Raw genomic sequence first — 60948 nt, 5'->3', positions numbered from 1 at the left:
TGGTTGCATTAATTTGAAGATACTAAAAAGGACGACCATGACAGCAGCAATTCCTACGATGACGCCAGCAGCTAATTTTGCTTTATCTGTGATCTTTACACGATCTGATAAAAATACATTTAAAAATGTATTCGATCATGCTGTGTACAAAATTCAAACTTTTATATGTTATGTTCATGTATAGTCTTTGTCAATGTACCACGTTGAGATGTTTATTGCCTTGCAACTAGAAACAAGCGGAATTTTAAAACATACTTTATCTGTCTTATTCTGATAAAATGGTGTCTTCTGGTTTACTTCTACCACATGTGACCTTTTCTAGGCAAAACGTAGTATGTTTTGACAATAAAAAGATTTGACCCCATCATATTTAAACTTGAGAAAACATTTTAAAACATTCTTAGCTGTTTAGCAGAAACTTATGACATGGTTGTCTATGATTTGGCTCGCCACATAAAACAGCTGTTCTGAGCATTTCAAAATGTCGTGTTTTTCTATAAGAAATCTATTTGTGAAGCCACCTCAAGATATTAAAGTTATGAGAGGCATGTTTTATATCAGTATGTCAAGTAGTTTCCATTTTGTACCTGCAAGGTTTTTCTTTATTGTCTTGTTTGGAATTTGTTTCCTCCATACAAAATACAAACAATGTAGTGTTGGTATTCAGTTAATTTTGATAAATGTACTCATTTTTATGTACTATGTTTTGCTATTTACATTTTGGTAGTCCAATGCGGGAGAATAAAAAGGCAAGCTATAAAAGATTCTAAGAAAAACTCGTTTAACCAATCACAAGTGTAGTATATAAATTGACAGTTCAAAAATAATACCTAAACATGATTTTCCATCACTTTGAAGTATATATCCATGGCGGAAACTACAAACAAAACTGCCATTTGTATTGGTACACCCGTGTTCGCATTTGAACATTCCAGCAGAACATTGATCGATATCTGAAAAGTTTATTCAAATATGTATGCAATTTTTCGCTTTTTCTATAACTATCATATAATCAGAATAGATTGATCTGATTCATTTTACTTTGTTCTCATACTGATGAAGGATATCTGTTATCCGAAATATTTAAAATTTGTTCATTTTATTGTTATTTTATCATGTTTATGGTGATCTTGTACCCTTTTAGACTTGTTATATATTATATTTTGTAGTGTACTGTATCATAATTATATGATCCATCGCCCCGTAAGATTTATCGTTGGCTATTATTCAGTCATTTAATAATATATATTTAATACATACATAGAGACATGCATAATCAACACATGCCAAAAAATAAAAACTCAAATTAGAAATAAAAAAGTAGGTTAATTGTTTAAATCAAAAGCAGTCAGATGAAGCTATTTTGATTGGTAATTGCATGCATAATTGATGTTGTTTCAAATATAGTTTGAACTATTTCATATCAATTTTTTTTCAATATTTCAGACATATTTTAAAGAACTAGAAGATGGTTAAAATATTATGTTCCTATTTTTAGTGTTTTAAATTTCATTAAAGTGTAGGTAGTCATGTTTTGTTTTTTTTTATTTATCTGGAATGTGAGGTCCATTTGATTCGTACATAACGAACGTAGGTTTTATCAACGGGTTCTTTTTTTACGAAAATTTGCATTATTATCAGCAAAGCATTTCATTTCAATAATAATATTACCTTGCTTGGTATTTTACTGTAAATGTGGTTGTTGTTTACTTTATAATTCTTACAAACGTTTAATGTGTGTTTGCTAAATTGTCATCTCATTCATGATTCATTTTTAAATAGATTTATGCTTGAAATAGGTTCCCGGGGTTAAATCTACCTAATGCTTGCACTTTTTATATGTATATGTTTTAAATCAGAAGAAAAAATAATGTAAACTAGAAAATGTTAACTTAGTTAATTTCATATCTTGAAACTGTTTCGACATGTCCATATATTTGTAAAATACAAAACGAAGGCGGTAAAAATGAAAAGAACACGTTAGAAATTCATGCGTTCGAAGTGCTTTTCTGGATTAACCTTCATCGGGAACGCACAAAGCCGAAAATGTGAAAGCCAAAAATGTATACAACCGAAAACAGTTGAAAAGCTATATGATAAAAAATTACTAAAATAATAGCCATATCCTTCTAAGGTCAACTTTGCCTGAGGGAGTTGAAACCTTACTTTCTTTATAATTAAAATTTAAAAACGGACAATGGTTTGTTATTCATCATGTCAGCACCATTATGCTGCCTATTAGACTGATAAGTAATGTAAATAAAAACTTAAATTGATTTTAATGAAATATGCATTTTAATTAGCATTTGCATGGTTTTTTTTCCAATTCCAAGCTTTATTTATATAAATATCCAAAAGATAATTCCTTAAATATTTGCGCCTTTATCAAACTTTTGTAAATACAAATGATACATTACCAGAACAACCAGAAACTTCTTTTGATCCCGTTGCAGATGTTTTAAGTCCTGACCCACAAGCAATACATTTTTGCTGATTCTTTTCGGGCTGATACATCCCAATATCGCATAACGAACAAATTCCACTACCAAAAAACGTACCAGGTGGACATTCTGCAATAAAAAAATATCACATTACATTAGAGTATATGTCTTGCCTCTTAAAGTTACTTCAAATATCTTTTTAATATGGTTGTAGCCGTAACCTTATTATCTGAATTAAACAGAATTACCATCTGTTGCGAACTAATTGTTCACTGTGTTATTGATTTAAGATTCTTTTATTCTTAAGTTACTTATTTATTTTTCTTTAATCTTTGAGCAAAAGGCCTATAACGAGTTTAAGCAGAAAAGGTGTTAGTTAAAAATAAGTAAATTTGCCTTTAACAAAAATCTCGGCGTCATTTGAGGAGATATTAGCAACAACCTTTTCTGCTATACAATTGTATATCTCTGCTTGAATTTGTTGAATATTGCTAAGGAGCAGTACATCTTCATTGGCACCTAGATGGAGAGTTCCATCGTGATACCAGATAATTCTAGGTCTTGGTTCCCCTGTTACATTACAAATTATGTTGATGGATGATCCGAGAAGAGCTATTTGACTCGGATCTTCAATTGAAACATTCGGAGGAACTGCGCAAAATATGTTAGAATAGTTTAGTATGGTTAACCATTCGGAAACTTCGATTAGAAGTCTGTTTGTATCTTTGATTGATCTACTGCTGTTAAATAGCAGCTCTGAAAACTTATCCTCAAGGATAGCTTTGGAATTTTGCTGTTTTCTAAGTCAGGAATTGTATCATCATCGAATAGATCATGTAGATGAGAAAACGAGTATAGCACGCAGTCCTTAAACTCGTAGCATTCTGTTTCGTCAAATTAGTCTCTTGAAGTATTTGTCATGCCATAAATCCAGTGATCAATTACAGATTTGGAATCTGCATATGCCATCTGTGTTTCCAGAAGCTCCGCTGCAAAGCTGGAAGCATTTACCATTTGCGAGAGAGACAAATCATCAGAAGACATATCTGTAGCATTTTCAATAGCATTTTGTATATCCTCATCTGTAAGGTTAAATTCTCTTAGTGCATAGTCTGTGCTTATTCCAAGAGACTATGCTGTTTAATTTTCTGCTGTTATCGGGATATTCATGTCATTAATCGTGTTTTGGAAATTAATTACGTCATTAAGAAAAATGGAATAGTTTCCAAAATCATATAAAACTTAATAATTTCCATTTTTAATCTTTTAAAATAGTAATAAGAATTTTATAAGTTTCCATACAAGCAATTAAATAAAAACAAGTTTACTTTTACATAATTTTTAATTTAAATAACAGGTGTTTTTCGATGTTTCAATTTCTACAGTATATCAGTGAGAAACGCACAATCATTTTCAAATTCAACTTGATGATATCACATGTATTCTGAGGTCTTTACATTACTGCTTCAGAAACATGCTATGGCGTACAAAATTTTAATACTTGTATCTATGATGAGTTAATTATTATGCACAGTTTTCAATGTTGGATAAGATATCAGAGTGTGAAAATAGGGGCTCCTAACCCCCGTTTTAGTAATGTAAGATGTAAAGGGGTAAAAAGTAGGATCACAGCAAAAGACGGGTAAAATCAACTTTTTGCTGTTTCCATATTTCCCACCTTTTTTCCTTCTTTTGCCCAGATCCCATTTTCACCCTCTATACTCACATCCACTTTTTTAAACATCTATCTTCAACATTTTAATAGCGTGTCATCTCATTAAGGAATAGCTGCCTTAATTTCAAAACACCTTGCCAAAAAGATCAGTTCCTACAGTGGACATGTACTTAGCATTTTATATAATTGTTAGTCCATATCAACGGGTTTTCTAATGACATTTTGTTTCATTCCCAATATGGTGCCAACTCACTATACAATATCATTCATATTTAATTTTGAGTTTGTGTGATAAAAATAATACTAACTATCAACTAAGAACTATTTTGATCTTCTTATTTATCATGTGTGTAAAAATGAAAAAGAATCATGCCTCAAACTTAAGTAATTCGAGAAATTGATTCAGGTGTGTTCAAATTTCATTTAAATACAATCTGTGACAGTTTCCAAAACTCTTGAAAGAAGTACCACAAAAAGGTGATGTTACCACTTTTATTCTTGCAAACATTCATTTGAACGTGTGTATTGTTGATACAACCCACTATTTCCTTCAGATCAATAGTTTTATGATCTGTGTTTAGAATCGTTTGACCCTTCGTTTTGTCTTGTGATTTGTTGTTGTCCTTTAAATACAAAAATCAATGCTTTTCTTAAACATTAATGTTTTATTCAAAATTTAAGGAGACATTTGTGCTAAAATCTTTGAAGCTGGTTTACACTGCAGTAAATACATACTGTACAAATTTAGTTCTTATCCCTACATTATCAAATGTTTCTGTAAATTCGATTATTATGACAAGAGCATATGTACTTACAATTAAACTGTCTCAAATAATTGCTAGGTATTAATGTAAATCTCTTCTAGACATTCCTTGCAGTGCATGAAATTTCATTTTTAAAGTATACAATATAGACATTAAAAGTCACCAAAAACAGTTCAACTAACATAAATACATTTTCGAAACATAAATTTATATCTACGTTGGTGAATAATATGTCATTATGTATATACAACTCGTCTAAACATCAACCCAACAATGTTAGATCTGTAAATTTGCTTTTGCAAATTTTTTGTTCTTCCCTCGCCGGGATTCGAACCCATGCTACTGAGATATCGTGACACCAAATCGCCTGCACTGTAGCCCTCCTGCTAAACCACACGACCACCTTATATGCGCTGAGCTTAACCATGTGTAATGCTTTGAAGAACAGACGGCCACAAAATAATGATGTTAAAAATACGGAATTATTCAATGTTAACGAAGAACTGAACTTCCAAAATAAAATCAACTTGTGAACATAGAGATTTTTTTCGTATCACAAAAAGACCTCATTATTTTCAGAAAAATTAATCACACATTATACCCCGTAAATAGAACCAAATAAGTATGTAAAAATGTATCAGCTTCGAAACGAGCCAAAATGGGTGTGCATTTACGATATTGAAAAAGGAGTTTACACAAAAGGTTGAATAAGAAGTTGTCTGGTCATTTTTATAGATGATTCAACTTGTTTAAAAGAACAAATTAAACAATTCAATGTTAGCTGTCTTTTTATAAATACTGAGTTATGACATATTATTCACCAACATTAGCTATAAATTGATGTTTCGAAAACGTATTTATGTTAGTTGAACTGTTTTTGGTGACTTTTAATGTCTATAGTGTATACTTTAAAAATGAAATTTCATGCACTGCAAGGAATGTCTAGAAGAGATTTACATTAATACCTAGCAATTATTTGAGACAGTTTAATTGTAATTACATATGCTCTTGTCATAATAATCGAATTTACAGAAACATCTGATAATGTAGGGATAATAACTAACTTTGTACAGTATGTATTTACTGCAGTGTAAACCAGCTTCAAAGATTTTAACACAAATGTCTCCTTAAATTTTGAATAAAACATTAATGTTTAAGAAAAGCATTGATTTTTGTATTTAAAGGACAACAACAAATCACAAGACAAAACGAAGGGTCAAACGATTCTAAACACAGATCATAAAACTATTGATCTGAAGGAAATAGTGGGTTGTATCAACAATACACACGTTCAAATGAATGTTTGCAAGAATAAAAGTGGTAACATCACCTTTTTGTGGTACTTCTCTCAAGAGTTTTGGAAACTGTCACAGATTGTATTTGAATGAAATTTGAACACACCTGAATCAATTTCTCGAATTACTTAAGTTTGAGGCATGATTGTTTTTCATTTTTAAACACATGATAAATAAGAAGATCAAAATAGTTCTTAGTTGATAGTTAGTATTATTTTTATCACACAAACTCAAAATTAAATATGAATGATATTGTATAGTGAAGTTGACACTATTTTGGGAATGAAACAAAATGTCATTAGAAAACCCGTTGATATGGACTTACAATTATATAAAATGCTTAGTACATGTACACTGTAGTAACTGATCTTTTTGGCAAGGTGTTTTGAAATTAAGGCAGCTATTCCTTAAGGAGATGACACGCTATTAAAATGTTGAAGATAGATGTTCAAAAAAGTGGATGTGAGTATAGAGGGTGAAAATGGGATCTGGGCAAAAGAAGGAAAAAAGGTGGGAAATATGGAAAAAGCAAAAAGTTGATTTTACCCTTCTTTCAAGAGTTTTGGAAACTGTCACAGATTGTATTTGAATGAAATTTGAACACACCTGAATCAATTTCTCGAATTACTTAAGTTTGAGGCATGATTCTTTTTCATTTTTACACACATGATAAATAAGAAGATCAAAATAGTTCTTTGTTGATAGTTAGTATTATTTTTATCACACCAACTCAAAATTAAATATGAATGATATTGTATAGTGAAGTTGGCATTATTTTGGAAATGAAACAAAATGTCATTAAACCCGTTGATATGGACTAACAATTATATAAAATGCTTAGTACATGTACACTGTAGGAACTGATCTTTTTGGCAAGGTGTTTTGAAATTAAGGCAGCTATTCCTTAATGAGATGACACGCTATTAAAATGTTGAAGATAGATGTTTAAAAAAGTGGATGTGAGTATAGAGGGTGAAAATGGGATCTGGGCAAAAGAAGGAAAAAAGGTGGGAAATATGGAAAAAGCAAAAAGTTGATTTTACCCGTCTTTTGCTGTGATCCTACTTTTTACCCCTTTACATCTTACATTACTAAAACGGGGGTTAGGAGCCCATAGATTCACACTCTGATATCTTATCCAACATTGAAAACTGTGCAAAATAATTAACTCATCATAGATACAAGTATTAAAATTTTGTACGCCATAGCATGTTTTTGAAGCAGTAATTTAAAGACCTCAGAATACATGTGATGTCATCAAGTCGAATTTGAAAATGATTGTGCGTTTCTCACTGATATACTGTAGAAATAGAAACATCGAAAAACACCTGTTATTTAAATTAAAAATTATGTAAAAGGACACTTGTTTTTATTTAATTGCTTCTATGGAAACTTATAAAATACTTATTACTATTTTACCAGATTAAAAATGGAAATTATTAAGTTTTATATGATTTAGGAAAAAAAAGCGTTTTGTTTTCAAATCAGGTGATCTTGTTTAAGCATTATAATACTATTTCGAAATTTATAATAGTACTGCATCTAAAATTTATCACTGTGTTTATATTTTTTATTATGATACAATAGTTAAGATAGTATAGATTTTGTATTGTATGATTGTCTTTCTCTCTTTTGTTAAGTTGATAAAGTCATTGTAACCTCTTTCGTTTATCGTGTGAAAATAAAATTTCGAAAATCATTGATATTCAGATATTTTTCATTTTTGAAGCATTCATTTGTGACTAGTGTACCCGTTTGATACGCATTATAAAGCAACTATGTTTTTTTATGTCATCATGAAAAGATATTCATTACAACGCCTTTCGTTTTATAACTTGTACGACAATCCTATCCATCAGTATGAATGGAGAACCACAACCGTCTGTCATTTAACTGTACGTTACATCAATCTGGGTATCAGCATCAAAACCAGAACTAAGTAAGTATTCTGTTTCATCCAATTTAGAATTAATTGCATTAAGTGTAAACTTTATGTAAAGTGAAATAAATGTCTTTGTTTGTTATCCCATCGTACCAATCTTATTGGTTATTCCATTATGGTATCGCTGTACACAAACCTCAATATTTTAACGTGCTTCTTGTTAAAGTGGTAAAGATTTCAAAATCGGACCGGTATAAAATGATATATTATAATTTATACCCTATAATTTACAAAACTTGTTAATTAAAGGAATACGCAATTTACAGAACAATAAATATATAAGTTAGTTCTAATCATTAAAACATACATATGAAGTCAGCGAATTAAAGGGTAGGATAAATTAAGGTTTTTCCAATTAATGTGTCAAAACAAACATTTTGTAGGATTTTAAATGCAGAAAACTGACCGAATGTAAAATAATTATATAACTGTTTTATTCATGACTGTTTTTAATAAATCTCAAACATTCAGCAGTAAAATGTGTTTTTAAAGGAATAGTTAATAAATTGTATATTTTCAAGATGGTTGGTGATTTTAATATTTGTCATAGTTTTTTGACACACGTGGCGAAAATGTGCAAACATGTTTCGAACGTTAATTGAGAAATTAATTATCAACGGTCAATTTATACCGGTTGTTAATTGACTAACAGAAAAGGACTTTAAAGTAAAACAATTAAATCAAAATGCGTTCAAAGCAGTAACGTATGTGTTAAACAGTACAACTAAAACTGTCAGTAAAGGTTTTTTTTTTCAACAGAACCTTAAATAGCATTATATTCACATCTAACCCATCTTTGTAACTTCTTCGTATGCTTTATTGTATCTATAATTAGTATGACATATATTAAAGGCTTAGTGACTGTTTACCTCGTGTGAAACTTTTATAACTACAGTCCTTGGATGGTGTAAACTTCCCACTAACACCATACACCATTACACCATTCACCATACACCATTACACCATTACACCATGCACCCAGTGCCATTACACCATACACGTTACACCTTTGCACCATACACCTTACACATTACACCATAATGCAATTTAATTTCAAAGAAAGCGTGCGACTACAAAATTATTTATTTATTTTAAAAAACGAATTTTGAACACAATATTGTAAATTAATGTATAATCTTAAAAATGAGTTCTTATCAATATTTTGCATAGTTTTAAATGTCGTACACCATTCATTCACACCATTCCCGATCGCACGTTTTTGTTACAAATATGGATAGTCATATACAACAGTTTTGGAGGGGGAAATTTTTGAAATTATAGTAGCACAAAAAATACTATATAACCATACACCATAGCCCCATACACCTTCTACCATACACGTTTTTTTTTTTTGGAAGTTTACAATATCCAAGGGCTGTATTGATTTGTTCCTTCTTGTTTAATATACCCATACAAAAGTTATCGTGGAGGTTGTCAGACCCCTAATTATTTGCACAGTAAATATTTTTATGAGTTTACATGGGTTCATTTTTACTTTTAATGTTGTACCTTTCAATATTTAACATAAAAGAAAAAAAAACTTTATTGGACGTGGGTGTTTTTAAATGTTTAAATTTACATAATAATTTACATAATAATTTTCGTATTTGTCATCTTCTATTTTACCTTTGAAGTTATATTTAGTCCCCAAACATGATTATATATTCGATTTCACATGTAGTATTTACAGTTTAGAGAATTCATCAATTGGAAATGTATTATTAGAATTCGTCTTTCTTGCTCTTTTTTATTCAGTTGATAAAATCAAGCAAATCTGAACTCGTTAACTGGTATTTGTTTTACGAAAATCATTAATATTTTTAGATATTTAACAGTTTTAAATCATTCATTGATGCCTTGCCTTGACATAGATATTAAAGCAACCGTAATGTTTTATGTCATCATATCAATTAAGTTATCTTTTACAATGACATTTATTTTATAGTCAAGTACAAGTGTACGACAAGCATGGTTAGCAAATTTTATGGATATTCACGAGGTAAACGTCTCTAGTTTTATAGAAAGTACGACACGCTTGAAAAGGAGAAAAAACACATTGTGTATCTTGCTTATGACGGATTTATTTTACTATTAATTGAGATAAAACTTTACATAACATTATTCAAATTACTCTGTTAAAAAAGTATAACATAAGTAACGAACTCTGAGGCAAATTCAAAAAAGGGGAAGTCCACAAAAACTTACAAAATCAAAACTACTGAGACCATCTAAAAACTCATCATAGATTCCTGACATTGCTCGATACGTTGTTTTACCTTTATTGTTACGTAGTATATACAACAAATAGTTATCAGACATGTTTTGAAACTTTTCACGTAAGTCATGTTTAATTTACCGTACAATTTGTATTTTAACATTATTATTATTATTATTATTATTAATAATATTCGATTAGATGGAATAGTTTTAGGAGATGTTTTAGACTAATATTTGACATTAGTAGAGAAAACGTAGTTCGCTCATACTCCATTTAAATAGTTCTCCATGCGAAATTCAAATCAAAGAACGTTGAATGTTAGTATCTTTCATTGGTATATATGTTACAGTGAATTTGTATAATCAATGATTATGTAGAATCCCTGAAATTTTCAGGGATTATGTAGAATCACTGGCTAGTTTAGGGAATATATATAATCACTAAAATTTTCAGGGATTATGTATAATCACTAGAAAAAACGTCAGGGATTATACATAATAACTGAAATGAAGAAATAGTTTTAACTATAAAGGAAATGAATAAAAGTCAAATAATTTATTCTATAAAATCATATAAAACATCAATATAAACATAAATTGTAAAATGTTAAGAAAAATATATAAAATGATAACCCCATTTTTTTAAAATGTTAGGCACAATATATTAAAATCTTAAACATAATATATTAAAACAATATGCTTCACATCTGTTTCTATCACAATATCCACATTTAAAGAAAACTTTTCCTTCACATATCGAATCAAAAGTTTCGACACACATAAGAAAAATAAATGTCTGTAAAACCATCTCAGGTATCCCGAAAAAAGAGGGGAATGAGCAACCTCGAAACTGATGGAGCAAAATGCCGCGTTTAGTGGCCAGGCAATATTCTTTTTCAGATTTTTTGTGAACAATTGCCAATGATTATGTTTTTTGGGTTTCCCTTTTCTTTTTTCCCTGCAGAATTGCTATGAGAATATTACGCCAAATGCCAGCTTCCTCTAAAATTTTGTTCTATTTATCAATCCTTCAGTTCTGCCTGTTTTAACATCATGACATTTGAGTTCTCTCAGGTTCATTTGACAAAAAAATACCAAAACCAAAAACAACCTAAACCACAAAACAGATGTTCCATTCATCTTCTTTGCCACAAATAACAATTAAGTTCTGTGGATTTACAAATAGAACACGAATATCCATTTGACGCTGGCTTTGTTTAATAAGCAACAAACAATACATGTAAAGTTATCGCTATAAAGGGAATGTTTATTATTATTTATTTTGAAGTCTTCCTCTGTGTTTAAAAGCAAAATTATTTCATCTGGCAAGGAATATGAAAGAAAAAAAAAATGAAAATTTGTCTATATTATTTATTTTTAACAAACAAAGCATCCTTACATTATTCATATCCCCTGAAATCATATTAGGGAATATGTAGAATAATTATTAAAATGTTCAGTGATTATGTAAAATCACTGGTCATTTTCAGGGATTATATATAATTACTAATGATTTCAGTGATTCTACATATTCCCTGAAAAATCAGTTATTCTACATAATCCCTGATTATACAAATTCACTGTAACATATATACTTATACATGTAATGTAAGTTCCTTTATATTATAATATTTGCTACAAGTGTAGCTTTAAACGATTGTGCATTAACCGCATTTTTCGACTATAACATGAGATTTTAAACAACCGTTCAAAATAAGTAATAGTAAAAGCTGAATGATAAGTTATAAATATTGACATTAAAAGACCTTCGAACTGAAAGGGATGTTGAGATCCCCGAGCCCAAAGGGCGAGGCGATTTGAATAGCCCTTTTTGTGAGGAGGTCTTTTAATGTCAATATTAACTTAATCATTGAACTTTTACTGACTTACAAACCGTCAAAAACATAAGAAAAACACACAAAAAAAAAACACTTGCAGAAGCCTTATTCCCCTGAATTGTTGGAGTCTTATTATATTCAACTCAAATGACAGTTAAACATTATTCAGACTGATATAGACAATAACAGTTAACTAATTGCATTGAAAACGGACCGATTAAATGGCAGTGCATCATTTAATTATTTATCTATTATATTTTTTTTAGCAATACAATAACTCCATAGGATAGTTTTATAAAATTAAGGGGGTAAATTTATATTTTTGAATTCAAACTTTTCAATATAACGATTTTCTATTTTATAAATGAGGAAATTAAATCCCTGTACAGACCTCATTTACAACTGACCAATGAATGTTCTGCACTAAAACTTCTTGTTATATATATGTTAGATGTTTTTATCAGTCAGTTATCATGAAATAGATTCGTAAAGACCAGACCAAGTGAAAACAGTAAGTAAACTCGTCCAACAATAAGCTATTTAAACAGCTTGTTTCACAACTTCTAATCGAACAGACCTATATGCATAAGGTCCTTCACAATATTCAGGTAAATATTCATTTTAGTTTTGATTCTGTAATTTTCCTACACTACGTTACATACGAATACAAAATATTTAGTGTTGTCTGTTCAGTCCAATTAAATAATAAATCGTGTTTTGTCGTGCTTTTTTAAAATAAAAACTATGCATGTAAACTCCAATGAATAAAATCGTAATACACAGCCTAAATGTAACATCTTTAGCATCAAGTTATGTAGATATGAGTGGCTCGATCAACATTAAACGTATAGAAAATATAATTTTTCAAGGTTGATCCTCATTCTTAAATATTATATGAAAACAAACACTTTTATTTTAGTCGTTCGTCATTCCTTTTTCACGTCTAAATGTAGCATAAACTATATGAAAACAACTTTTATTTTAGTCGTTGGTCATTCCCTTTTCACGTCTAAATGTAGCATAAACAAACACCTAGAAAAAACTTTTTTCCTTTCTTAGTTTTAAAATTGCCTGAAAATACAATATATCATAAATCGTAATAAAACAGAAGATAAGAACCATAGTAAAAAAATATTTTTTTTATAAGTGATCAGTTATGTATACGTAGTGAATTGCAAAACCATAAAAAATAAATTGCATTATTATTGAGTGATTTAAAAGAAAATTTTCCATCATAGCATTATAAAAGATCTGGTCTTCGTGTACTATGTATATGGAATAATTTATGAAGTTGATTGATTGTTGTTTGCTTTACGTCCAGCGGCAAATATTTCATGCATTTCCATGACGATAACATATAAATTTAAAATACAATAGGTCTTGCAATAGGAGGTCGACGGTGAGGTTGGACGTGAAACTTGGCCTTGCAACAGCTGGCAACATCCGGCTACATCCGCACCCTTTAAATAATTGGTGCAAGAGTTTATAATTTGTTGATCCATGAATCTATTCTGAAGTCGGCCATCAATATTTACGTGTAGTTTCCAATATCATTGAACGCATCTGCTTTAGGTTAGATACTTTTAGCTCGCTTTAGTAACTGTGAAAATTCTGTGAAACTATTTATTACTAGCGGCATTTCAGAGTAAGGGCACAGAATTGTCGGCTCGGAGTCAGAAATGTTTCCGAGTAGGGTGACTTTTCTTCCTGCGAACTGATATTTCTTGAACTTAAGCGTTAAAAAACAGGCTCAGCGTGTCGGTCTAGTACAAATCAGGGTTAATACTCATATTATATTTACATGTTATCGTCCTGAATATTCATTTAGTTTGCCGCTGGACGTCATTCATTATCATCATTTATTTTACCATTATACTATACAGTGAAGTGTTTTTCTCATACTGGTTCATATTACACCTTCTTTAATTTCCACCGATCAAAATTAAAAAAGGGCAGGTCATATTTTTCAACCAAACACTTGTGCCTGTTGGGACATCTTTAACGGTAATTAATATCAAATCAATGTGCCTGTTGGGATATATTTGGCGGTAAATATTATTAAATTAACTCCGTATCTTTTAGTCATGGGACGGTTTGGGACGGTTTGAGCTTATTATTCTGTATACGCATATTTCCTTAACGAAAGACTATACTGACTCTTAATATTTGGATTTGTCTGTGTCGTTGGGTTGCTGGTGGATTAATGTAAACCTTTATCTCCTTTTATTCAAAACCAAAAGATTGACTTGGCTAAAGAAATATTGACATCTCTGGTCCTCTCTCGTCAGATAGTTTACCCTTGCTAAAGGGGTGCGTCCGTTTGGCTGTTCGGATGTATAAATACTCAGCTTCGTCCGGTCGAAAAAGAAATGTCGTATATCCGATGCCTGGCGTAAGTGAGAGTTTCACGCTATCTATACCTTAAAGAACCATTTGAAAAATTCTTTGAGGGGGAAATACGACCTACGCACAAGTTAAATGATTGAAATCTGTAAACAACAATCAAGGTCAGCTAAATTTTCAAATGAATTCGCAGGGCTGATTTTAACACATTTTTTTGCGACTTTTGCTAGGACAATCGTAGATTAAAAAAAAATTAAATAACAAAACAGATCAGTAAGACAATATCTAAAATATAAATGAAACGGCCAAAATAAGATGAATCCTTTTATAAAAACAGTTTTTTTTTCTATTTTTGCTTTTATAACAAAAGAGGGACGAAAGATACCAAAGGGACAGTCAAACTCATAAATCTAAAACAAACTGACAACGCCATGGCTAAAAATAAAAAAGACAAACAAACAACAGCACACACGACACAACATAGAAAACTAAAGAATAAACAACGCGAACCCCACCAAAAAACTAGGGGTGATCTCAGGTGCTCCGGAAGGGTAAGCAGATCCTGCTCCACATGCTATATTATTATACCAGATGCTATAACTATTATACCAGATATAAAAAAAACCATAAACAGCAAATGTTGTCACCTATACGAGACTGCCATCGTTGTACGATTCAATATATAGGTGTTATTGCCACTCAATGAAGATTTACTTCTATTCTACTCCCCTCCTTCTACTTTGGCTAATAGGATACAATGTAACCCCTGATGGGGACTTCGTTATTCAATGTTAAAAAAAGTAAATGCAAAGAAAAAATGACGAAATAAATGCTAAAATTTACTCTTAAAAATCAAATATGAATAAAAATCAAATATATAACTATTGGAAAACTGCCCGAGATAATTATCAACTGAAGATTAAAATTATACATCACTAAATGAAGCTGATTAATTAATTACTCCCTTAATGTCCAGTGGCAAATATGTCATACATATTCACGACGAGATGCAAAGTGGATCAATCTTAAGCAAATGATAACAATTTTAGAGCGACACTTTAATCAGCTAGAGCGTTGGCTAGAGGTTAAACGTATGCCTTAATAGAATAAAGTTGAACCATGATCAAAATCGTAAGTAAAGCTATTAGCCCCTCCCCCCCCACAATCAGTAACGGTCACTATAAGTAAATGAAATATTGTTATGATATTGTAATTATTGTATTTATTTATGTTGGCCTGATTTGTATTGTGTGGCCTGATAGTTGTTTACAGAATAATTTTAGAATTGTGCAGTTTAGAAATCTCTGGAACAAATACAGAATGATTGGAACTTTCCAGAATGATCCTAATAAAAGATGCATTATATAAACTTCTACATTTTACTAGAAACTTCTGTTGTAACTTTCTAGGATGTTCCATTATAGACTGTTCTAGAATCTTCCATGACAAATATATATATATACAGACACTAAAGTTAAACTCACTCTAGGACTTACTCTTGGACTTATACTTAGACATCGATAGACATTAGTATTCACCGCATTTGGATTGACACTTTAATTCTACAAACAACATCATACTGGATTGTGACCGTAATATTCAGATTGGATTCCGAAAGATAAAAGATTGGACTCATATTTTGACAGTTAAGTTGACAGTAATATTTGTGTAATACTTCTTGTAAACTTTTGTATAATAAATATTGTTAAATTTTCTTACTGATTTGTGTCTTTTGTTGGCTACAATTTAAAGGCGATTTCTGGCCGTAACAATATGGACTTATTTTGTAAACAAATTCCTCTAGCAGACCACATTTCCCGGTTTCTAACAGGTTTGTATTTCCACTCAAATACTGTTTGATTATTGACCGGAAATGTTGAATTAACCAAAAGCACATTGATTCTCTGAAATTGTAATTTATGGTTTTTCGCTGACTGTTTTTCCCCGATTCTATTTTGACCCCCTGATTCTAAGAGGGCGTGACTGATTAGTCATGCCCGATTAGCTTTTAGTAAATTGAACCTCAACTTAGAGACCTACATGGGGTTAATAAGTTCGAGGTACAATAAGTAAACAAAAGAGATTCTTAATGAAATTGAGATCATCCAAGGTATCTTAGATAATTTTGCTTTGAATAACAATGGAAAATGCACGAACACGTTTGTAAGATGAAAAAATTAGGTAATGTGAACATTTTAAGAAGTAGCCCTGAAACTGAAATCTTTATGTTGAGGTGATGAAACAGATAATGAGCTTTTTCAGAGATTTTTTTAAAGATTTTTGCATTTAACCTGGACAATCATATTAATTTCAGACAGAATATTTTCTTAATCCTGTAACTTTTACACTTGCTTAAATATTAATCAATGAACATGATGATTTATTATCCTTAAACACTTACATGGAATGCATATAAAAGCTATAAAAAAAACTTCTCAAATTTATCTTTTATCTAAACCATATAAACAAGTCAAAAGATTTTTCTTAAAAGTCTATATCATGTATATGGGGGTGTCAGATAAAATTAAGTTTAAATTAAAATTTAAATGTGTAAAAGAAAGGCGAAAGATACCAGAGTGATATCCACTCATAAATCGAAAACAAACTAACAAGGCAATGGCAAAAAAAAACAAAAATAAAACGATCAAAAGCCAAACAATAGAAAACAAAACACAACATAGAAAACTAAAGACTGAGCATGAAACCAACAAAAATCGGAGGTGATTTCAAAGTAATTTTTTGTGTTGTTCATCAGTCAGATGTGTACTTAGTTAGCATATCAAACAAAAAAAACGAATTAAGATTATCATCATTATGTTGTAAATTCGTAAAACGTTAATATTGACAAAGAAACAAATTTTCTGGGATATATTGTTTATGAATCATCGGTGAGTCATTCTGTGTGGCAATCTGAGGTCCGTCCGTCTCTTCGTCATCACTTTTGTGTTACTATTTTTTCTGATCCTCTTCAGATTCGGATGCAGGCTTCCACTTCTACAAACCTCGGATGAGTTCGTTTGAAATTGGGTGCCGTTTGTTTTTCGGGACTTTCGGAAAAAATCATATGAATTATTGACGCCATGATCGCCTTTTCAATTGTTCATCAGAGCCCGTTAAAATTTTTAAAGTACATAATATCATAGAGATGATAGTTCCCTGGACGATACCTTTGACTATAAGATATTTGTACTTTGGTTAATATGTGACGTACATTTCTACTGCATTTGCAATCTGGCGGGGGACTTCGTTCAACCATCCAGATTGATGGAAAGTATTTGATATTTTGTGAAAAGTTGTCCCATTATCAATTAAAAAAATCTCTTCAACTTATAATTTTTCTTAAAGATTGAATTGCTGGTCAAACCTTATATACATTAACTGAGTATATGACTCTTCTTTGTTGTAGATCAGGACACAAATGACAGACCTTAATGAATATTTAGAAGAGACTATAGATAATATTGGAGGACTTGGACGCTTTCAATGGATAATTATAGTTCTTTTATTTGGAAGCAACATATCAGATAATTGGAGTAATTTAATGATGGCATATGGTGCGGCTGTTCCAAATTGGCGATGTGACATGACTTCATTAGAAGGCCTGAATTTTACTAAAGCAAATAATATTTCAGACTTGAAAATATGTGAATTCAAAGACAATTCTATTTCAATAATGTGTAAAAGCCGGCTTTATGATCCCGGTATGTCCACTGTTGTCTCAGAGGTATGTTACTTAAACTAGGTATGAAAAAATTATCCTTTTTAATTCAAAGTTACTGTTAATCAAAAATTTCAGCCCGATTATTAATATTTAATTCAAAGATAAAGGTATTTAGCAGTTTTATCTTTAAGAACGTTAACACTGCATTTCAAATACAAATACAGGGTTGAAATCATATTCAAAAGAATTAAGTAAGTCAGAAATAACATCTATTCAGGACAAAATATGAACTCATCATGTTCTAATAAGTAAAGGTTCCTTCCTAGAAGAAATGCTCTCAGAATCTTGATTAATTATTCAAGCTGATTATAAACATGACATTTTTAACGATTTTTTTTGTTGATATAGTTGCTTCATTATTTCAAATATTATTCAGAAATATATGTTATAAATCATGTCAGGGTGCTTTTCATCTATTTCAGTGGGACTTGGTCTGCGATAAAAGTTGGGTTCCATCCACCATAACAACGTTACAAATGGGAGGTTTAATCACTGGTGGATTTGTTTCTGGTCATGTTGCAGACGCTTTTGGGCGTAAAAGTACATACGTTTGTGCATTGTTCACAATTATATCATTGAACGTTGCGGCTGCTTTCTCATCCACGTGGGAAATGTTTGCAGTATTCAGATTTTTTATTGGTTTAGGGAGTGGATTTACTACATCTTTAAATTTTACATTTGTTATTGAGTTCACACCACGACAATCAAGATCTATGCTCAGATTTTTACCTTGTAGAGAACTGTTTGGAATGCTTTATGCATGTCTTTGTTGGTGGCTGCATGATTGGCGATACATCCAGATAGGCAGTGCACTTTCGGTATTTCCATACTTTCTAGGAATTGTTTGGTGAGTTAACCGTATGCATTCAATAGAAAGTACTTATGGAAGGAGAAAATTGTAGCAATGAAAAAATATAATTGTTCTTCAAAATGTACATAATAAGTAATTGACGTTGAAAATATGTTAAGGGTTCCTCTTGCATAATTTTTTATCACATGGTCTTTGAAAAGATTTATATTTCAATATTGTGTATTGTATACTGTTTTTTGTCCTCTGATCTTGTTTCGTTTTTAACCATGACATTGTCAGCTTGTTTTCTGCTGTTGCGTTTGAATGTCCCTTTGGTATCTTTCACCTCTCGTCTATGCAGTTAGTTTCTAGCTAAATTACAATTTAAATTGATTCGTGTTGTCCTTTATTTATCAGCTGTTATTTGATCTGATTTGCCATATTTTAATAATAACGTTGACAAAATCTGTCTCAATCTGAAATGTTCACGAAAATCATATTTTGATATCAGTATCAACCCCTGCATAGGAAAAAATTTCTTTTTTCTCCAATGCAGTGCAAAATTGAGAATTTCCAGATGTATTCCATGTTTTATTGCATGAGGTTATGTCTAACTGGAATTATTACAAAATATGTATATATTCGGTAAGTCTTCACGTCGAAAAAAAACTCATTATTTGACAAAAAATATAAATATTTTGGTTTGCGATAATTTTTGTACACGTTTTATATATAATTTTTGCTATAATATGTTTCATTGTCTTCAAATGAACAATTTCCTTAATTTACACTATTTCAATTATGACTTTTATTAGTAAAGTCTGCTCATTTCATGACAAGTTTATTCGATATACTTAGAAAATTGTTATGCACTGGCATACATAAGTCTCGTCCAATTATTTATCTTAATCAATTTATGAAGGAATCATCTCATAAGAATTTACGATTATCATGAATAGTCATAATTCTAACAAAGTACACCTTTCATTACTATAAAAACATCGAAATACATATAGATGTTATTTAGTGCAATTTTTTCGTTGAATCTATTAAAATGTGTAGTCTTCAAATGTGAAATGAATTGCATCTACAAATATGGAATTGAAAAAAGAATGCAAATGCCAAGTTCGTCCCGTCCGAACTGAAGATTAATTTAAGCTGAAATTGTCATAGATTTAGAAACACATGTGATTTTATGCAAAATCTTCCTGTGGCGTCACAAAAAGTTCAATCATTCCCAACTTCAGTTTTCAGTTTACATCTTTTCAATCTAATTTAGGTAGTAAACAAAATTTACTGGAATTGTTAATGAATTATACATTTATAAAAGATGGTACAGATATTGTGAAAGCAACACAAAATTTATCTTTAAGACTTTTCATGATGATTGCTCATATATTGACGTTGTATATTAATTAACTACATCTGAGTCCTCTCAATTTTAAAATCATATAGTATAATTTATTTATCATTACGCTCGTCTGTCAATTTTAAGAAAAAAAATATATATATATATATATATATGGCAAAATTTACATTAGGTCTTCTGTTGTCTGGCCGAGTTAGATAATAATTCTGACCAATCTGTTTTACTTTAAAATTGTCATATTTATTTGACTACAAATTGAACACGTGTTTTAATTGAAATACAAAATTTTAATTCGTCTTTCATAGTTAGCACATGCAAGAACTGAAGCTCAAAGTTAAAGAAAAAAAAGCTTTTACAACCATTTTGTGGTCATAAAAAAGTAGAGGTGTATTTTAAATAATCATATTTTAACAGGTCTTCAATGCAATACAATTTGGTTAAACAAACACTGACAAAATGGAAAGAAAATTACCAAGCACTATGAACTATATAAGATAGAATTCATTAATCACGAGTTTCGTTCAAAACAATCACATATATTGTGGTGTAAAGATTAATTTTTTATCTAACTTGTTTTACTGTTTAAGAATAATTATTGTTTTGCAATGTAAATATCTATAGCCTATCATTTGAGCCATCTTTCATATTTTTTTCTCTGTCTTACTCATACATGAATTATATTTTTAAGGTTTGTACCTGAAAGCTTTAGATGGTTGGTGACACATTGGAAAATAAGGAGAGCATACGATGTGATTAAAACAATAGCAAGCATGAATAATAAAAAGCCACCAGAGTATGACAAATTTCATGAAGAAGTGATACAAATAAAAGATTTGGTGTCTGAAGAGAAGAAATACAGTGTTCTAGACTTATTAGATAATCCTAGACTTCTAAAGATAACACTTTTGCTGATGGTTGCGTGGTAAGTATACATACGTTTATTAGTATGATTGACTTGAATATTAAAAGTTCATTTAAGTTTACAGAAAGAAATTGTCTATGTATATTTGATATTATCTGAAATCGTGTTAAAACTTCCGCCGTCATCTATCCTTTGTTTGCATCTCAGAAATATCATCAACTGTAGAATATTTAAAAAAAAAATATCTGCCGTCATTATTATGCTGAAAAATAATTATTTTGTAGAAAATTCTCCTCCCCAAACTAACAAACCAACAGAAAAAGGGAAAGAGCTTGAATTCGAAAATAAAATATACCATTAGTTTATAAATTTATAGACAATGTCATGCAATATACAAAAAGAAAAGAAAATGCAGCTATTCATGTCTTATTTCACACAAATCGTTAAAAAAAATCTTGAAAATTTCTTTTATTCCTAAGTTTGTAGAAAAGAAATTGTTTGCTATTATCATCTATTTACTAATCGATTTCTAGATTATGGTTTGTAAAAAGATTTAATTCAATTTTTACTGTTCATCTCATTTTTATCAGTTTTCTAAAGTGACATTCCTTGTCGAAACACACATCTAGGACAGTAAAATAGATGCCGTTTATTTATCACAAGTCAAATTGTTTTATTATTTGTCACATTAGCTAAAATATTTCTCGTAGGTTTAGCGGTGGATACGGAACATACGGTATCTTTTTTGGAGTTCAACAGCTTGGAGGGAATATTTACCTAAATTTGATTCTTCTGAACGCCATAGGTTTATTTCAAGTGACGGGATGGTATTTTGCTAACTGGTAAGAAATCATCGAATATTCATCCAGAATGGTTCGAAAAGATATGCATTCAGTGACAACCAATCAATTTCCGAATACAACCCATTGTATTCGGTCGTCAAACATACTGCGCGAACAGTCCACTATACAGCTATAGAAATGCAAAAGAAAAAAAATATTCGGCCGAAGCGCTATTCTGTTTTACCTCCAATATGAACACCCGAAAACCAAATATTTGAAAGCAAAGGATGTATATGAACAAAAATATGTAACGAGCAAAAGGACCAAAATGAGCCGTCAATATTGGCGTATAATTTATTACATCATTTTCTGCATTCTGTTTAACCTTCCACTGATTGATAGACTTTTTTTCAACAGTGTTCTTCACTAAACTACTATTTACAAAGACAAATCATAGCAACAAATACTATAAATAACAAGTAAGAAAGAAAATGGTAGCTTTGGTAAATATTTTTCCTTTGCAATTTACCCACGAAGCTTTCCAACTCGACGTTCAGCTCATAAATATGATTTACATTGAATTAAGTAATATCATGTCATTAGAAATAATCATTATCATGCTGTATTATGTTATTTTTTTATATGCTCAGCATTGGAAGAAGATGGACGACATCAATGTTTTATATTATTGGTGGATGCTCTGGGATTATCGTAGGCTTATTACAAGCCTTAGGTAATGTAAAATCATTTGAGGTTTCCTTAAAGAGAAAAACAGGTGAACAATACATATAAAGGATTATATGATAACCCTGAATTGTGGACATTACAAAAGACCAGCATTCGATTCCTTCGAAAAATGGGAGTTCACATAAAGTCAAACATAAGATATAGATTGCATTAGTATGGGTTATGGTAACACCAGCTTTACGCGATCGAATCGTTGTTTACAAATACAAACCTTTGTATGTTAATGTAAAACACAAGATTAACAACAGTTTACAGTGCACGTACCAACAAAATAACCCTAACCATGAACTAGGAAATAAAAATGATGAAAAATTGAACGTAAAGTAGAAATTGAATTGCAAGTATATTAATATCAACTTGTACATGCATATTTGAATATAGCATATAATAATAAAATACAACCAAAACAATCAAAACAGAAATGAAAACATAGTAATACGATATAATTATTTATGTTTCTTCCCGAACAAAAATGCGTATGTAAAAAGTGATATTGAGTAACTGAAATGTAATTCAATGCTCTACAACTTCGTACTTTATTTGCCTTTTTAACTTTTTTATTTGAGGTTTGGTGAGTCTTTGTAGACGAAACGTTTGATGTATAATATGTCCATCCTTGTATCTATAATAATAATCTGATGATGAGTTTATTCAACGGTCTTTATGTTTCAGATATTGAAAATAAGGAAACATTTGTAACGGTTTTTGCACTTCCCTCAAAAGCATTTGTGACTGCTGGCTGGGTATCTGTCATGCTTATAACGGCTGAAATATATCCCACTGTAGTAAGGTATAACTGTTATAACGCTAAATGTGATAAACATTAGAATTGGTAATAACCAATATACAGAAACAAAAACAAAGAGTAAAAGCACCTCTTTACACCTGTACATGTTTATAATTCATTTATAATTCGACAGACCGGCCATGTTATAGCTGAAGACCTTAACATTGTCAAAACACTTCACTACGAATTTTGTTAGCCAAGTGCCTGATATATTTTGAACTAAAATCATGTTTTTTTTATCACCAATCAAAACTGGACTTCAAATTCACCGTGAAAATACCTTCAGTAAGTTGATGTGAATAATGATCTTTCAAAGCCTCTATTTGAGTTCATACAATGTAAGTTATGATGTTTCTTGCAATAGTAAAAGAACATTTGACTTATCTATTTTCTACAGAAATAATCCACATTCTAAATTGAAAAACAGACGGAATGCTTTCTTTCTTAAATCAGAATTATGTTACGTGTATCGTTTGGAGGACTTGTTCGAAAGATAATCCACACTTCTATTAGAACTGACAGTTGTTGAGGGGGGGCAAGGGGGGTCCCAATAACAGCAAAACAGCAAATTGATTTGGCTCATAACAGATAACAAGGAATTAAAATGGACAAAAACAGATAACAGTAAATGAAATATTAAAATAATTTGGTCTTTGACAAATCAGTATTTCTTATTACGGATATAATCCTATGTAATGCATTCCATTTTTTATGACTAAGTTTTTAGTATTAATTTATGTATCTAGAATGTGTTTAAATTACTACTCAATATATTATAATATTTTTTATACGCTCGTTTACGGAACATATTATGGTATACTGTTGTCCGTCTGTTTCCAACATTTTCCAGTTTTCAGACATTAACACAAAAATGTTTTCAGCAGTTCTCATGAAACGTTGGTGTATTGTTTATATATATTGACTGAAGCTCCCTTGGTTGCTAATCAAAAAAGTGACCTAAAAGAGTTTGAATATCCTGACTTTTTCTAAATGACCATTTAATGAGGTGTGTGAATTTTTCTTAATAAAACTATGAGGCAAAGTGGTATATAGGGTAGAAAAATCAAAAGCACCAATTATAAGCATGCAATTTATCAAGTACTTCGAACGAATTTTGACACTCTAAAAGCAATTTATTCCACTATTTTCAAAGGCCTTATTTGAACAATTTTTTATCAGCTGAGGTTTTTGATTGTACCAAGTGTACTAGTAAGTAGAATACATAGTTTAGTAGGGAAACAATGGCGTGAAACGAAATAAATCTTTGTTTGTAATGAGTTATGTGCAGTTCGGACCCAAGTACATGGTTGGATCTTTCATTGTACAATGCATTTGGTTCTGCTTTGAAAAGAATCACAGAGCTGAGTCTATGTACCATATTATATAAAAGGTTAAGTGGTTGTTAGGACCTAGTCCTTAATTGAGATCCTTGTCAGATATTCCTGGCCATATGTTTTCCTTTTTGTCATATTAAGAATTGTTTTAATTTAATATGTTCGTATGGATAACAAGGAACATTATTCTCATACAAAAAAATTAAGATAATTCTAAATACACATTCATGAAAAAAAAATGGAATTTATTGCAAAGGATAATCATAAGATATACTTGAATTGTCCTGGACCTCACTTCTGTGATGGGTATATTTTAATGGAATGCTTCTCTGAATACGGGACAAACATATTAGTAGTGGTAGACCCCAATGGCCAATGATCTTCAATTTATACCGAATATTGACTGTCAAAAAAAATGCTAACATTCCAATTTTCAATAACAGTTAACAGCAAATACATTATCACAATAACAGATAACAAAAAAACTAAAAGCCCAATAACAGCTAACAAAGAATAAGACAATAACAGCTAACAGCAAATATATTTTCAAAATAACAGATAACAAAGAATTAAATTGCCCCATAACAGCATAACAGTTAAACCCCTTGCCCCCCCTCGTTGTTCTCTGATTGCCGACCTGTTCTTTTTTTCTAACGAAAGTGACTTCATGCAGGACCTTCTCAAAAAATATAAATAATAGCTTGCGATAACTTTTAACTTCATGTTGCGCTATAAAGACGATGCATTTTAACAGAATAATACAAGTTTGGTGACTATTTATATCCCAATGAACTTTAGATAAAATTAGTCACACAAATCAAAAGCAAAGACTTAAATGACAGTCTTCAACAATATACAATTGTTCCTGATAAGATGTAAATTTCGAAATATTTTACATCTTTAAGGTGGCTCGTGGGTACAAAAATTTCAGCAAAAAATTAAACCTTTATTTTTTCATTACAAATTTAATTTATTAAACTATTAGTTATTACTTTATGACATGGTACAAAAATCAACCCAAAAAAACCGATTCGATTTGGCCCCAGATGACTTTTAAAATGTTTATATCATTGAAAAAGCTCCAAATTATCTCCCTTTGATGCAAAAATGCCATTTTTGGGGGCATTAAATTTGAAATATCTTGTTAAACTCATTGGTGACCTATATTTTTTATTATTGTTTTCAAATAAGCTGTACATAAACTTAGTAATTGTAAAATTTAAGCGATTTCTGTAATTAGGTTATTTTTTTATTTTGATATTACCTCTATTTCTCCTATTATTTCAACAGAAAAAAAGGACATTAACAAAAATGTATGCTTCTTCCGGAGGCAGATTGTGACCTAAATGAACGGTCAACCCATTTTTTTTTTATTTCATTTTTCTTTTAAGTATTTGATAAAGTTCATTTAAAAAAAAATATAGCGAAATCCTATATTAGAAAAAAAAAGATTTATACCCAGGAGCCCCCTTAAACATAGCATTAAAGATGTTCCATCTTTAACCATGTTTACTGAATAGTAAACTACGCATAGTAACCTACAGAATTAGTGACAGTAAACTTGGGAAGAAAAAGATTTTTCAAATTTTCAACCTCCTTCAACCGCAACTCGCAGAATAACCAATTAAAATGATACAATTGTTTGTGTTTTTTTGTTGTTGTGTTTTTACATAATATTATAGACTTATCAGATCTACACACATTTGACGAAGTTTCAACATTCTTGCTAAAATGTTTGGTTCTATATCATCACTCATTTTGGGGAATATAAGTGCACTAGCCTTTTTACAAAATATCATCTTTTGTAGAAACATTGGTTCCGGTTTGCTTAATGCAACATCTGGATTTGGGATAATGGTAGCACCAATTGTGAATTTTGCTGTGGGTAGTATTTAATATTTTGCATTATTATCAAAACTTAGTAAAGGTGTTTGTTATTCTTGCTTTTAATTTTTTGTTAGATATTCAGCATCCAGTAGTTTTTTTGTTTCTGTTTGATTTTTGTTATTTTGTGTTTTTTGTGTTTTTTTTTTTTATTATTTAATGCCAATAAAAATGTTGCCCGCTAATCCCTCCTTTTCTTTTCATAATTCTATTGCATCCAGCTTTCAAAATCCAGTTTTGAAAATCTATTTTTTCATACTTTTTGAGAGAAAAAAAATGGTGCCAATGTAAAATGTATGAGAAATCTAAAGAAATCATTTTCCGCAAAATTTTCAGTTGATTATAATTTTATCTAAAAAAAAAAAAAAAATGGACACGGACCTGCCATTTTTTTTCTACAATTTAAGTTATTTATTGACTATCCTTTCATCACAGTCTTTTAAAAAGATAGTTATTTTGAAACAGAGGGGCGAACATCCTTAAATAAATTATATTATAGAAATGAATATTAAAGAAATTATAGTACTTATATGTAGCTTACATCCTGTTTTCCACTGACACATGTTGTACATGGACAGTGTATCAAAGGCTATATCTATGTTGCATTGTGATATTATAGAAAGTTAACAGTATGTTTATGTTAAGAATGAGAAACGTTCAGTTTTCAATGTTTCATAACAATAAACATACTGCCAACTTTCTGTTTGATCAAAACCAAAAATATTATAATACTTGATATGTTTAAAAATTATGCTAAACACATTTAAAGATTCCGAATTAATGTTTTGAAGGAGGGTTTTTCCTTTGTAGTTTATCAACCGTTCTGTAACTTGAACCAATTGAACTCAGCACCAATTTAACTCTGTGCAACATTACTTAAGTTCTACACATTTAAGAAAAAAACTACATCCTTACAGCCGCATTTTTGCGCCTGTCCCAAGTCAGGAGCTCGAGGGCTTTTGTGAGTCTTGTATGATTTTTTATTTTAATACATTTATATATGTCGGAGTTTAGTATGACGTTCAATGTCACTGAATTAGTACACCTTTCTTAGGGTGAGGGTTTTTCTCGCAGTTTTGAAGACCCATTGGTGGCCTTCGACTGTTTTCCGCTGTTTGGTCGGGTTGTAGTCTCTTTGACACATTCTGCATTTCCGTTCTTAGTTTTACAACATTATATAGCGTAAACACACATTTTCTAAAAAAGAGGGAAGTTCCTTTAAAATTAAAGCCAATAAGTAGTACATCGCCATACAGCCTGAAACAGTTCTATTTAGAATAATATTTACCATAAAACATGCGACGAATATCTGGTTATTTATAAATTTAGATGCGTTTCAGGTTAATATTTAGTTTAGTATAGCAATTGGTTTATTAAATAATACGAGCATTTATCACCTCCTCAAATATTTATGGCATTTATTTTCGTTATTTTTCAGAGTCAGAAGATTCCTGGATTGCTTTATCTAATATTTGCCGGTCTCATGTCCTTATCGGCGTTCCTTGTGATTTTGTTACCAGAAACAAACAATATAGCTCTTGAAGACACAATTGACTTTGATCCAAACAACTCTATGTCAAGGAAAATAAAAAATTCTTTTAATACAACAGTACAAAAAGGTTATGAATATCTGAAATAGACAATATACTTATTGTTCTTTCATTTGCTGCATAGAGATATTTGTCCTCAAGAAAGAACTTATTTTGTCTTAGAAAAATGTGTTCATATTTTATTATTATTATTTTTTATTTGTATTTTACATGTAATTCATAATTTACTGTGTTTAATAAATTTTATTAAGTTACGTCCTCAGAAATAAAAGATACCACTTAAACCAACTACAAAGGAAAGAGGATTGAAATTACTGGGCAGTTCGCGATTTTACGGACATATAACGAAAGACGTACACTTAATTTTACAATAAAGATGTTTGCCAATATATCCAATCTAACCGGGAAGTGACATCAAAAGTCCTACATCGTATATCCATTCATATATCATATTCAAGACGAAAATAATGTATATATTCTTCAACGATATATAAAGGACATGCTCCCGCCTTTGTTAGGTAATCTTACTATTTTCCAGTAAGTTGAGTATTATCTCGAGGCTAAGGTAACTATGATATTCTGTCATATGTTGCTGATTTAAATTTTCAAATAAAAGCGTCCAGCCTCTTCGAAGTCGTTCTCAATATATCATTCATATTTCCCATAGAAATATAGAAATTCACTTTATATTTCTGCTAACTTTTATTTTGTTTGGTCTAATAGTTAGGTTGTCATGAAACGGAATTCCTTTATAAAATAAGTTTTGAAATTGAAGAGTAAATGTGGAATATTTTTTTCCGCTGGAAGAAATTTTATAGTACTTGTTCCTAATGGAAAATATGCTGCAGAATATTTTCCCATAAGGAACAAACATTTTCGCTTTGTTCATAACAAAGTTTTCAGGAGGAACAAATATGTGTTGGCAATGCGTATGACATGCATAAAACCTATTGATAGTTGGATTAAATATATTTATCATTAAAATGGTTTTAATCATTAAAAAGTTTATTGAATATGCATATATCAACTAAGACGATGTTGGTATTGACTAAAAACGCTTGGTTTTTTTAATTGCTTCAATTATCTTTTAAAACCGTAATCGTCGAACAAATGAATGGTGTAATTTGCGACACTCAGTACAAAAACATGAACAAGAAGAAGCCAAAAAGATATTCAGCTCATAAGTCGTAGACGAAGAACAGTATCTAAAATAGGGTGATAACCACGAAACCCCACTACATACCGGGGTTGATTGCAGGTGCTGTCTAAAGGTAAAGGTAAGCAGGGCTTGATCCAAATGTGACACCGTCATGTGATCATCTAAGTACACGTTCTGAGATAGTTTAACTCTTATTCGGTTGTGTCACGTTCTGTTGAAGTCTGGCACTCATAAAACCAAAAAAAGCTCTGTGATTACAACTTGAAAGGGATAACTAACAACCAGATTATTTCGATAGTTGGATAGCTTTTAATTCTACGATAAACAGCAACAAACGACAACAACAGGCTATTATGCTCCTTGCTTGGAATTGGAACATAAATAATGGGGCCACATGTTCGTGGCCAATGCATCCTTCCCTCAACGGGACAGTGACGTAATAGCATTATTGTATTAACAACAAATCGTATTATAATTTACAATAATTTACAATAAAATTTTAACTTCCTTTTATATTTTTTATATGGTCCATCACATTACCAAATTAAGTTTAAGCAGTCCCCCCCCCCCCCGAAAAAAAAGAATACGACGAAAGGAAATAATATTCAAGACAGTGATAAGTGTAATACATATATTTATTATCGAAAAAGGTGAAAAAGTGTAATGCATTATCGTTCACTGTTTCATTTTAATTATAATATCATTATTCAAATAATAACATAAAATTAAATTACATAATAAGTACTTAATTTGAATTAATACAGGATCAAACAAAATAGCTAAATATTTTAGTTTAATTTTTTGTTTATAATACATATACACGTGATTTAATCTAATAATGTTACAGTCTTATTTTGTGTAAACGCCGGCATAAACTTTTGAAATCGGGTCATGGTGGCCGAGCGGTAGTCAAAGTACTGTATCACTGGCCTATCGACACTCAGGTGGTGAGTTCGATTCCCGCACGTATCCTACATAATCCCTAGACCTTTTTTATCCAGGCACTCCGGTTTTCTCCGCCAAAACTGACTGCCACGAATATCCTGAAAGTTGCGTTAAACACCAATCAATCAAACGACTACCAATAGAATGATGACAGTGACACGAGAAAATGCTTTCATCATATCACTATTTGCTGTAGCTGGTTGTTAATGGTTATATTTATTTTTATGCAAAATCGAAAGTGTTTCAGTTTTTGTATCATTCTGTACATTCTACTCACATGTTTATCATTTTCAATGTATGTATTTACAAAATGACTGGAAAAGGCAACTTCATGGGTAATTTTGTGTGTGTAAAATATACATATGTATCTAGTAAAACAATCATTTTCGTTTTTACCAAATTATAAATTGTGCTTCGTGTTGCTCCATCTGTTGTCTGATTAGCGGTTTTTGTGACTTTTTTTGTCTTTTTGTCGTTTGTTTCTCGATCCTGGATCTGTTTATTTTTTCTTCGACTTCAATGTACATTTTTTATTAATTCACGGCGCTATTAAAAATGTGCACTAGATTCTATTATTTTAATATGATACAATGTTCTATCCCTTTCTTGGCAAACACATCGACTTCAAATACCATCATAATGCACAATGTTGTTTAAAATCGGTAGAAATTATTGACAGATCGATTCTCTGCTAGATGAGTATTGTTATCAAGAATAGGATTTACAGAAAACAGAATGGGCACCATTAAAGTGCAGCATAAAGGACAAAAATAGAAAGAATAGAAAACATTAATAGACCACAAACAATTTATATATATAAAGTAGAGAACAATAATGGGCTAAATAGATAAAAAAAAATAGAGAGAAACGGCCGACAAATAAAAAAAAATGAAATGAAGGACTCCTTATTAAGACTCTCCGTTGCGTGCAACTGTTTCTATGGTTTTTTTTTCAGACAAATTAGGTATGTAAAATTTAAAAGATTTTTTATTTTATATTATATAAACATATTTGACCACCATGTCATTAGAAATACATTAGAAGATGTGTTTGATCTATCAAAACAACGAAATACGTGATAGAAAGTTAGAATAGACAAAAATGTTATAGATTCGTGAAACTAACAACTAATGAGGCGTTTAACGTTTTATCTTGTTAGGACATAAGATAAGTTAAATATAGATTATTACATTGATACAAGTGGTTGTTTATAATTTCATGAAGTACTGTCTTTACACATAATGTTAACACTAGTGACAGTTTTAGTATGGACCTATCTGGCTTTTGTGGGTAAGGTATTTTTAAACTTTTACGTAAGGATATGAATAAAAAAGTATAAAAAGGAAAGGAATAATTTGTAAAAAGTAATTATTCATAATAAGTATCTTTTTCGTTTCTTTCTTTATTACTTATTTTGGTATCATTACCGAAAAACATCGACTTCGAAATACAAGTATTTGTAATGAAACTCATCTCTGTACATAATCGTAAATTTGAAGTTATGGCATGCTGTATATACACATATAAAAGACAAAGATGATACCAAAAAATTCAAAAACCTTGTATAAGAATGCAAGCAAGTCTACAAAACACTACAGATAGGTATTATGCGGAATAAAGTTCAGAAAATGCAAAGTAGTAGTTTATAAAGGGCCAATTAAAAAGCTTTTCTATATCCGAAAGCAGTCTAGAATCATATTTATTCATGCATTAACAGTTGTTCAGACCAGAAGTAACAATCAAACTTCCGGGATCCAGTGCGCTCTTATATGAAATTAAAAGTTATATTATAATTAAAAAAGTCAAGATAAGGCATAGTTTTGAAATGAATTCATAAGAAATGACTGCTACTTTATTTGAACTGAAAAAAATGTGGACATTAAAGCCTGAAATTGAAAATTTTAATATAATAAGTAATAGGCTTTCAATTAGTGTTTTTATTCCTGAAGTTGATATATTTTTTGTCCACGACGTTAGGAATCCTTTTATCCGCACTGATTTACATTATTAAATGAATAAAAGGAGATGTGAAAAATACGTTAATGCAATCAAAAAACAAAATACTATATAAGATGTCTGAACGTCATTTTGTAAGTTATTTGTTATGTTCAGATTCCCCATCAGCCAACCATTAGCCTCTACAAACTATAATAATCAGGACAGATTTACCAACAGTCAACCAGTCAGAACAGGTGATCAAATGACTTCATTGAATCCCACATCTATCTCGGGTTTCCTACAGAACGAAAGGATACAATCTACATCTAGCGGTTCTAATTAACCAGTAGAGTTCGACAAAACCGTAAACCAGTCGTTTATTCCGTTTCCAAGGGATCCAAGAAAATTTTCTCTGCACAGTTTATCTTAGTTTTACTTCACCTAATGATTCATTTCAACCAAATAAACCTGCGCCTCCCTTGCGACTTTTGGGTGTTTACCCAAGGGAATCAAACAGCAACCGACTCAGTTCCAATACAAACAAGCAGATGATATTTGCTGCTGGTGTTTCTTCACAAATAACATCTTTTTGAATAGATGTGTATAATGCACCAAAAATAAAATAAAAACTAAATACAAGTTTACAGAGAAAATACAATTACAATATAAATACAAATACAATAGTTGAGGGTAAGTAGTTGCAGTTATTAAAGCGGCAGAAAACCGTAATAGCAAAACCTATGCACATAAGTATGTGAGTTTGCGCTAAAAATAAACATGATAAATTGAGAAATGTATTACGCTGTTGCGTACAAAGCGAAAGCAGCGAAGCAGCACGTCATCTTAGAAACAGATAAATGATAATAGTATAGTATATTTCACCTTCTATTACGTACGTAGTAGACTGTAGTAGACAGTACCAGGAATGTCTGTACACGATGTTGTGTTAGATATAACCACGTAATACAACTTACATTTTCCATTTTGATTCCAGAAAAAAACGACACTGTATCTCCAAAACACAAAGAGTAGCACAGTGTACTATGGACTCAGAACCACTATCACATAGAACATGTAGAATATTAGCTGTGTTTTTTTAATTGATATAGAAGCCATTAGAAGTTACCGTTATCTTACAGGTTGCACTGAATAAAATAAAATTGAAGAATGATGTTTTTATGTAAACACTTTGGTTATGAGCTACATGTAATTATTGAGACTTTCTAAAATATCTAAATGTAGTGATTTCTGGTTACAAAATGGGCTTAATTTACGTTAATTTCGGAACAGATAAAAGTAACCGATGCACCCGGTATAATGTCCGTTTTTCTTGTTACAAGTTTGTATTTAATTCAGAATCGTTAATAAACACGGAAACCGAAGAACCGACGGACGCTATGGATTTCAAAGGCCGAGCTGCTTCTTCTAATTGTCCATCTTCCGGATCAGCATCATTGCCTACTGGGTTACGAGTTATACCAACTTCTGATATAATTAAAGAATACCCCGCGGTTTTTTCGGCTCACACAAACATCACACGTAAACAAGAAAGTGGTATACAAGGAAAAGAACATCATGAAGTAATTTTTGTAATTTCCGGAAATTAGGAAGTTTTGTAAGTCATTTATTTGTATTTATAACAGTTCGTTTTGTATACTCTGACATGCTAAACTCGCCATTCCAAACGTAGAAAAATTATCTCGGGTGGCATTAGATATAGCAGTAAATGTTCAAGCTATCTTTTTAATTCTGTAGCGTACTATCAACATACAGGCCACAAATTGCAATTTACGAGCTTTGTACTATTATTTCTCATAACCTTAACATTGCACCGCATAATGCATGTAAATTTTTTTTTTTTTTATTTATCACATGTATCATACTACTACTCAAACATGATTTAGAATAGGTAGAGCACTTTTTTTTAAGTAAAATCAATATCTTGTGACGTCTCTGGTTATAATATCAACGGTTAAAGTATCCTGTTCTATGTGCAGTTCCTGAAGGGGATGACACGATTTTGGGATGTTGAATATAGTGGTTTAAAAACTGGGGATGTGGAATATAAGGGGTAAAAAAGTAGCATCTGGGCAAAAAAGAACCTTTAAATCAACAGTAATGCATATCGTGTTGCAGACCATGAAAGTACACTGACAGTAAATAAATACTTGTAGGAAACCATAATCCTATACGTCAGGCAGTTGTTATGTTAGAAGATGACATAAACCAGTGACGTAAAGCTTATAATACCATGTTCTGGCGGTAACTGCACATATGACAGGGTACTTTAATGATTGTATTGCGACCATAATAATAAGTTTATAATATTTCTACTAGTCCCAATCCGAAATATGCTCACTAATTTTAATTTTTCTAATCAAACTCTATGGAGGTTTTGATGTGTCTATCAACCTTCATTTAAATTTGAAGAGGATCCTGAAAAAACTGATGGTATTATCCAGGCAACAATAATTACTATAATATACTTTATTTGTCCCAATTCGAAAAAAATGAACACCCTCCTCATTTGAGTTCATTTCTGATTATCCAATTCATCCAAAATTTTGATGAGTTGCAAATTTGAAGAGCTCTGATGAACAACTGAAGACGCTATCATGGAGGCAATAATTTATATGAAAGTTAAAAACAAGTCGTCACAAAATTTCAGACGAACCCACTATAGATGTCTGTTCTAAGTACGCAACTGTTCGAGGAATAACATAAAGACGAAGTCGATGACTCAATGATTACTTTGAGATCAGCCCCAGTTTTTGTGGGGTTCGTGTTGCTCAGTGCTTAATTTTCTATGTTGTGTTTTTTATACTGTTGTTTGTCTTTTTATCTTTTTTTTTTTTGTTTTTTGAAACGGCATTATCAGCTTTTTTCGACTTATGAGTGTGCTGCTTTGAAAAACAGACGGCCACAAAAGAAAAATGTTAAAAATACGGAAATATTCAAATATTCAATGTTTAGGGTGAACTGAACTTCCAAAAAAAATCATCGTGTGAACATATAGATTTTTTTCGTATCTCAAAAAGACCTCAATTTTTTCAGAAAATTTAATCACACATTATACCCGGTGCTTAGAACCATATAATTAGGTAAAAATGTATCAGCTTCCAAACGAGCCAAAATGGGTATCCATTTTACGACATTGACAAAGGAGTTTACACAAAAGGTTGAATAGAAAGTTGTCTGGTCGTTTTTATAGATGTTTCAACTTGTTTAAAGGAACAAACTAAACAATTCAATGTTAGCTATCTTTTATTAATACTGAGTTATAACATATTATTCACCAACATTATCTATAAATTGTTGTTTCGAAAATGTATGCATGTTAGTTGACCTGTTATGGTGACCTTTATCGTCTATATTGTATACTCTAAAAATGAAATTTCATGCACTGCAAGAAATGTCTAGAAGAGATTTACATAAGAATCTAGCAATCATTTGAGACAGTTTAATTGTAAGTACATAATATGCTCTTGTCATAATTGTCGAATTTACAGGAACATCTGATAATGTGGGGATAATAACTAACTTTGTACAGTACGTATTTACTGCAGTGTAAAACAGCTTCAACATATTTTAGCACAAATTTCTCCTTAAATTTTTAATAAAACATGAGTGTTTGTTTACACCGTCAATGGTGTCCTGCAAGTTCTATAATTTTCGTTATTGCTGTTGAAATCTTAGCATGTAGATTAACACAATATAAAAAATTTAAAGGTTTTCAAATTAAACTAGATAATATAACCCATACTTTAAAGTTGAGCCAGCTTGCAGATGACACCACTTAATTTTTAAATTTAAAACAGGAAGTTTCATTAACTTCGAATATTATCGAAATTTTCGGATCACTTTCAAGCCTAAATCTTCTGCAATTTAAAGTCCTGCAAAGATAAAGTTAAAAACATTAAGTGGACACAAGAACCGATATCAGTTTTGGGAATATACTTTGGACTTAATGAAAATGAATGTAAAAAAATTAAACTTGCAACGACAATACGAAAAATCTGAAAAAATAATTAAAGACTGGAATAGAAGAAATTTAACTATGTTAGATAAGATAACTTTTTCTCTGTCATTAATCCTACCAAATATCACTTATGTTGCATCAGTAACCGAAATTGATAAAGAATACCTAGCAAAAGTTAAAAAAAAAATAATATATAGTTTTACATGTATATGAAACAATAAACCAGAAAAAGTTAAAAGTGTAAAAATTACCATGCTGGCGGGCTTTAAATGATAGACCTAGATAAATATATAGAAGCGATAATATTAATTGGGTGAAAAAAATCATTGATAATGAAGACCAATCACCCAACTGGAAAGTCTTAGCAAAATTTTACTTAGATAAATTTGGACAAGAATTTCTTATATTTAAAATTAGCTTTAACAATATTAATTCGATTAATAAACTAAAAAAATTAATTCCACAATTTTTCTTGAAAATAATCATATCATGGATAAATTCGGTTTCTGAAAAGGAATCAGCTCAACTATCAGATAAATAGATTAGACAGCATTTTATATGGGGCAATAAATATATCAAATTAAACGGTAAATGTCTCATTTCAAAAACTGGATAAACAGTAAAATTTTATTTGTAAATGACATAATTGATAAGAAAGGAACATTTAATCAAAATATGATTTTAGATAAACTATCTTGCCACGGTAATTGGTTTTCAGAATATTCTAAATTGATGAAAGACGTACAAAAACCGTGGTAGCAAGAGCTAACTAAAGAAGAATCAATTAAAACAAAAGTTGCTACTGACTCCAAATTTAGATTTAAAGATAGAAAAAGAATAATGGAATCAATAAAAAAAAATTCCTGCAAAGACATTTTACTTTCCTTATTAAATATATATTATGAAAAACCAATAGGATGGCAAAAATGGGACAAAATGCTTAATTTAGAAAACAACACAAGTAAAAGAGAACAGATGCTGCTCTTTATCTTTAGCTAATAATATACAAAATAATAAATTGAAAATGTTAAGATGGACATTTCTACATTACATTTTACCAACCAAACAATTACTTATCTCTTGGCAAATAAGTAAAATTCCGTTATGTAATAAAAGTAATATCATTGAAGATTATGAACATTATTTTTTGACATGCAAATTTCTGAAATCATTTTGGGATCAAATAAAACTATTACTCGATAAACTTAAAATAGGACATCATATTATATCACTTGGACCACTTGTGTATAGATACAAGATAAACGATTCAAATTATTACAGTATTAATGATTTACTAACAATTATACTTTTTACTGTATACAAAGGATATTATATATCCGAGCAAAAACAAAACAAGTTAATGTGTTTGAAATTTTTCAAAAAGGAATTTCTTCAACATTACGAAATATTGATAAATAAAGAAGGCAAATGTGAAAACTTCCATAATTTGAATGCAGACAAAATTAATTTATCTTCTTATCGTATTATCGTCTTTTTATTCAGTTGCATATTATCATTAGTTCAATTATTATATATATTGTGAACTAACGAGTACTAACCTTATCACTGATATACCATAAATACTAACGTTAACGATACCGGGATAAGGTACCGGTACTTTATGTATCACTAACAAATGTAAAGTTCAAATAAAATTATATACCGAAAAGCATTGATTTTTAGTATTTAAAGCACAACAAATAACACGACAAAGGAAGGGTCAAATGATTCTAAACACAGATCATAAAACTATTGATGTGAAGAAAATATTGGTTTATATCAACAATAAATACGTTCAAATAAATGTATGTAAGCATAAAAGGGGTAGCATCTCCTTTCTGTGGTACGTCTTTCAAGAATTATGAAAATTGCCACAGTCTGTATTGGAATGAAATGTGAACCAACCGGAATCAATTTTCAAAAGACAAAAAGAAAAAGCACCTTGCGAAATTCTTTAATTTTACTTTCCGATATATAATTGATGATGTTTTATCATTGAACAACCCATACTTCAGCCAATACTTACATCTCATATATCCTAGTGAACTTGAAATTAAGGATACTACTGATACTAGAAGGACTGCTTCATACCTTGATCTTTTCCTCAATATTGACGTAGATGGACGACTTCACACGAAAATCTATGATAAACGGGACGATTTCAACTTCCCAATTATCAATTTTCCATTTCTTAGCAGTAACATACCCTCTGCCCCTTCGTATGGTGTTTACATATCACAATTGATACGTTATTCACGTGCTTGTTCACACTATACGGACTTCATATACAGGAGTGTGCTCCTTACGCAGAAACTGCTCCAACAAAGTTATGAGGAGGACAGATTAAAATTGACACTCCGTAAATTTTATGGACACCATCACGAATTGGTGGATCCATATGATGTCTCTTTAACCAAACTAGCTAAGGACATTTTTACCACATGGTAGATTGTGGTTTGTCATTATGTCGTCTAATCTTTTAATTACCAAACGTGACTTATTCCCGATTGTGACTGTTTTGCTGAATGTGAATTCGTATTACTATTATAAGACGTGTTTCTGTACTTGTTTATCCCAAATTCATGTATTTAGTTTACATGTTTAATGTTATATTTGTAATTCTCATTTTGTCAAATGTGTTGACGTCTTTTTATTATATTTAGGTGTTACGGATGGAAAAATTAATCACCGCCTTTATTTATTATATTTAATTTTGTACGATTAATTACGTTTGAAGTTGGATTCATAACAAACTGGACATATATATATTACAGTTAATTGCTATTAATAAGTATTGCAATATGCATTTTGTTTTAATAAATTATCAGTATTTAGTTCTAATATAATCTTAAAGCAATCCTAATTCTATCTCACTTTTGAATTATAGTTTTTCATGTGTGACGTCATGCTGTTTCTAAATTTCATAAATTCAAATGTGGCATAACGTTTGCCTTTTCGCCATCGTATGTGACGTCATTTTTTTTTTTTTTTTTTTTTTTTTTTTTTTAATTGCGTTGACGCCTGGACTGATTCGGGTGTGTCTATGCTGTATTGAACTTGGCATCATGTATTCGGGTTTAGTTTTCTGTAATAAGTTAATACTTCAGTTTCATTATGAATATATCTTTCACATTCATTTGTTAAAATTTACTGTTTGCAATAGCATGAATCGTTCTATATAAAAGTGTTCTTATCCCGGGCATAAAAACAATGCCGTATTTGGCAAAACCTTTTCAACTTTTGATCTTCAGTGCTGTACAACTTTGTACTTTTTTCACTCTCGATCTTTTATATCTGGGCGTTATGTATTTGGGTTTAGTTTTCTGTAATTAGTTAATACATCAGTTTCATTATGTATATCTCTTTCATATTCATTTGTTAAAATTTACTGTTTGCAATAGCATGAATTGTTCTATATAATAAGAATGTTCTTATCCCGGGCATACAAACAATGCCGTATTTGGCAAAACCTTTTCAACTTTTGATCTTCAGTGCTGTACAACTTTGTACTTTTTTCACTTTCGATCTTTTATATCTGGGCGTCACTAGTGAGTCTTGTGTGGACAAGACGCGTTTTTGGCGTATTGAATTTTAAACCTGATGCTTTTTGTTATCTATTAATCATGCTTTTCTTAGTCTAATATGGTCTCCTTTTTATTTGTATTGTAGTCCTGTAATATTATGTTGTCATTTCAATGTTATATTTAACTTTGCCATTAAAGTGCGAGGTTTGGCATGCCATAAAACCAGGTTCAACCCACCACTTTTATTCCCCTTTAAAAGTGTCCTGTACCAAGTCAGGAAGATGGCCATTGTTATAATATTGTTCGTTTCTGTGTGTGTTGCATTTTAACGTTGAGTCGTTTGTGTTTTCTCTTATTTTTGAGATAAGACGTGGCACGGTACTTGTCTATCCCAAATTCATGTATTTGGTTTTGATGTTATATTTGTTATTCTCGTGGTGTTTTGTCTGTTGCTTGGTCCGTTTCTGTGTGTGTTGCGTTTCGGTGTTGTGTCGTTGTTCTCCTCTTATATTTAATGCGTTTCCCTCGGTTTTAGTTTGTTACCCCGATTTTGTTTTTTGTCCATGGATTTATGAGTTTTGAACAGCGGTATACTACTGTTGCCTTTATTTTTCGGATTATTTAAGTTTGAGGCATGCTTTTATTCATTTCTTCAAGCATGATAAATAAGAAGATCAAAAGAGTTCTTAGTTCATGGTTAGTATTACTTTTATGACACAAACTCAAAATCAAACATGAATGGTATTGTATAGTGAAGTTGGCACTATATTTGGAATGAAAAAAAAAATGTCAGTATGAAAACCTATTGGTATGCAATTATATATAAATTCAAATGTGAACGACATGCATGGCTTGCAAATTTTATGGATATTCAGGAGGTAAACATCTCTCGTTTTATAGATACTAGAACACACCCGCGAAATCGCCGGCATTCAGAGCGTAGTTTAAAGTATCAGTATGTAAAGTGTTGTTGGAAGAATTTTGTTAAATACAGAATGACTGGAGAATTTCAGCAAAAGTATCATAAGTCATAGGTTATTGGGGACAGGAAAATGTTTTTTTTTACCCTCCACCTTTATTTCCAAAGTTCCCAATTTTTGGTTTTCTATCAATTTCAATATGAACCTACATTTAGTATGTTATGAACATTTATTTAAGTAAGGAGCCTGTAATTCAGGGGTTGTCGTTTGTTTATGTGTTACATATTTGTTTTTCGTTCATTTTTTGTACATAAATAAGGCCGCTAGTTTTCTCGTTTGCATTGTTTTACATTGTCATTTCGGGGCCTTTTGAAGCTGAGTATGCGGTATGGGCTTTGCTCTTTGTTGAAGGCCGTACGGTAACTTATAGTTGTTAATTTCTGTGTCATTTTGGTGTGGAGAGTTGTCTCAACATGGCAATCATACCACATCTTCTTTTTTTTTGTAATCAATTAATTTTGTAAAAGATTTAATGACTGGAGAATTTCAGAAAAAGTATCAAAAGTTCACATGAATAATTTTAGCGCTTATCTGTATATTATGAACATTCATTACTATATAAATAAAGCGTATTTACTTTCAATTCTAAGTTTACTAATCGATCCATGGTGATCATTGATATAGTATACAGACCCTCTCTATTTAATAAACTCTGTGACTGTCGTGGATAGTAAACTTGAAAATGATAGCAGATAAAATTCTGAAAATACACTTTATTCGTAGTATATGTATGTTCAAAGTATACAGAAAAACGCAAACCGGAAGTCTAATCTGACTTAAAATTTCGTACAATGACGGGACAATACCCGGATGCCTTTTTTCTCGTTTTTCTCCTAAAATAACTCAATCTGAATAATCATATGAATGGATGACAAATGCGACTATGCACTGTACCTATAGGACACAGAGGCGTGTTGATTAATTTATTGTGGAAAGAAGAGAAGCGACACCAAAAATGAGGTCTTCTCGTTTAATAGTATAGATTACGACACGCTTGAAAAGGAATAAAAATAGAACACATCGTCTATCTAGATTTGGGTCGGTTTATTTTTCTTTTAATTTAGCTAAAACTTTACATTGCATTAATGAAATTACTCTGTTAAAAAAGTATAATATAAGTACCGAACTCTAACAAAGTATAACATAAGTACCGAACTCTAACAAAGTATAACATAAGTACCGAACTCTAACAAAGTATAACATAAGTACCGAACTCTTAACAAAGTATAACATAAGTACCGAACTCTTAACAAAGTATAACATAAGTATCGAACTCTAACAAAGTATAACATAAGTACCGAACTCTAACAAAGTAGAACATAAGTACCGAACTCTAACAAAGTATAACATAAGTACCAACAAAGTATAACATAAGTACCGAACTCTAACAAAGTATAACATAAGTACCGAACTCTAACAAAGTATAACATAAGTACCGAACTCTAACAAAGTATAACATAAGTACCGAACTCTTAACAAAGTATAACATAAGTACCGAACTCTAACAAAGTATAACATAAGTACCGAACTCTAACAAAGTATAACATAAGTACCAACAAAGTATAACATAAGTACCGAACTCTTAACAAAGTATAACATAAGTACCGAACTCTAACAAAGTATAACATAAGTACCGAACTCTAACAAAGTATAACATAAGTACCAACAAAGTATAACATAAGTACCGAACTCTTAACAAAGTATAACATAAGTACCGAACTCTAACAAAGTATAACATAAGTACCGAACTCTTAACAAAGTATAACATAAGTACCGAACTCTCACAAAGTATAACATAAGTACCGAACTCTTAACAAAGTATAACATAAGTACCGAACTCTTAACAAAGTATAACATAAGTACCGAACTCTAACAAAGTATAACATAAGTACCGAACTCTTAACAAAGTATAACATAAGTACCGAACTCTAACAAAGTATAACATAAGTACCGAACTCTAACAAAGTATAACATAAGTACCAACAAAGTATAACATAAGTACCGAACTCTTAACAAAGTATAACATAAGTACCGAACTCTAACAAAGTATAACATAAGTACCGAACTCTAACAAAGTATAACATAAGTACCAACAAAGTATAACATAAGTACCGAACTCTTAACAAAGTATAACATAAGTACCGAACTCTTAACAAAGTATAACATAAGTATCGAACTCTAACAAAGTATAACATAAGTACCGAACTCTTAACAAAGTATAACATAAGTACCGAACTCTTAACAAAGTATAACATAAGTACCGAACTCTAACAAAGTATAACATAAGTACCAACAAAGTATAACATAAGTACCGAACTCTAACAAAGTATAACATAAGTACCGAACTCTAACAAAGTATAACATAAGTACCGAACTCTTAACAAAGTATAACATAAGTACCGAACTCTTAACAAAGTATAACATAAGTACCGAACTCTAACAAAGTATAACATAAGTACCGAACTCTTAACAAAGTATAACATAAGTACCGAACTCTTAACAAAGTATAACATAAGTACCGAACTCTTAACAAAGTATAACATAAGTACCGAACTCTCACAAAGTATAACATAAGTACCGAACTCTTAACAAAGTATAACATAAGTACCGAACTCTTAACAAAGTATAACATAAGTACCGAACTCTAACAAAGTATAACATAAGTACCGAACTCTAACAAAGTATAACATAAGTACCGAACTCTAACAAAGTATAACATAAGAACTCTAACAAAGTATAACATAAGAACTCTAACAAAGTATAACATAAGTACCGAACTCTAACAAAGTATAACATAAGTACCGAACTCTTAACAAAGTATAACATAAGTACCGAACTCTTAACAAAGTATAACATAAGTACCGAACTCTCACAAAGTATAACATAAGTACCGAACTCTTAACAAAGTATAACATAAGTACCAACAAAGTATAACATAAGTATCGAACTCTAACAAAGTATAACATAAGTACCGAACTCTAACAAAGTATAACATAAGAACTCTAACAAAGTATAACATAAGTACCGAACTCTTAACAAAGTATAACATAAGTACCGAACTCTAACAAAGTATAACATAAGTACCGAACTCTAACAAAGTATAACATAAGTACCGAACTCTAACAAAGTATAACATAAGTACCGAACTCTAACAAAGTATAACATAAGTACCGAACTCTTAACAAAGTATAACATAAGTACCGAACTCTTAACAAAGTATAACATAAGTACCGAACTCTCACAAAGTATAACATAAGTACCGAACTCTTAACAAAGTATAACATAAGTACCAACAAAGTATAACATAAGTACCGAACTCTAACAAAGTATAACATAAGTACCGAACTCTAACAAAGTATAACATAAGTACCGAACTCTTAACAAAGTATAACATAAGTACCGAACTCTTAACAAAGTATAACATAAGTACCGAACTCTCACAAAGTATAACATAAGTACCGAACTCTTAACAAATTAAAGTATAACATAAGTACCAACAAAGTATAACATAAGTACCGAACTCTAACAAAGTATAACATAAGTACCGAACTCTTAACAAAGTATAACATAAGTACCAACAAAGTATAACATAAGTACCGAACTCTAACAAAGTATAACATAAGTACCGAACTCTTAACAAAGTATAACATAAGTACCAACAAAGTATAACATAAGTACCGAACTCTAACAAAGTATAACATAAGTACCGAACTCTAACAAAGTATAACATAAGAACTCTAACAAAGTATAACATAAGTACCGAACTCTAAGGCAAATTCAAAAATGGAAAGTCCACAATAACTGACAAAACCACTGAGACCATCTAAAAACTCATCAAAGATCCCTTATATTGCTGACACCATCTAAAAACTCATCAAAGATCCCTTATATTGCTGACACCATCTAAAAACTCATCAAAGATCCCTTATATTGCTGAGACCATCTAAAAACTCATCAAAGATCCCTTATATTGCTGACACCATCTAAAAACTCATCAAAGATCCCTTATATTGCTGAGACCATCTAAAAACTCATCAAAGATCCCTTATATTGCTGAGACCATCTAAAAACTCATCAAAGATCCCTTATATTGCTCAACTCGATACGTTGTTTTAAATTTATCATTACAAAGTATATACAAAAAATAGTTATCAGACATGTTGTGAAACCTTTCACGTAAGTCTAGTTTTGTTTACTGCACAATTGGATTTTTTTTAACATTATTATCATGATCATCATTATTATTATCATTATTGATATTCAATTAGATTGAGAAGTTTTAGGAAATGTATCTTACATACTTAGAGAAAATGTACTTCTAGAACGAATTGATGAATGTACGGAGTTTGCGCACACGGATGATTCTAGTGTGTTCGAATAATACAAGGGTTTAAATGGCAATACATTTGCACGAACTTAATCAATTTAAAGTGTCCACTTCGATTGGCTCATGTAAATGTATTCGGATTTTGACTTTGATTATTCGCAAACTCCATTTGAATAGCTCTCCCTGTGTAATTCATTTTAAACAACATTGAATGTCAGTATATGTCATTCGTATATATACTTATACATTTAATATAAGTTCCTTTATATTACAAAATTGGCTATATTAGTTTCTACTTCACCTAGTGGTTCATTTCAATCCAATAAAACTGCGCCTCCCTTGCGACTTTTAGGTGTTGACCCAAGGGTATTAAACAGCAACCGACTTAGTTCCAATACAACCAAGCAAACGAAGCCAAGTGGGAAATTTGATTTTTTCAAGAAATTAACACTTACATCATCTCCAAGTGAGAATGTTGTAGCCGAGACCGTGAGAAAGCTAATAAATGTAAATAATAGCCAAGATAGCTCCCTACAAACAGGAAGAACACAACAGATTATTGGAGATGACGACACCTTTCAAGTGGCAACTGAAAGAAAACAGTCCTCTATATCACAAGGCCAAACTCAATGAATCTTCCTCAAACAGGTTAACAACAATTGAAAGAAGATAAAGAACTTGATGGTACTATCTTACTACATGGTATGCAATAATAAATTTCATCTTTTTCTTCATTAAACAATTTTACAGAAACTTTGCCATTATCAATCCTTATCAAGTGTACATGTGAATAGAGAAACTACGAAATGGTGCACTATGTCATCGTAACAATGCAAAGAAGTCTATAGTTTCACGATTGACACTTTCAATCGGCCAGTTTTTCCAAACGTTTTTCGTAAAATAATTACATTGTAATTCCTAGTGTGCTGTAGTTTGGAAGAAAAAAATCACAATGCGTAAGGGACATTTGCTGCTGGCGTTTCTTCATAAACTTTAAAAGTAAAATGCACAAACATGAATTATAAAGATAGATAAAAAAGATATGTTACACACATTTTGGATTCGAAACCAAATGGTCATAAAAGAGCCCTGATCACACATTATCCTTTACGAGTCAAAGAAGGCGAAGGATACCAAAGAACATTTAAACTCATTAGTCGAAAACAAACTGATAATGCGTTGGCAAAGTTATTTAATGCACTTGTATGATTTCGCGATCTTTAGCTTTTAATAGTACTCCGTTTCTGGATAGGTAACTTTGCGCTAATCGCAAACAAATATACCATATCTACACGTGTTTGTAAGAACATAATACACTGAAGTCTGTGCTATCATTGCTTGCAATTTTCAATCGGCCAGTTTTGCAGTAGCCTGGTCAGACTTATAGATTATCTGGTCTGTATTTTTTTTTATACAGAAATTAAATCACTTCTGTATTTTATTCTATTCGGGGATGTTGTTTTTATCAATTATTCCTGTAGGTATCGTTTTAAAATTATTGGCTAGCATGAAGTAACGAAATATTCAAGCCATGTGCATCTGCAACTATTCCAGCTTCCTGCATCTTTGACATTAAAGGAGTCAAAACTAAAAATCTTATCGTGATATTAACACGATTTAGACTAATTGAAAGTTTTGATAGAAGTGTATGAAAAACATAAAAAATGTGAATACAAAGAGCAAACAGTTTTACTTTTAACTTTTAAAATATATTTTAATTTGTAGACGCCGATAGAATATTGGTGTATATAGGCGCTAGTGTGGGGTTTGTTGCAGTAGCTTTATCTTGCTTGATAGGTTTCATTTATTGCAAACGACGGTAAAAACAATATCTTAAGATCCTTATATTCAACCAAGCCGTCTATGACATTTAAAATTGAACCACATAGAGGATGAACAAATATAAAAGCGTTGTTCCTTTAAATATGTGAGAGTAAAAGGAGATTTGTTTATGCGTCAATTAAACAGATACAAAACAACATAGAATTGCACAAGTAATCTCGAGGGCAACATAACGGTCTTCAACAGTAGACAGGTGTCTACATAGCTGTATATTGTCCTAGTTAATATAAGTTGTGAATGAATTTTACAGAAACAATCAAAGACCTGGAACCAAATAAGATATGAAATTACATTATTTCCAATTATTTCAGCACATCTTTATCTCATATGATCCTTCCACAGTATTCTATTTTCAACATTTAATTGAATAACAAAAGTTTACGCAAGATGGAAATAAGAACAAATAAAAAAAAACCTTGATCGTTTTAGGAACTGATGCGTTTTATGTACATGAAATTCCATACCAAGTAAAAGAAAAGTCTTGAAATGATGAGACATCAGTAAGATGTAAATGCTGCTGTTTTCCTATGTATGCCGCACAGTGTGAAATTCAATTATATAACATCTTCTTTTCATATGTCAGTACTGAATAATTGTAGTCCTAACTGAAAAGTATGCCTCATAAGCGGCATGGGCATTCATCCGTCCTACCTATCCTGATTATACAATACCCAGTCAGGCTCTTATTTGAAAACTTTGGATACCTCCACACATTATTAATTATATATGTAACATGTGCAGCAAATGAAACGATGTATACGTTGTATAATAATAGTTATTATAAAGTATTTTGTTCATTCATGTTTAATTATAGGATGAAAGTGCATTACTTTATTTATTTATATTTAAAGCAATTATATTTTAATTACAGGAATAACTCTAGACAATGAAACATCAGTGGATGCAGAAAAAATACCATTAGTAACACTAACACTGCTCTAGCCAACAGCCTTCCAAATAACACTTTAAAATATTAATCTAGAACAAGTAGAAAGCAGAACGACGACAACAAAGAATCGGGAAATCCTGAAAGCTTAAATAGTGGGATAAATTTAAGTTTTTTTCGCTGAAATTAATATAAGTTTTACTTGATGAATTTTAAAGCATAGTTACTTTTTCCAAATGTTTGATTTTATGATGCTACATCTTTTACTGCGTCATTTCAAAATACAACACTTATATATATATATATATATATATATATATATATATATATCTACACACGCTTAAAAAACACGTGTCTCATGTCTATCTCTAGATTCACCTTCCGTGACAAGGTAACACTACGACTATTGAAGTTATATTTTTATATAGCGGATGTTGTCGAGTGGTCTAGAGCGCTGGACATGAGGCTAAGCGATTGGTGCTGTAGTGTATCAAAGGTGTGAGTTCAAATCCCGCTGAGGGACGGACAAAAATTTGTCAGTATAAAATCTAACTCTAACACTGTTTGGTGTAATTTTCAGACTTATATATATATATATATATATATATATATATATATATATATATATATATATATATAAGTACGTCTGAGTCAGTGACAACTCTACAACAGATGTATCCATCGGATCGCCATCAATGATGGTGATACATGGCTGTGTACATAATGTATATACAACTCGTCTAAACATCAACCCAACAACGTTAGATCTGTAAATTTGCTTTCGCAAATTTTTGGTTCTTCCCTCGCCGGGATTCGAACCCATGCTACTGTGATATCGTGACACCAAATCGCCTGCACTGCAGCCGTCCCGCTAGACCACACGACCACCTGGGCTCTCAAAAAAAGAGCTTTCGCTGGCCTGTGTTACCTTTCCTCGTCAGTTTTAATCTAGCGACGTACTACAGTACATGATATATAAGGCATGACGATGTTATATATATACATGTATTACAAATAGACATTTTTTTTTTACATTTCTTAAAATACATATTCTAAAATCATCAACCCTATTCTCATTAACCACCTCCGCCACCACCATCACCACCAACACCGCCTCCACCACCATATCCACCACATCCACCGCGTCCACCATATCCACCACCACCGCCTTCACCTCCACCACCACCACCACCACCACCACCACCACCATCACAACCATACCTCCACCCACTATCCATCATCATCATCACCATCACAACCATCCCAGCCTCCATCATAATCATATCCTCCACCATTACCATTGTACGTATTCCACACTCCGTAACCATCTCGGCCTGCAACGTTAATTTTTCTGACTCTCCGTCTTTGTCGTGCTGCTCTCCCTGTTGATTTTTTACCGAATTTTTCCCAGAAAATGAAGATTATTACAATGATATAATGCAATAAATACAGAAAATCCAATTTCAAATAGTTTTATAGTTTCGTAATCGTCCTTTGAATCTTCAGATACACCAGTTTAATTCCTCGGCAGATTCCTTTCTAATTTACATTAACGATGTGTCCGGAAAGTGGCTTTGTAAATATCATAAATGCAAAAAACAACCTTCTCATCTGTCTGCGCAGTATCAAATATTAAAAAAAAAACTGTTATCGATACGAAAGCTTAACTGAAGCAAGGATAAAAACAAGACCATAATATCCAGCTATATAGAAGAAAATATAAATAAGAAAAAACTAGATGGGTTCGGCGCCGGCGAACATTTTTAACCCCGCTGCGTTCTTAACATGTGAGCTTGTTCTGATTTGGAGCATTGATTCAGTGGTTGTCGCTTGTTGTTGTATATCATATTTGTTTTTCAAATATTGTTTTGTACATAGATCGGGCCGTTGGTTTGGGTTGTTTTGCATTTGTTATTCCGTGGACTTTTGTGGCTTGCTGTGCTGTATTAGGGTTTGCTTATAGTAAAAGGCTATACGGTGACCTTTAATTGTTTTATTTCACTCGGTTTCTGTTGGAGAGTTGTCTCATTGGCAATCATACCACATCTTCTCATTTTTATAAGTATGTAAAAGTTTATCAAATTGGTACATAACAATAAAAAAAGGACATAAAACGCATTTCAAAAGAATTTTTTAATATGGTTTATGTGCTAAAACTTTCGTGATTTTGGAAATTAGCATCTGTCCAACATGTCCAAGTTTTATAACAATACATGAAGGTTTATAAATGTATCATGTCAAAAACATACCAGACTGTCTGTAAATGTATACTACTAAAATCTATCAGTAAAAGAGGGGAGGAAGATCCAAAAGTCATAGTCAAACTCATTTGTCGAAAACGAACTGACAATGCCATTGCAAAAAAAAAACGAAATATGTTTTACAATTATCCCTTCATCATAAAAAATCTTCTGTCACAGTCGCATTAAATTCTATGAAAGTTTGACAAAGTAATTGAAGTCCTTTAATCAGTAAAATGCAGGAAAAGGAAAAAAAAAACATATTTCTTAATTTGCTCTTGATGCTGTCTTTCTATCATAAAAAGCTTACGTAGCATTCCATTAAGTTATTGATGACTGAAAAACTCAACCTGAGACTGTATTTGAATGCTGCTAGTAAAAATACTAAGTCCATTGATCATTATGGAATTGAAAAAAGAATACAAATATTTTAAATATTTTGCTCTTAATACTGTATTTTGGTCTAAATAAGCTAGCTTCTTTTCAAATTTCATCAGATTCCATGAAGGTTTGTCAAAAACATTGATGTGATACACACTTAAACTCAAGACTGTATCTTAATGTAAACAGTGAAAAACAAAGTCCATTTATTAAAAAAATGAAGAAAGAAACAATGAAATTTTTGATCTGGATATTGTGTTTTGGTCATAAAAAAAGCTCATGTCTTTATTTCATAAACAAAGTTATTGATGTATAAACAAACAAAATGAAGAAACAAGATACTTTTTACAAAACTTTTTAAACAAGAATGTGTCCGTAGTACACAGATGCTCAACTCGCACTATCAGTTTAGTGGACCGTGAAATTGGCATTAAAATTAGAAAGATCATATCATACGGAAAATGTGTACTAAGCTTCAAGTTCATCAAAAACTACCTTGATCAAACACTTTAACCTGAAGCAGGACCTAAAGACCGACGAATGGACGGACGGACGCACAGACCGAAAAACATGATGCCCCTAGGTTGGGCATGAAAATGACAAAAAGGTAGTGAAGTGTGACCAAATATTATCATTTAACCAAAGCAACATGCGCGGGAACAAGGCATGATTCAAAACATTAACACGGTAATCAAGGAGATGCGTTATGATTGCCAGAAACAACTACCCAGCAGAGCAACTTATAATAGGTCACCTTATATCCTACAACAATGAACAAACTGCATCGAAAGCTATAAAAGGCCCCGAGAAGACTTATTTAAAGTTCCATTTGGTAAATTTCGGCAGTATATTTAGAGAATTCTTAATTATTTAACGAAAACAACATATTCATCAAGATCTGTGCACCCTTTTTGTGAACAGGAGATAATTCCCGGTTGTTGGTGAGGTTTGTGTTGCTCAGTCTTCAGTTTTCTTTGTTATATGTTGAGTACTGGTGTTTGTCGTCGTTTTCTTTGTTATATGTTGAGTACTGGTGTTTGTCGTCGGTACTGGTGTTTGTCGTCGTTTCTTTGTTATATGTTGAGTACTGGTGTTTGTCGTCGTTTCTTTGTTATATGTTGAGTACTGGTGTTTGTCGTCGTTTCTTTGTTATATGTTGAGTACTGGTGTTTGTCGTCGGTACTGGTGTTTGTCGTCGTTTCTTTGTTATTTGTTGAGTACTGGTGTTTGTCGTCGTTTCTTTGTTATATGTTGAGTACTGGTGTTTGTCGTCGGTACTGGTGTTTGTCGTCGTTTCTTTGTTATTTGTTGAGTACTGGTGTTTGTCGTCGTTTCTTTGTTATATGTTGAGTACTGGTGTTTGTCGTCGTTTTCTTTGTTATATGTTGAGTACTGGTGTTTGTCGTCGTTTTCTTTGTTATATGTTGAGTACTGGTGTTTGTCGTCGTTTTCTTTGTTATATGTTGAGTACTGGTGTTTGTCGTCGTTTTCTTTGTTATATGTTGAGTACTGGTGTTTGTTGTTATATGTTGAGTACTTGTGTTTGTCGTCGTTTTCTTTGTTATATGTTGAGTACTGGTGTTTGTCGTCGTTTTCTTTGTTATATGTTGAGTACTGGTGTTTGTTGTTATATGTTGAGTACTGGTGTTTGTCGTCGTTTCTTTGTTATATGTTGAGTACTGGTGTTTGTCGTCGTTTTCTTTGTTATATGTTGAGTACTGGTGTTTGTCGTCGTTTTCTTTGTTATATGTTGAGTACTGGTGTTTGTCGTCGTTTTCTTTGTTATATGTTGAGTACTGGTGTTTGTCGTCGTTTCTTTGTTATATGTTGAGTACTGGTGTTTGTCGTCGTTTTCTTTGTTATATGTTGAGTACTGGTGTTTGTCGTCGTTTTCTTTGTTATATGTTCAGTACTGGTGTTTGACGTCATTTTCTTTGTTATATGTTGAGTACTGTTGTTTGTCGTCGTTTTCTTTGTTATATGTTGAGTACTGGTGTTTGTCGTCGTTTCTTTGTTATATGTTGAGTACTGGTGTTTGTCGTCGTTTTCTTTGTTATATGTTGAGTACTGGTGTTTGTCGTCGGTTTCTTTGTTATATGTTGAGTACTGGTGTTTGTCGTCGTTTTCTTTGTTATATGTTGAGTACTGGTGTTTGTCGTCGTTTCTTTGTTATATGTTGAGTACTGGTGTTTGTCGTCGTTTCTTTGTTATATGTTGAGTACTGGTGTTTGTCGTCGTTTTCTTTGTTATATGTTGAGTACTGGTGTTTGTCGTCGTTTCTTTGTTATATGTTGAGTACTGGTGTTTGTCGTCGTTTTCTTTGTTATATGTTGAGTACTGGTGTTTGTCGTCGTTTCTTTGTTATATGTTGAGTACTGGTGTTTGTAATCGTTTCTTTGTTATATGTTGAGTACTGGTGTTTGTCGTCGTTTTCTTTGTTATATGTTGAGTAGTGGTGTTTGTCGTCGTTTTCTTTGTTATATGTTGAGTACTGGTGTTTGTCGTCGTTTTCTTTGTTATATGTTGAGTACTGGTGTTTGTCGTCGTTTTCTTTGTTATATGTTGAGTACTGGTGTTTGTCGTCGTTTCTTTGTTATATGTTGAGTACTGGTGTTTGTTGTTATATGTTGAGTACTGGTGTTTGTTGTTATATGTTGAGTACTGGGGTTTGTCGTCGTTTCTTTGTTATATGTTGAGTACTGGTGTTTGTTGTTATATGTTGAGTACTGGGGTTTGTCGTCGTTTCTTTGTTATATGTTGAGTACTGGTGTTTGTCGTCGTTTCTTTGTTATATGTTGAGTACTGGTGTTTGTCGTCGTTTTCTTTGTTATATGTTGAGTACTGGTGTTTGTCGTCGTTTCTTTGTTATATGTTGAGTACTGGTGTTTGTCGTCGTTTCTTTGTTATATGTTGAGTACTGGTGTTTGTCGTCGTTTCTTTGTTATATGTTGAGTACTGGTGTTTGTCGTCGTTTTCTTTGTTATATGTTGAGTACTGGTGTTTATCGTCGTTTCTTTGTTATATGTTGAGCACTGGTGTTTGTCGTCGTTTCTTTGTTATATGTTGAGCACTAGTGTTTGTCGTCGTTTCTTTGTTATATGTTGAGTACTGGTGTTTGTCGTCGTTTCTTTGTTATATGTTGAGTACTGGTGTTTGTCGTCGTTTTCTTTGTTATATGTTGAGTACTGGTGTTTGTCGTCGTTTCTTTGTTATATGTTGAGTACTGGTGTTTGTCGTCGTTTCTTTGTTATATGTTGAGTACTGGTGTTTGTCGTCGTTTCTTTGTTATATGTTGAGTACTGGTGTTTGTCGTCGTTTTCTTTGTTATATGTTGAGTACTGGTGTTTGTCGTGGTTTCTTTGTTATATGTTGAGTACTGGTGTTTGTCGTCGTTTCTTTGTTATATGTTGAGTACTGGTGTTTGTCGTCGTTTCTTTGTTATATGTTGAGCACTGGTGTTTGTCGTCGTTTCTTTGTTATATGTTGAGTACTGGTGTTTGTAGTCGTTTCTTTGTTATATGTTGAGTACTGGTGTTTGTCGTCGTTTTCTTTGTTATATGTTGAGTACTGGTGTTTGTCGTCGTTTCTTTGTTATATGTTGAGTACTGGTGTTTATCGTCGTTTCTTTGTTATATGTTGAGCACTGGTGTTTGTCGTCGTTTCTTTGTTATATGTTGAGCACTAGTGTTTGTCGTCGTTTCTTTGTTATATGTTGAGTACTGGTGTTTGTCGTCGTTTCTTTGTTATATGTTGAGTACTGGTGTTTGTCGTCGTTTTCTTTGTTATATGTTGAGTACTGGTGTTTGTCGTCGTTTTCTTTGTTATATGTTGAGTACTGGTGTTTGTCGTCGTTTCTTTGTTATATGTTGAGTACTGGTGTTTGTCGTCGTTTCTTTGTTATATGTTGAGTACTGGTGTTTGTCGTCGTTTTCTTTGTTATATGTTGAGTACTGGTGTTTGTCGTGGTTTCTTTGTTATATGTTGAGTACTGGTGTTTGTCGTCGTTTCTTTGTTATATGTTGAGTACTGGTGTTTGTCGTCGTTTCTTTGTAATATGTTGAGCACTGGTGTTTGTCGTCGTTTCTTTGTTATATGTTGAGTACTGGTGTTTGTAGTCGTTTCTTTGTTATATGTTGAGTACTGGTGTTTGTCGTCGTTTTCTTTGTTATATGTTGAGTACTGGTGTTTGTCGTCGTTTCTTTGTTATATGTTGAGTACTGGTGTTTGTCGTCGTTTCTTTGTTATATGTTGAGTACTGGTGTTTGTCGTCGTTTCTTTGTTATATGTTGAGTACTGGTGTTTGTCGTCGTTTCTATGTTATATGTTGAGTACTGGTGTTTGTCATCGTTTTCTTTGTTATATGTTGAGTACTGGTGTTTGTCGTCGTTTTCTTTGTTATATGTTGAGTACTGGTGTTTGTCGTCGTTTCTTTGTTATATGTTGAGTACTGGTGTTTGTCGTCGTTTTCTTTGTTATATGTTGAGTACTGGTGTTTGTCGTCGTTTTCTTTGTTATATGTTGAGTACTGGTGTTTGTCGTCGTTTTCTTTGTTATATGTTGAGTACTGGTGTTTGTCGTCGTTTCTTTGTTATATGTTGAGTACTGGTGTTTGTAATCGTTTCTATGTTATATGTTGAGTACTGGTGTTTGTCATCGTTTTCTTTGTTATATGTTGAGTACTGGTGTTTGTCGTCGTTTTCTTTGTTATATGTTGAGTACTGGTGTTTGTCGTCGTTTCTTTGTTATATGTTGAGTACTGGTGTTTGTCGTCGTTTTCTTTGTTATATGTTGAGTACTGGTGTTTGTCGTCGTTTTCTTTGTTATATGTTGAGTACTGGTGTTTGTCGTCGTTTTCTTTGTTATATGTTGAGTACTGGTGTTTGTCGTCGTTTCTTTGTTATATGTTGAGTACTGGTGTTTGTCGTCGTTTTCTTTGTTATATGTTGAGTTGTGGTGTTTGTCGTCGTTTTCTTTGTTATATGTTGAGTACTGGTCCGAGTACACAGTTATCTACCCTCAATTTTCGTTGTCCACAAATATAGTTCCCTTTAATTTCAGTATATTTTTTCTTAAATTTTTTTTGTGCCTTTCCTTTAATTTTTTTCCCCTTTTTTTGCTTTTATGTGAGTGTTAAGTCATCTAAGATAATTTCTGTAAAATTTCTGTTTGATATTTTTAGCAGAAATGAGTGATTTGGTTAGGTAAACATAGGTGCAATTTCCTCTTTTCGGAAGCTCTCTGGCTTAACCCATACCGGTGTCCATGTGTTTTGTGTTGTCAAGAGAAAATGAGCTGATGAAGTTTTCTAATTTTTTTATATGTTTTGTGGTTAATGTCAAACTTTACGTACACCAAATCTTGTTGGAAAAGCGCAGGTGGGATTTTTTTTATTTATCATTAAGTTATAATAGACAGATAGGGGAAAATAACTGTGTACTCGGACCTACTGGTGTTTGTCGTCGTTTTCTTTGTTATATGTTGAGTACTGGTGTTTGTCGTCGTTTCTTTGTTATATGTTGAGTACTGGTGTTTGTCGTCGTTTTCTTTGTTATATGTTGAGTAGTGGTGTTTGTCGTCGTTTTCTTTGTTATATGTTGAGTACTGGTGTTTGTCGTCGTTTTCTTTGTTATATGTTGAGTACTGGTGTTTGTTGTTATATGTTGAGTACTGGTGTTTGTCGTCGTTTTCTTTGTTATATGTTGAGTACTGGTGTTTGTTGTTATATGTTGAGTACTGGGGTTTGTCGTCGTTTTCTTTGTTATATGTTGAGTACTGGTGTTTGTCGTCGTTTTCTTTGTTATATGTTGAGTACTGGTGTTTGTCGTCGTTTTCTTTGTTATATGTTGAGTACTGGTGTTTGTCGTCGTTTTCTTTGTTATATGTTGAGTACTGGTGTTTGTCGTCGTTTTCTTTGTTATATGTTGAGTACTGGTGTTTGTTGTTATATGTTGAGTACTGGTGTTTGTCGTCGTTTTCTTTGTTATATGTTGAGTACTGGTGTTTGTCGTCGTTTTCTTTGTTATATGTTGAGTACTGGTGTTTGTCGTCGTTTCTTTGTTATATGTTGAGTACTGGTGTTTATCGTCGTTTCTTTGTTATATGTTGAGTACTGGTGTTTGTCGTCGTTTTTCGTATTTTGCCATGGCATTGTCAGTTCGAGTTTGAATATCCCTTTCATATATTTCACCTCTCTTGTAACAGTACGTAGTTGTTGAATTTGTCGATTAAATAAAATTCAAATGGATCTTCAGTAAAGTTGGCCATAAATTGTAATTAAAAAGTCTACTTTTAAACAGACACAATTGATGTCCATAGGAACACCTACAACCTGTCGACAAACTGTACTACCGAAACGTACATAGATGCGAAGGAAAAGAATTAAAGCTTTAGTCATCTCGTCACACTTTCAGTAAGTTACTCTATATCAAGCAAATTTACCTTTTCAGTACAGAATAAAGCTTTTTATTTGTTAGTAATACACTTATTGAGGCCGAGATGAAACGATAGTTAACGGAGGTTGTGTAAATCAACCGTTTACTTAAGAATTGAATGCTTCTTTTTGTAACTTCATTGGGGTGTAAAAGCGTTGACCGAAGTACATTTTTGCGCTTCATACTAAAAATGTTCGCACGGTCAACGCTTTTACAACCCTATGAAGTTACAAAAAGAAGCATTCAATAATTATAATTACATCTTTTAAGCAATGATCGTGAACACACGAATTTTATTATTGTTTTATTTAATTCACCTTTGAACTTTATTGTGGGACCACGTGTTATCATGAATGAAAAGTTTTATTGAGCAATGCAATTGCTTACGGAATAACACGTGATGTGCAGTTAGCCAATCAGAATAAAGTATCACAATGAAACGTATTATATTAAATTGCATTTTCATTTTGATAAGATAAGATTGTTAAACGATTAATGCAAATTTTTACCACTTATCAAATTAACTGTTGGAGAAGTTTACAGGTTTGCATTTCCAACCACCTCTTTGATATTTGCGGCTTAAAATTATCTGTGTAAAGATATTAATGTCTCTTGATCGCATATGCATGTTTAAAGCTAACCCGCGTCTTATATAAATATATTTTTCAGCTCATAACAGGATTACTTATCTAGATTTGAAGACAATTTAGCGACATTTTAACATTTGTATGTTGTGCTTATATTATACTTATTCCTGACATGTTCAAAAAATTCAAAGCATTTGCAAGTTGGTACATGTAAAACAAAAAAAGCAATATCATACGTTCGCGAGAAAACACTTGTAATTCAAAAGTATTTTCCATTGCATTATACTGCAAATAATTAAGCTGATTTAGTAAATAGATCTTACATCATCGCTTGGAAAAATTTTTTTTTTTTCAAATGCTTATATGCAACCTTGATACATGATTTATAATCAATTCGTAATATCGGTTCACGTGTGGTTTTAATAAAACGCCATAGTTACACGCCTCAAGAACCGAAATGACATTAAGCTGTGAAAAAATCAGCAAAAGAACTAACCAGGGGCCTGTTTATCGAAGCTGGCCTAGGATTTGTCCTAAGACCTCTCTTAGGAATTAATAAGGATAATTTTAGGACTGACTTACGACTTGTCTAAACATACACATCGAAGCTATCTTATGACTATCTTAGCTAGGATGTCCTAACCTCTGTCCTAAGTGTTAGCGTAAAGAAAAATAGTAAATAATTACAAGATTTAAAGTTATAATTATTATTAGTATTATCATAAAGAAAATAAGTAATATTTATCTAAATAATGGTACATTCAAACTTCCTAAAACAAAAATAAAAACTCAAAAAACGTAATAACGTTTTATATAATAATTAAAGTTGTTTCAGATGTAAACAGCACTAACAGTGAAAACTAATACAAGACAATCGAAAACAATCATTATTTATATTTTTGAGAGTTTCATTCAAAGTGTCACGGTTTTATAATTTACAGAGTTCAAAGGCAAACCTCGTGCATCTTTCATAAAAATAAAGAATACATAAATTATTTCATTACAATGCGCTTGGGAAATGAACCACCTTTTTTCTGAACTTTTTAAAAAAATAAATATTCTTTAATATTTTAACTTATGTACTTTTATATATATACGATGGATGCCCCACTATTATTTTCCACGTGGAAAATATGAATAACGGGCTGGGGTGTCATATATATACTACTTTTTTTTTGTAATATCTTTTGGATCGGAGCAAGAACACATTTGATATGTAAAAATAGAAAATATTTAGAAAAAGGGGGATCTATATATAGGTGGCAATCGTATTTATTTACAAATTAAACATCACAAAATATATCATTAAGTTGTGACCATCCTAAGACCATCTTAAGACACCTACTTATGTGTCTTAAAGTTATGACGATTCCTATGACTGTTCCTAAGTTACGACATCTTTGATAAACGCACTTAGGACAAAGATACGTCCTAAGATAAAATAGTACATCAACGCCAGTTGCGCGGCGTCTCTTCAACGTAATACTCAGTCTTCACTGGAGGTTTTTTTCACTGTGCTTAAACGGCTGTGGGTAACTTAAGTTACCCACAGCCCAAGATGGAGCCGCCTTGCGTCGGTTAGATACTTTTCTTATATAGAATAACAATACCACGAATGCATCAATTAAACAACTGAATTTAAAAGTTGTATTAATCGTTTAGGGAAACCCCTAAACTGGAAAGGTGATTAAATTCTACAAAATAAACGATCACAGCACGATTTTAAAAAACACTTAGGCTGTCCGTAACTTCAAAACAACTTGTCCGTAACTTTTTTCATCATACCAATAGAGATGTCCGTAACTTTCAAAGAATCGACATACACAATGTACGCGGATGTAATGTTTAAACTGATGATAGAGATTGCATCGAATACATATTCACAAAACGAAGTAGACGTCTAGTATGATATAATTCATTGTATCGATGGAAGACAAAATTGGGAAAAATATGAAAAAAATCACGATAAATCCGCAAAAACTCGGGTATCATTTTGTATAATGTCGGGGTACCCGAATCGCCTAGTTCGGAAGGTTGTTTCCGATCATAGCAGATAAACTGTTGAAACATCATTGTTCGTTTTTATTTTTGAACAAGTAGACTACACAAGTATTTTTTACACATACATGTAGCATGTATACACTTACTGATTTTCTGCCAGCAACGACAAGGGTAGCGTGAATCCGGGATTTTGGAGGGGGACCCAAATTGCCCAGGCATGCAGTGGATAGACTATACGAGACTTAAGTGCACAAACTTTTTCCGTCTTTTTGAAAAAGCCAAAAACACTTTTCTCTCATCCCCACAAACACAAATTCCATCAGCATTCACAGTAAAATAAAAGGGGGTGTCAATCTGGACACACTGGGACGTTGCGCACGGTGATATTGCGGAACCCTGGCGAAGATTTACAGTAAATGGGAAAACTTAAAAAAAGGACATTTTGTATAAATAAATAAACATAGTTTTACAGCTAGGTGCATATTTCATTTGTATGCAAGTTGCATTAAATCTCATTAAACTGAATAAAACTAAAAGACACAATAGGTAAAAATCAGTGACAATAAAAGGAAAAGAGCAGTCAACATAGTGTAACAATTCGACATAGTATATAAAAATATAAATAACTACGTAGGACAACAGGGTAATTTAATAGTCTAACAACCCCTGATAACATACAAAGAGAGAAAAAAAAATATACTAGGAAACATATTCAAAAAATCATAACACTATAACTAACTGGTGGGATGTATAAATACCGAGCCGCGTCAAAGAGTATTCATCAAAATACACATAGAAAGAAACAGAGGTGAAGGTAAACCGCAAACATATAATTAAACTCAAAACATTAAAGAGTATGGAAAAGCCTTGGTCTGACAAGCGAAAAACGTCGATAAGATGCACATCAGTAAATAAAAGTTCAAACCATAACCAGGATGGAGTACCACAAACCCCACATAAAACTTCTGTGGTGTAAGTATGATGCGTTAATAAAATCACATTTGGTGGTGAATGAGTAGTATAAACTGCCGCGAAGGTTACAAATATGATGCTAATTGTCTTCTAATTGTTGAAATTATAATTCTTAAAATTTTAAAGCAAAAGTTACCCACATCTAAAAATAAAGTTACGGACAGTCTGCTTAGTTCCGATAAAAAAGTTACGGACATCTTATGCATTTTTTAAAGTTGACCTTGCGCTTTAGTGAACTCTATATTAACAAATTTATGGTAATTGTTAGTCATTTCTTTATTCAATAATCCTATAAATATTTACATTCTGCATGAAAAACGTCGCAAAAGGTAGATTTTGTATGAATTAAATATCAACGAGTTTAGAGTCCGCCATCTTGGGCTGTGGGTAACTTCAGTTACCCACAGCCGTTTAA

General features: G+C 31.6%; 1 protein-coding gene across 1 annotated transcript; it reads left to right on the top strand.

The window, feature by feature from the left end:
- Positions 1-12735: 12735 nt before the first annotated feature.
- Positions 12736-28997, top strand: LOC143049049 (solute carrier family 22 member 6-A-like). Its single transcript, XM_076222846.1, has 9 exons — positions 12736-12780; positions 17922-18239; positions 18659-19083; positions 21084-21317; positions 21968-22099; positions 22690-22772; positions 23459-23576; positions 26716-26788; positions 28230-28997. The coding sequence occupies exons 1-9, from the start codon at positions 12754-12756 to the stop codon at positions 28428-28430; spliced, it is 1611 nt and encodes a 536-aa protein (XP_076078961.1). The 5' UTR covers positions 12736-12753; the 3' UTR covers positions 28431-28997.
- The last annotated feature ends 31951 nt before the right edge of the window (positions 28998-60948 follow it).

The sequence above is a fragment of the Mytilus galloprovincialis genome, chromosome 10 (assembly GCF_965363235.1).
Source record: "Mytilus galloprovincialis chromosome 10, xbMytGall1.hap1.1, whole genome shotgun sequence".
NCBI lineage: Eukaryota > Metazoa > Mollusca > Bivalvia > Mytilida > Mytilidae > Mytilus > Mytilus galloprovincialis.
Note: the sequence above shows the minus strand (reverse complement) of the source record. Positions and strands in the feature narration are given on the sequence as shown.

Coding starts and splice junctions, on each gene's coding strand:
- LOC143049049 (XM_076222846.1), top strand. CDS start 12,754: ATGCATAAGGTCCTTCACAATATTCAG. Junction 12,781..17,921: donor AGGTCCTTCACAATATTCAG/GTAAATATTCAT, acceptor TCTTTGTTGTAG/ATCAGGACACAAATGACAGA. Junction 22,100..22,689: donor GGATGGTATTTTGCTAACTG/GTAAGAAATCAT, acceptor TTATATGCTCAG/CATTGGAAGAAGATGGACGA.